The 72089-nt window shown below is 43.9% G+C and overlaps 3 protein-coding genes across 3 annotated transcripts; all 3 read left to right on the top strand.

The window, feature by feature from the left end:
* Positions 1–5295: 5295 nt before the first annotated feature.
* LOC149460252 (olfactory receptor 8G50-like) lies at positions 5296–6303 on the top strand. Its single transcript, XM_089679874.1, has one exon. It carries the CDS (start codon positions 5317–5319, stop codon positions 6301–6303), a length of 987 nt encoding a protein of 328 aa, XP_089536000.1. The 5' UTR covers positions 5296–5316.
* A 12393-nt stretch (positions 6304–18696) lies between these two features.
* LOC149460251 (3-galactosyl-N-acetylglucosaminide 4-alpha-L-fucosyltransferase FUT3-like) lies at positions 18697–54299 on the top strand. The gene is made up of 2 exons (XM_089679920.1): positions 18697–18763; positions 52926–54299. The coding sequence occupies exon 2, from the start codon at positions 52936–52938 to the stop codon at positions 53998–54000; it is 1065 nt and encodes a 354-aa protein (XP_089536046.1). The 5' UTR covers positions 18697–18763; positions 52926–52935; the 3' UTR covers positions 54001–54299.
* Positions 54300–64405: 10106 nt separating this feature from the next.
* On the top strand, positions 64406–66083 carry LOC149460250 (4-galactosyl-N-acetylglucosaminide 3-alpha-L-fucosyltransferase FUT5-like). Its single transcript, XM_089679919.1, has one exon. It carries the CDS (start codon positions 64410–64412, stop codon positions 65463–65465), a length of 1056 nt encoding a protein of 351 aa, XP_089536045.1. The 5' UTR covers positions 64406–64409; the 3' UTR covers positions 65466–66083.
* The last annotated feature ends 6006 nt before the right edge of the window (positions 66084–72089 follow it).

The following is a 72089-nucleotide window of genomic DNA, read 5'->3' as shown; positions in this document are numbered from 1 at the left end:
GCCTTAAGGAGTAACATCCTCCAGATAGCATTTCTCTAATTATATTCTGCCTAAACCATCCTCAAGGGCTTTTATTCACCTAGGAGTTACTCTATTCCCAGATTCATGAAATATCTATTTATACAGTCACCTGTCAGGCCAGCACATGCACATGCATAATGCCTCTGTTCAGGTAACATTGCCAGGTATATCTGTAAGGAGCTGAGTGCATCACCCATATTCCAACTTACTCTGTTTTGCAATGGAATTGGAATTTTCAGAGATCTGAGAATCAAATAAGAACCTAAAAGACATGTAAAACCTAACCGGATGGCATTTAAGGTTCCAAATAACTATGTATCATAAACATTTGCCATGCTTTTCATGCATTTGCTTCAGCATTGACTGCAGATCATTGCACTAGTCTGGTCTCCACATACTGACAATTGTAGACCATGCCTGTACATTATGGCATAGATTTACTAAAGGTGGTTCATTCAGAATCTGGTGCACCTGTATATGGTAGCCAATCAGCTTCTAACCTCAGCTTGTTCAATTAAGCTTTAACAATAAAACCTGGAAGCTGATTGGTTTCCATGCAGAAGTGCACAAGATTCTGAGTGAACCATCTTTAGTAAATGAACCCCTGTGTACAGCAACTTGTGGTGTCCACCCCAGAGGTACGTGTTATGGTGACAGCACAGGAGCTCATTTGAGAGACTCCTTCAGGAAGTGCCTGAACAGGTGAAGGACCTTCATGGGTTTTATTTTAATGTAAACTGCAGATTTGTAAAACCAACTTTTCAAATGGCATTGACATGTTAAAGTATATGTGAGATGTTAATGATTGGGTTTACATTTATTTAAAGAGAGGTGAATTAGAAGCATGACACTATTAAAGTTCATACTAATCACCAAGTAATCTCATCCTTTCTAGTTACACCAGTAATACACCTCATACTACATCATTCAGACAGGCTGGTTAAGGCCTCTTTTACATGGGCTGCAATAAAAATAGGTGGCTAAGCCACAGTTTGGGATTTGTGTATAAACGTGGAGCCACATAGTGAATTTGGCATTATTTTTGTGCATATGTTGATTTAATATTTTGAGTAATATTATTTTATAATTTTTTGAGCACTTATATGTAATTGATATGGGAGGTTGATGAGAGAGCACCACTTCACTTAAATACGTATTTATTGCGTGAACACATTAAGGTGATCGCACTCAGTTCATTTGCAGTTCAGGAGTAGATTGCTTTCACTTTATAAGCCGCAGTTTTATGACTGTCTCTACATAACTTAAAATTGAACTGCACTATACAATTAATTTTTAATATTCAAAACAAACTCTTCCATCCATCCATGCCTCCGTGCTTTACTTTGCTGATAAATCATTTTGAAAAACACCTCCAAGCTTTTCTGGCTGTGGCCATCTTGAGTAAGGGCAGATGATTCATGTAGCAGTTACTTCCTGGAATCCATCTGTATTTGGTTCAGGCATTGGCTGATCTGAGAATTCTTCCTCCCCTCCTGAAGACTCCTGGGATGTATGGTATCAATTGCCTAGGCATGGAAACTAGGAAGTAAATGAAGGAATGCAAAAAAAGGTTAGAACAAGTAAATATTATATACTTTTTTATCTATTTATCAATGCTAGCAGCATACGGATTAAAAATAGTCCATATTGATTGAGAAAGTAGCCAGGTAAGTAAAACTACAGATAAAACTCCTGATCTATATACTTGTTTTGAGTCCTGAAGCAAGCTGATCAAATTGACAGTCAGGGGACTAACATTTCCAGGAGACCAGGAAACGTTTTTGGGTTTTCTTGAAGTATATATACACCCAGTCACTAAAATTTCATACATTTTGTCAGTATTAATGTATTTCAACAGTTATTTTCAATATTTTTAAATCTGTAGCTTTCATTAAACAGAATACCTGCAGTTCCTACCACAAAAAGTCTTATTCAGGCACTTTCTGTTAAAGGGTGACAACTGTCTCCTTATTGTGCTTCTGCATTGTCACTCCATCACATTCAGACCTAGTTGAGGCTAAAAGTGTCATGCCAACACACATTACACAGGTGATGTCTATCCAAAACCCCAACCTGAGAAATGCCATGCAGCCACTGCCACAGCAAATCATGTAGACAGGTAATGGCTGAAAAAGGCTGCAAGAGATTGGTAGCACAGATATACAACAAAGAACTAAAAAACGGTGAAAACAGTATTTTATGAAAAACAAATAGCAATTATCAATGAAACACAGTGCTTTGTCAAACTAAATGACATTCAGTAAAGCCAGCCATGGACAATTTGAATCCCAGCCGGTTCAGCAGGGACCAGCCAAAATTTGAACACTGTATGGGCAGGCTGGTTGCAACCAAGTTGATTGATCAATCAAGTTAGGTACAACCAACCTGTCAGATGTTTCATGCAATTATTGCTGGTGGCTACCACTGCTAACGATAATTATTGTTTGTTCTCCTCCTTGGGATGCCCCTCCCACCCTTGCCAGGAGAACACAATAGCTCCACAGGAGGGATTCCCCTACAACCCTGAACACATTGGTGTTGATTTACTAAAGGCAAATAGGCTGTGCACTCCAAGTGCACTCGCTCCAGATCTGAGGGGAACATGCAACGAACAATAAAAAACAGCATTTTTGCTTGCACATGATTGGATAAAAGAAATCAGCAGAGCTTTGTCTTGTTAGAGAGCTTCCCCTCGGATATAAAGCAACTGCACTTTCAGGGCACAGACTGTATGCCTTTAGTAAATCAACCCCAGTGTGTGTGACCAACAGCAGCTGTCAGCAGAAGCTGTATGATTTGTACTCTGTGATAATTAATGGCTGGCTCCACTGCTGTTCTCATATGACTATTCATCTGAATATGAATAGGTCCTCAGACTGACCCTGGATGCAGCTAGTGTGTATCCAGAGTCGGTGTGACTTCAGAGTCCTGGCTGTGCACAAACTGGCCACAGATAACTGCCAAGTTTGTATGCAGCTAAAATACAGTGTTGCTGCATCCAGAGGCAGATATGCGCCCATATGAATGTACTCTTAAGTCAACATCTACTTTCATAATCATTTTTTTCCTCCCCTTTGCTTTTAGTGGTATAAAAAATTCCAACAAGAAGGGAAGTTATAAAGTACCGTGGGATAGTTAAACAGATCAATGAGTCCAAGCTGTGGCTAAGAGAATATACTGTGTGTATATATTATTTATTTATTTCAGGTACTTATAGAGCGCCGTCAATTTGCGCAGTGCTTTACATATATATATTGTACATTCACATCAGTCCCTAACCCTCAAGGGGCGTACAATCTAAAGTCCCTAACTTACATTCATACATATACATACATACTAGGGACAATTTAGACAGGAGCCAATTAACCTACCAGCATGTCTTTGGAGTGTGTGAGGAAACCGGAGTACCCAGAGGAAACCCACACAGGCACAGGGAGAACATGCAAACTCCAGGCAGTTTATATATATATATATATATATATATATAAATATAAATGTATCTTCCTTTGTGTCTGCTGCAATCAATTAATTTTACTACACTTTAGAAATATTTGGATTTTTCCCACCATTGAGGTATTCTATTACTGTATGTCCCATTATGTTAAATCTTACCTTATATTTCATTGAGCCTTGATGTATTTTCAAATATTTACTGTGAGCATTTCACATTGATACTAAGTAATTAAACTCTGAAATTCTTTGCACGGCAAATAGTAATTGTGAAGCCACATAATGTGATGTAGTTGATTTGGTACTCACTTAATCTATTTATTGCAGATTACATGAAGTTTGTTAGCATCACCAGAGATATGGATTCTAGATTGCCATAGCCGGGGAAGGACTGGAACAGCTGTATGAAGATAACTGCTATACATGACACTACATAACTGAGCAAATTAAGTGTACAGCAAGCATGAGTATGACATGAAATCTAGCATACTTTAGCAGCACAAAAATGTAACAACATATAGAATAGCTTGTTATGTTATGATGTGTATTTTAGCTTATTTTTAGCATTTTCGATTAAAAAAAAAAACAAAGAAGCTCAAGTACTAAATTTTGGCATTTAGCCAAGTGCATTTGGTGATGCGCATCGTGTTTTTGTGTGTCTTTCTTGTGTTTCCTCTACACTCTACAGATGTGAACAGAGCCTTAGTGAATCTTCCTATTCCCCAAGTATGTAAACATATTAGCATATTCATCATCTTCTTCATCAGTTTTTCAAATGCACAGACTTGTGACTGTTACGGCGAAAGAAGAGGTGGCCTTGCTGTGATTATGCTGTGCAAAAGGCAAGATGTCAACACCCATTGAGGGAACAACTGGATCTTCAGGGATAAACTTGAGCAGTGTTTGATCAACTATTATACAACAGCAAGCTGTTTATATAACGCAAATAGTTTATATTTGGCTGCAGGTTCTGTAATCGTTAGCAAAGTAAAAGGTTGCATTTAGTAAAACTCCAGGACATCAGCTAAATAGAGCACTAAAATATGAATGTGCGTAATGTTGATTTTTAACACATATATAACTGGGTTAAAGAGTGTTTGTCATGGGTCATTCCCAGCTGGATTGACACACCGGTGCAGCTTTGTCTTCCCTGGCTCCTGTTATCACTCACCTAGCTCCAACAGTTTCTACTGGAGGCTCAGATAATTCAACTGTTAGTGTTGCCCAGGTGTGCACAGCTGTGGTTTAAATTAGTACTACTCATTTGAAACCTTCCATGTGCACCTGTAAAAAATGTTAATTTTATTTAAAGAAGTGTACAGCTTCAGCAAGATGCCTGACCTAAAAGGTTCCTGGTGTTCCTGAGATCTGGAGTTTCCTCTGAATCCTGTACCCTGTTCCTGTTTTCAGTATGTTCCTACATCCGGTGTTTGGTACACTGATTCTGGTATCCTCACCACTGATTCCTGCTCTCCTGCTGACTGATTCTCTGGTTGAGACCATGCTTTTTGGCTATGTCTGTTTGATGCAAGCCTTGAACTTTGTTTTGTTCTTGACTGCACATTTGACTGATAACTTGGTGCCTCATCTTTTGTTTGTGTATTTTTTCTCCATGGGTAGTCCTGTGAAGTTTTCCCTGGTGAAGCCTGGACTTCCATTGGCTCTTGCATCTGTAGGTGAGCTGGTACGATCCCTGGGAGACACAAAGGGTCCATCTCCAAGCACAGTACGTGACTGTTCTCACATTTGACTGAAGTTCAGCTTTACATTTTTAAGCTTAATATGGCACAGTAGACTAATATCAGAAATCATTTTTCTTTGTAGAATTTTGAAAAATTGTATAATATGGAACAATCCAACAAAACAGTAATTACATATTTTATCATTAATGGGATTTCTGATGTCCCAGAACTGCAGCTTCCTATTTTTTTGTTGGTTCTGCTGATTTATCTCATCATTCTAGGAGGTAACATGACCATATTTCTACTGATCTCCACAGATCGCCATCTTCACACTCCAATGTATTTCTTCCTGGCCAATCTGTCTCTCCTTGATGTCTGTTGCTCTACAATAACTCTTCATAAACCTCTTATTACACTCATCACTGGAGATAAATCAATTTCCTTTGTTGGTTGTGTGATGCAAATGTTTTTCTTTTTATCATTCACATGTAATGAAGTGCTAATTCTGACAGCAATGGGTTATGACCGCTATGTGGCTGTCTGCAACCCTTTACGTTACCATGTAATTATGAACCACAAAGTCTGTTGCGGTCTGGCTGGTGTCTGTTGGGTTTTGGGTTTCTTAGATATCATGCCTTGTGCTTGGAAAGTATCATCCATTACCTGCTACACATCATTGGAAGTCAACCATTTCTTCTGCGACCTTGTACCATTAATGAAGCTATCCTGCAGTGACACTTCTTCTTTGCAACTTTATGTGCTTATTGAAGGAGTATTCCTGTCAGCATTTGTTCCATTTAGTCTCACTTTTATATCATATGTTTTCATTATAAGAAGCATACTGAGAATACGTTCCAGTAATGGGAGGTGGAAAGTCTTCTACACATGTTCCTCACATCTCACAATCATCATCCTTCTTTATGGTACCTTGTCTTACCAATACTTTAGACCAGTTGAACATATTACAATGGGTTCCAATAAACTTTCTTCCCTCTTTAACACCACCGGTGTCCCGATATTAAACCCCCTGATTTACAGTTTGAAGAATAAAGATGTTAAATCAGCCTTTAAGAGAAAGTTTAGGAAAATTTCTTGTAAAATGTCAAACTCTGCAGTTCATTTTAAAAAGGACAGTACAAGCATCCCCTAAGATAAGTCAATACATCACATCCTATACAGCAAACATAAATGTAGCCAGGTGCTTGGCTAAGAATGGAGAGTGAGAGAAACACTGGCTGCAGCTGCTCTCTGTGGCTGCTGTCCTAAGGTGCTGAACTGGTTAATGGCTGTATCAGTGAGAAGAGGGAGCTGCTGAGAAGGAAGCATCCAATGGGCCGAGTCAGGCAGCATTGCACTGTGGGAACTGTAGTCCAGAGATAAGAGACTCTACTGTAATCAAAAACTACATTTCCCAGAAAGATATTACCAGGAGGAAGGGAAAGAGCTGCATTTTCTCAGGCTGTACAGGACACAGCTTCCACTTGCCATGAGGGAGACCAGAGAGTGCACATTGCTGTCTAGTGTGTACCACCACAGATGCATATCGGCAGCCTGAGCAGGATTAGGAGTGCTATGTTCGGGGTGCCAAAAGACAGAGTCATCTGGGTGCAGAGCAGAGAGCGGATTAATCACTGTGTGTGACATGATGGTGAACTGTAGTGTCGCTGGAACTAGTGAGCTGCTGCTATGGTGATTTACTATGTGCTGTTAAAGAGACTGAGTTCTTTAGGAACTGGCCATACAGACAGCTAGTAGCCTTCTTGCTGCCTGCAGGCTTGACTGGGACTATTTTCATGTGCACCAACAGTACAGTTAGGCCCCAATGCTGAAGAGTCAGGACTAAAGACTGCCCCTTTACAGCTGCTACACAAAGACCTTTACTTATTGCCTATGCTAAGAGGTACCTCTTAAGGGACATTGCACCATATCCTAGCCATCCTCCTAGAGTGCACTAAAGACTAGTTATAGTATCACTATTCACATTGCAGTTAATGCTTATATGCACTGTTTATTGCTGACTTCATAAGTTAATTCCAGTCTAGTGGTTCAGAATTCTATTCTAAGTTACTTTGTCATGTGCCTATACTGTCTAGGAGACAGTGTCTGAATCTACCTTCTGTATGCTCATTTATGCTTAAACCACCATTTACCCAAACCCATACCAATACATTTACATACATTAATTTACCACTAACCATTGGTAAACTAACCACTAACCAGTCTTTTGTCTATTTCCTGATACTAATTTACAGTCGAGTTAAAGCAGAGCTCCAGTCAAATCTGAAAAAAGTCAGCAGCTACAAAAACTGTAGCTGCTGACTTTTTAAAAAACAGTTTGTCCAGAGCTGTGTTCACACCAGCCAGGTTCACCGGCCGTCCTCTATCCCTAGTGCCTGCATCAAAAGCATAGACAACTGGCTGTGACAGCTTGCCAGTTCACAGCCGGGTGCCCACTGCGCATGCACGAGTAGTGCTGCACCTTGTGATACATATATTGTATTTAGAACAACTAATAGATTATAGTATCACAGATTGTCACTTACATATAGAGAGGGATTTAGTAAGACTGGAATATCCAGAATCTGGAGCAGCTGTGCCTGGCAACCAATCATCTTCTATCTTTAATTTTTAAAGCTGAACTGAAAATGCTGAAGCTGGGAGCTGATTGGTTGCTGTGCACAGTTGTTCCAGATTCTGTCTGCACCATTTTAGTAAATCCCCCCCCCCTTAAAATATGTGAAAACATAGAAAGAGCAAACTTTCTTCTTGAGAGTCCAGGATCCTTAATTGCTTTTATCACGAGTAACAACAGAAAAGCAAATAACATCCAACGCATTTTGGGTGCTAAAAAAACCCATCAGGACTTGGATAACATACCCAAAGGGTGTTAACTGGATTTACAGTAAAAGCTTCTTGATATAAATCTCTAACAGGAGAAGAATTAATATGCAATTGCATTTACATTTTCAGATTGTGCCTTCAGTTAGAAACTTCCAACATAGACCTTTTTGCTACATTGTCCATGCCCTAATGAAGGCTTTTAGGGCACTGTTTTTTTCCTTTAGGCCGGTATGTGTGATAATAACAAGAAAAGATCATGGGCCATTAGGCTTCAACATTCATATGTCTCAGGGCAAACTGCAGGGGATATACCTTTTGGCCAGTACATCAGAATTCAGTAAAATTGCTCCAATGAGCAAGATTTAATTGAAAAGTCTTGCTCTGTTAGCAATAGATTATTACTACATGGTTTTGGTGAAAAAAGGAAATTTGACTTACCTGTAAATTCCATATCTTGAAGTACAGTAGAGGACGCAGGCAACATATTCATACACTCTGGGTTATAGGAGTACACTTTCAGGTGAATGGACACTGGCAAACTTTTGAGGATGCCTCCCCTATAACCCTACCCACGATGTGAATCCTCAGTTTTGTAGCAAGCATTGCAGAGATAACCCAGGAAAGGAAGGGAGGAGGGCATGTGTCCTGTACGGTACTCCAAGATATGGAATTTAAAGGTTAGTAAAAAATACTATGATCTTAATCATACAGTTAAGGAAATAGGCAACATATTCATATGCCATGTAAAGTCCTCAAGCAGTGAATATGAAGAGTGGGCTAACAAAACTGTACCAACAGCACCCAAAAAAACAAGGGTCAAAAGATCCATGTTCTGAGTGCTGCTTCAAGACCCTTGTGTACATAATCTGCATCTACAGAAGACTCGATGTCCACCTAATAAAACTTTGGGAAAGTATGAAAAGAGACCAAGTGATGGCCTTATACAGGTGAGATACAGAGGCTTGGTGCTGAAATTCTCATGAAACTCCCATCGGCATGGTGGAACAGACTCATAACAGTGCAGGGGAATGTTTTTGCTTAAAAGAGAGGTATAGGTTTGATTTTTTTTCCCCCAAAATATACTTACCTAGGTGGATGCTGCATCTGTCCCTGCTGGCTTTAAGTGTGAGAACTCAGTGATTACATGACCGCTGATCAATGCATTCTCCCTGCCCTCACTGGAGTGCTGGGCTATGGAGGGGGAGGAAGTAGCTGGCTTAGGCTCCCAGCAAATCGCTTAGAGGCAGAGCCAAGTGCCGCTTCAGACTCTGGGTAGGAACCCGACTTTAAAGTTGGGATCTTTCCTGTGCAGGGAGAGGGCTACAGAGTGTTTGGTGGTGGGTAGTATGTTCAGGGAGAGGAGTGCAGATTGTATGAAGAAAGGAAGGGAGGAAGGAAATAATAAAGGAAAGGAAGAAAGAAAGGGAAGGAGGAAGGGAAGGAAGGGAGGGCTCTCATGGCTCAGCCAAAAGCATCACAGGACTGCTGGTTGCTCTGTATAATATTTCCCGCCCACACATCTCCTTCTAAGAAATTGCACAGACTGGACTGTGGGCAGGCACAGGGGGAGGCAGAGCAGATCCAGCCTCTCTGCTCTCCTATTGCTGCGGAGGATGGGGGGAGTAGTTGGGCACTGAGGTGCACACGGGGGGGGGGGGACTCAGATAGAGGGAAATCTGATGAACAGTTGGGGATGATCGGTGCAGTGGTGGGGGCAGTTACAAGTACTGATCTCCCTGTATGGCTTTCAATGAAGCAGCTGTAAGCCATTTCTCCTCTCTCTCCTGCAGCTTTCAGCTGCTTCATTGAAAGTCATACAGGGAGATCAGTGCTCTCTGCAGCAGGAGATGCTGGTAGAAAGTAGGTACAGTCTATGTACAGTCTGATCTGAGAGTGATTCTATGTCATCTGCTGTTTGGAGTATTGCTGTTCTGACAAGAGTGGGAAGAGCACAGCTCAGACCTACTCCCAGCTCTCATTTCTTCTGTCAGGACTTTTCTTTTTGGTAATTTACTGCACCAGGCTGCCCACCCTTGTCCTGGCTGTGAGTGTAGAGATGAGGAGCCCAGTGTGGGGGGAGAAGACAACTACATTTTGGGGGGTGCAGCCCACCCCAGCCCCCCTCAGATCCAGCCCCAGAGAGAGGCAAAATATGCACTGGAAGGAAGCCATAAATTAGCCTGAACTGAGACCAGGGGATTTGTAGAACATCCAAGGCTAGGGCTAGAGGATCCTTGGTTCTGGCAACAAGCAGGGGTAACTTGTTTTTAAATCTGGAGGCTAGGATATCCACATCTGGAATTCTCTATCTTTAACATATCAGATTGAACACATCTGGATGAAGACCATTCCCCCTACCTATTGTCCTCTCCTGGCATGTGGAACACAGAAATCACAGGACAGTGAGTTTCTGTATATGAGAAACTCTGGTTTGCTTGCTTTAAGGCAGCCAGACTCCTCATGCCCTTTTGATAGTTGATATATGCCACTTTGGTGGTATTGTCTAAATGTACTTGGACTGGATGTCCAGTGCTACAGGGACAAACTGACTGCTCAGAGCTCCACAATGTTGATGGGGTGCTTGGTTTCCCCTTGACCATATTCCTTGACCTAAAGCAGTCAGCCAGCTTAAGTTTAAAATGAGATCTAGCAGTTTTCCTAGTCGCCACTATCAATGAGAAAAAAACAGGACATAACGGCAAATCTTCCAATGGGGATACCTGTTCTGATGACAACAGTCTAAGAGGAGAAGCCCTCTCAATTTGTAGAGATTTCCTCCTACTTCATGGTTCTCTTAAACAGTAAGTGAAAGGGAAATCTCCCCATTGAGACACAGGCAGTAAAAACTGACCAGTTTTAACCCTTTTCTACTCTAAACTTTAAGAAAAAAAGTTTGAGTTATACATATGCTTTAAAGCGGAGCTCCACCCAAAAGGGGAAGTTCTGCTTTAAGCCTTTGTCCGCCATTCCTGGTTAAGGATTGGCACCTTTGGGGTGCGGGGGGGCAGCGGGTACCCAAATTTGACAGGTACCCACTCCCACTTCCTTTGCGATTGCCTAAGGTGATCGGAAGCGGAAGTTGAACTCCCCCTTCCCTCCCCATAGTCTACTGGGAACTTTCACAAAGCGCAGCGCTGCTCTTGCATGCGCAGTTGACACGCGGCTGTGAAGCTGCAAGCTGTAACAGCCAGGTGCCTACACTGAAGATGCCTGGGAGAGAAGACTGCCGGTGAAACCAGCTGTGGTGAGGACACCGCTGGATCGTGGGACAGGAAAGCGTCTGAATTTTAAAAGTCAGCAGCTACAGTTTTTGTAGCTGCTGACTTGTATTGTTTTTTGATCAACTGGAACTTCGCTTTAACTATAGCTGCCAATTGCTCCTTATTTGGAGGAACTGTCCCTCTTTTGAAATTTACTCCCTCTGTCCCTTTTACTGCTAAGTTAGCCCTCTTTTTGGCATGATGTACTATTTAAATACCAAAAGCCTTATTCTACACTAATCTATCTAATCTATAAATTATTGCATTTGATATTTTGAAAATCCAATATAATGGAAAAGTAATAAAAAGTACTTGTCGATTTAACCAATTGTTTTTTGAGTATTCATTTTTCTTGAGGGTGTGGCAAGCAAGGGCTCTTTGCCTATATATTTCTTGCTAGAAGTAGTCCTTGCTTCTCATCACAGACAGTTGGGGAATGTGGCCTTAACATATGACTTCCATTCACAACAATTATGTGTTTCTATGCACTGATAAAGGACCTGTTGCATTTTTTCTGCAGAGCATTCTGATGCATTGTAACATATGACTATGTACAGCAGCAGAAAGAATTGGGTTTAAAAAAAGAAGGAACAAGCTATTACAAAGTTTAACAACTTATGCAGCACATGGTAATGTGAGTTCACACCACACACCAGCAGGTGTACACTCACCGACCTCTTTATAAGGTACAGCTGTTCAATTGCTTGGTAACACAAATTGCTAATCAGCCACTCACATGGCAGCAACTCAATGCATTTAGGCATCTAGACATGGCGAAGTTCAAACCAAGAATCAGAATGGGGAACAAAGGGGATTTAAGTGTCTTTGAAAATGGCATGGTTGGTGCCAGATGGGCTGGTCTGAGTATTTCAAAAACTGCTGATCTACTGAGATTTTCAAGCAGAACCATCTCTAGGGTTTACAGAGAATGGTCTGAAAAAGAGAAAACATCTAGTGAGGGGCAGTTGTGTGAATGCAAATGCCTTGTTGATGTCAGAGGAGAATGGGCAGACTGATTGCTGCGACATTCAGATGGTAGGGTTAGAATTTGGCATAAACAACATGAAAGCATGGATCTGTCCTGCCTTGTATCAATGGTTCAGGCTGGTGGTGTAATAGTGTGGGGAATATATTCTTGGCACTAGCAGGGTGTACCTAATAAAGTGGCCAACATGTGTAAAATTCCATAAGGGTCCTACTGACCTATAATGATTGGGAGATTTAAGAAAACTGTGAACACACTCTAAAGTTCTTTGTTTCCTAATCTACAATCTCCTTCTCCAAAGCACTTGCTTTGTCCTGTAACATCTCCAGGACAGGAAGTAAAGGAAAATCTCCCTAGCAGGAAACACAGGTATAAAAAAAAACTAATAGTGGTCTTAACTTTTCCATACTCTAAGCAAAGTTGAAAAAGAATAATTTTGACTGTATATACAATTTAAGAAAACGCTACTGTTCAGATATGACTCAAGCCTACTATAAGTACTTGGTGAACAGTCCATTGTAGCCTTTACTGCTATAGGGTGACCATTCTGTGCAGAATCACATATATACAGTATATACGTAATTCTGCTTTTCCACATAGAGGGCGCATGCGCCCGCTTACCCACGCTGTCTTTGGCTACCACACATGTCAGCATGTCAGTCACCGGGACCCAGCCAGCCATTCTTGGCCGGAACCTGGTGATTAGCAAAGCAACTAACAGGAAAGAGGTCTGTGAATGTAAACAACACAGATCTCTCTCCTGTCAGTGGGGATGTACTGGTTTCTATCTCCCTGCAAAGCAGAGAATAAAAACCAGCACATCCCCTAGTAAAACAGTACACAGTGCATACCTCCCAATTGTCCCTGATTTGGACCAAAGTCCCTCTGTCCCTCTTTCCTCCTCATTTGTCCCTCATTTTGGTCTGATCTATATAGTTGTATATAAAATGCAGTATTTATCTTTCAAAAGGTGTTTCACAGTGCCAAACCTTTCATCCAGTTTCTAAATGGTTGCATTTGTAAACTTCAAAAGCCAGAATAAAGAAATAATAGTTGTGAAAAAAGCACTTGTAGATTTAAATAATCTTTTTTTTTGTACAATTCTTCCTAAAGGGGGCTTGGCAGGGGGTGTATCCTATGCCTACATACATTTGCTAATAGGTGTCCCTCATTCCCATCTCAAAAAGATGGTAAGTATGCACAGTGCACACCCATAACATTCCATAACACACAGTTAACCCTTTGTTCACCCTAGATGTTAACCCCTTCCTGCTCAGTGCCATTAGTACAGTGACAGTGCTTTTTATTAGCACTGATCACTGTATTAGGGTTGCTGGAGATGTCAGTGGCAGTTAGTCAGTTCACACCCAGTGGCAGGTAGAGTCAGAATGCCCGCTGTACTATCACAGTCCCACTATAGGTCGCTGATCGCCGTCATTACTAGTAAAAAAAAAAATTCCAGTATCTATATCCTTTTTCGTAGACGCAACAATCTTCACATAAACTAATTAATATACACTTATTGGGATTTTTTTTTTACCAAAGACATGTAGCAGAATACTTTTTGGCCTAAATTTAGGAAGAAATGTTATTTTTTACATTTTTTTATTGGATGTTTTTTATAGCAAAAAGTATGTATATACAGTTGCAAGAAAAAGTATGTGAACCCCTTGGGATTACGTGGAGTTTTGCATGAATTGGGCTTAAAATATGCTCTGAACGTCATCTAAGTCACAACAATAGAAGAACACAGTCTGCTGAACATTATACTACACAAACATTAGATGTTGCCATGGTTTAATTGCACATAACATGTAAACGTCCACAGTGCAGGGAGGAAAAAGTATGTGAGGCCCTAGCTTAATGACTTCTCCCAGAGCTAATTGGAGCCAGGAGTGAGCCAACCTTGACTCCAATCAGTGTGATGATATTGGATGTGTTGCTGACAGCTGTCCTGCCCCTAAAAAACACACACCTGTTTTGGGTTTACTGGTTTCAAGAAGCACTGTCTGATGTGAACCATGCCTCGCAGAAAAGAGCTCTCAGAAGACCTGCGATCAAGAATTGTTGACTTGCATGAAGCTGGAAAGGGTTACAAAAGTATCTCCAAAAGCCTTGATGTTCATGTGTCCACGGTAAGACAGACTGTCTACAAATGGAGAAAGTTCAGCACTGTTGCTACTCTCCCTAGGCATGGTCGTCCTGTAAAAATGACTGCAAGAGCACAGCGCAGAATGCTGCATGAGGTAAAGAAGAATCCCAGAGTGTCAGCTAAAGGCCTACAGAAATCTCTGGCACATGCTAACATTTTTGTTGACACATCTACAATAAGGAAAACATTAAACAAGAATGGAGTACATGGGAGGACACCACGGAGGAAGCCATTGCTGTCCAAAAAGAATATTGCAGCACGTTTGAAGTTTGCAAAAGAGCACCTGGATGTTCCACAGCACTACTGGCAAAATATACTGTGGACAGATGAAACCAAGATTGAGTTGTTTGGGAAGAACACACAACACTATGTGTGGAGAAAAAAAGGCACAGCACACCAACATCAAAACCTCATCCCCACTGTAAAACATGGTGGAGGGAGCATCATGGTTTGGGGCTGCTTTGCTGCCTCAGGGCCTGGACGGATTGTTGTCATTGATGGGAAAATGAATTCCAGAGTTTTTCAAGGCATTTTGCAGGAAAACGTACGACCATCTGTCCGCCAACTGAAGCTCCGCAGAGGATGGGTGATGCAACAGGACAATGACCCAAAGCATACAAGTAATTCAACAAAACAATGGCTGCAACAGCACAGAATACGCCTTCTGGAGTGGCCCAGTCAGAGTCCTGACCTCAACCTGATTGAAATGCTGTGGCATGACCTTAAGAGAGCGATTCACACGAGATATCCCAAGAATATTGCTACACTGAAACAGTTTTGTGAAGAGGAGTGGTCCAAAATTACTCCAGATCGTTGTGACTAGAGATGAGCGAATCGAACTTGGCGAAGTGGAATTCGTTTCGAATATTAGGAAAAATTTGATTCGCGCCGAATCCGAAAATTAGCAAACTTCGGATGCACTAATCGAATTTTCCCCGATCGGCCGATTTTCATCCCTTCTACAGCCGGCAAAAAGTGTCCCTGCAGAGAGCTCCGCTATTTCTGACAGTTCTCTGACAGTTCCTTCACATTTACAGCGGTTGAAACATTGTATCTATTTGTTTCCATTTAGGATACAGATGTTTTTATTCGGAAACAAATAGATACAATGTTTCAACCGCTGTAAATGTGAAGGAACTGTCAGAGAACTGTCAGAAATAGCGGAGCTCTCTGCAGATACACTTTTTGCTGTACTGGAATTCTTCTTATTTTCATCCTACTTCTTCTTCTTCTTCTTCATCCTCATCCTCATCCTCTTCTTCTTCTTCTTCTTCTTCTTCTTCTTCATCCTCATCCTCTTCTTCTTCTTCTTCATCCCCATCCTCTTCCTCTTCTTTTTCTTCTTCTTCTTCATCCTCATCCTCTTCTTCATCCTCATCCTCTTCTTCTTCATCCTCATCCTCTTCTTCTTCTTCTTCTTCATCCTCATCCTCTTCTTCTTCATCATCATCCTCATCCTCCTCTTCTTCTTCTTCTTCTTCTTCATCATCCTCATCCTCTTCTTCTTCTTCTTCTTCTTCCTCACCATCATCCTCTTCTTCTTCATCCTCATCCTCTTCTTCATCCTCATCCTCTTCTTCTTCATCCTCATCCTCATCCTCTTCTTCTTCCTCCTCATCCTCTTCTTCTTCTTCTTCTTCTTCTTCTTCTTCATCCTCTTCCTCGCCATCATCCTCTTCTTCTTCTTCATCATCCTCATCTTCTTCATCCTCATCCTCTTCTTCTTCTTCTTCTTCTTCTTCTTCTTCTTCCTCATCCTCTTCTTCTTCTTCTTCTTCATCCTCATCATCATCCTCTTCTTCTTCATCATCCTCACCCTCTTCTTCTTCATCATCCTCATCTTCTTCTTCTTCTTCATCCTCATCTTCTTCTTCTTCTTCATCCTCATCTTCTTCTTCTTCATCATCCTCATCTTCTTCTTCTTCTTCTTCATCCTCATCCTCTTCTTCTTCTTCTTCTTCTTCTTCTTCATCCTCATCCTCTTCTTCTTCTTCTTCATCCTCATCCTCTTCTTCTTCATCATCCTCATCCTCATCCTCTTCTTCTTCATCCTCATCTTCTTCTTCTTCATCCTCATCCTCTTCTTCTTCTTCTTCTTCTTCATCATCATCCTCTTCTTCTTCTTCCTCATCCTCATCCTCTTCTTCTTCTTCCTCATCCTCTTCCTCTTCTTCTTCTTCTTCTTCCTCATCCTCTTCTTCTTCTTCTTCTTCTTCTTCTTCATCCTCATCCTCTTCTTCTTCTTCCTCTTCATCATCATCCTCATCCTCTTCTTCTTCTTCCTCATCCTCATCTTCTTCTTCCTCTTCTTCTTCTTCTTCATCCTCATCCTCTTCTTCTTCTTCTTCTTCTTCTTCTTCATCCTCATCCTCTTCTTCATCCTCATCTTCTTCTTCTTCTTCATCCTCATCCTCTTCTTCTTCATCCTCATCTTCTTCTTCATCCTCATCCTCATCTTCTTCTTCATCCTCATCTTCTTCTTCATCCTCATCCTCTTCTTCTTCTTCTTCTTCATCATCATCCTCATCCTCTTCTTCTTCTTCTTCTTCCTCATCCTCATTCTCTTCTTCATCCTCATCCTCTTCTTCTTCTTCTTCTTCTTCTTCTTCTTCATCATCCTCATCCTCTTCTTCTTCTTCTTCTTCTTCATCCTCTTCTTCTTCTTCTTCTTCTTCTTCATCCTCATCTTCTTCTTCTTCTTCTTCTTCATCCTCATCCTCCTCTTCTTCTTCTTCTTCATCCTCATCCTCCTCTTCTTCTTCTTCTTCTTCTTCTTCTTCATCCTCATCCTCCTCTTCTTCTTCTTCTTCTTCTTCTTCTTCTACTTCTTCATCCTCATCCTCCTCTTCTTCTTCTTCTTCTTCTTCTTCATCCTCTTCTTCTTCCTCATCCTCATCCTCTTCTTCTTCTTCCTCATCCTCATCCTCTTCTTCTTCTTCTTCTTCTTCATCCTCATCTTCTTCTTCATCCTCATCCTCTTCTTCTTCTTCTTCTTCTTCTTCATCCTCATCCTCTTCTTCTTCAATTGAAGCTGCTTCTGCTCCGCCACTCTGCCATTGGACTCTTGATAGTCGTCTCCCCACACTGCTGCTGGGGGGACTTTTTAACATAGGCCTCTGTATGGCCTTCAATTTAAGCTGCTTACGCTTCGCCACTCTGCCATGGGCCCCTGTACCGCCTCCTCTTGCTGCTGCCAGGTCCAGAGTGTGTCATGGGTCCCTGTACGGCCTCCCATTGCTGCTGTCTTCATCGCCACACTCTGCCATGTGCCACTTTCAGGTCTCCTCACACTCCTGCTGGTTTCCATTTTGTCATAGGGTGCTGTATGGCCTCCCATTGCTGCTGCCTCCACCGCCACACTGTGGCTCCACACTCTGGTTTTGGCCCCGTGACTGCCCAAATGAGTGAAGTGTGCGGTGATTCTAAGATCGACGGCACTCATTTGCATGTCATACTGACTGACAGTATTATTTCTCTTCCCCAGCAGACTCCAAGGGCATTTAAATGAAAGGTACAGTGTTCTGCACTAATATAAAGGCTCTCTGAAGCCTAGAAACCCTTTTAATAAGTTAAATTCGCAGCGAATAAATTCGCATCGAATCGAATTTATTCCGCAAATTCGGCGAATCAGCCGAATCGAATTTTTGAATAATTCGCTCATCTCTAGTTGTGACGTTCAGAGCACATTTTATGCCCAATTCATGCAAAACTCCACGTAATCCCCAGGGGATCACATACTTTTTCTTGCAACTGTATATATATATATATATATATATATATATATATATAATTTATTTTTTTTTAACTGTCAGTCTTTTTCTGTTTATAGCACAACAAATAAAAAAAACAGTGGTTATCAAATACCACCAAAAGAAATCTCTATTTGTGTGTGGTTGCTTTTTTAAAATTCTTTTTTTTACTAAACTTTCTTTTTTCCCATCCCATAGGTGACAGAAATTCCCTTATCTGATGTTTTTTTGGTGACAGGTTCTCTTTGATAACCATCCATCTTCCTGAGGGCAAGTGGTTAAAAGTGGAGACAATGACACACATATAATTAAAGGCATTGCCAATGGCACCATGAACTTTATGTCAACTTGATGGAGGACAGGGATAAAATAAACTACTAGCTGTACAATAGAAATATATGTTACAGGGTGCCTGTAGTATAAGCACTTTATTTGTCTTTTAGACCAAGCTTGTTCTTCCGTGTTTTATATTGTAATAATCTTTCTTAGACATCTAAGCCTGTGACAGTCTTGAAAGGGAGGAGACTGAAAGAAGTTAAACATTAAGTGACACATAAAGCAAACCAACTCCATCAGAGAGACTGAAACTGCAGCTCACATTTCAAAGTTGCTTCTTCACAGAGGTAAGAAGGAAATCAGTGCTTTGTGCCAGCTTTTGTGTTGCAAAATTTTCTCTAGAGGAGCCTTTCTCAACTAGGGTTCCTTCAAAGTTTGTTAGGTTTTCCTTGGTCAGAGAACAACTTCTGCCTCTCAGGTAAGTAACCACTTATGCTATATACCGTATATATTTTTATTTCTCTGTAAAAGGGGAAGTGCGGGGGGGTTTCCTATCCCCTGACCACTACTACTGTATAAGGGTTAGTTTTCCCACGGGTCAACGTTGTAAGGAGCATTCTTCTTGCAGACCACCAATATAGGGACATTCTTCTCATTGGCCACCACTGTCTGGGATTCTTTTTTTTGCCTATTGTTATAAGTATTCCTTTATTTGCATTATTTTTTATGAAAATAATTTCTTAATTTCTAATTCATACAGAGTAGCCCTGAGTGTCATAAGCACAAATATTTATTGTTTTTGGCAACCTAGCTACATACAGGCCCCCAAAATCCAATGACCACCTCCAGGCTTTCAAAGGGCATACAGTGATAGCTCAGTTCACGAACGCTTCTGTTCATGAACAACTCGGTTCATGAACAGAAGAGTTCACAAAAATTTGCTTCAGTTGACGAACACGGCCATCTTCCCTGCTCTGACACGTGGTCGTGACTCCCTGTAGGTGATATTGTGCTCACAGACAGACTCTGAAAGTGTACTGAGAAGCTTTTTTGTGTGCTTTTTAGCACATACTGTACAGTACTGTACATCCCTGCGCACACTTGCTGTAAAGTTTTTTTTTGTGTGCTTTTTAGCACATACTGTACCGGACATCCAGTATTTCTTCAAAGAAAATTCAGAGCAAGCATTGTGGTAAGAAGAAAGCGTGGAGAGGTAATGAAGGTGATATGAATGTGAAGAGCAAGCATGTTGTTGAAAAGAAAGTGAAGAGTGGTAATGAAGGTGACCAGAATGTGCAGAGCGGTAATGAAGTTAACAAGAATGTGCAGAGCAGTAATGAAGGTGAAAAGAAGTGCAGAGTGGTAATGAAGGTAACAAAAATGTGCAGAGTAGTAATGAAGGTGACAAGAATGTGCAGAGGAAGCAAGGTGGTAAAAAGAATGTGCAGAACTGTAATGAAGGTGACAGGAACATGCAGAGCGGCAATGAAGGTGACAAGAACGCGCAGAGCAAACATGGTGGTAAAAAGAATGTGCAGAGCAGTAATGAAGGTGACAAGAACATGCAGAGTGGTAATGAAGGTGACAAGAATGTGCAGAGCAAGCCTGGTGGTAAAAAGAATGTACAGAGTGGTAATGAAGGTGACAAGAACAGGCAGAGTGGTAATGAAGGTGACAAGAATGGGCAGAGTGGTAATGAAGGTGACAAGAACTTGCAAAATGGTAATGAATGTGACAAGAGAGTGCAGAGCAAGCATGGTGGTAAAAAGAAAGTGCAGAGCGGTAATGAAGGTGACAAGAAAGTGCAGAGCAAGCATGCTGGTAAAAAGAAATGGCAGAGCAAGAATGGTAAGAATAAGTAAGGTTGTGAAGAAAATAACCATCAAGTTGAAGAAGGAAATTGTAGAAAGATATGACTGTGGTATTTGTGTGATTGATCTGGCCTCGGAGTACAATATGGTGAAGTTGACAATCTCCACTATTTTGAAGAAGAAAGCTGCCATAAAAAGGAGCTAACGTGGCAACAGAAGTAACAATGTTAATCAAGCAGAGGACACAAGTGCTGGAAGAGGTGGAAAAACTTTTTGTTAGGTGTGGTTGAATGAGAAACCGCTGACAGGTGATAGCATTAGTGAAGCTCTGACCTGCCACGTGTCTCAGAAGACTTTGGGGAGGGAGGGTAGGAGGACAACTTCCGCTTACGATCACCTAGGCGATCGCAGAGGAAGTGGGAGCGAGTACCCGTTCCCCCCCGCTCCCCAAAGGTGCTAATCCTTAATGGGGAGCGGAGGACCAGTCTTTAAAGCAGAACTTCCCTTTTTTGGTGGAACTCCGCTTTAAAGCCAGTAGAGGGTGGTTTGAAAAATTCCGCAAGAGAAGTGGCATCCACAGTGTGACAAGACATGGTGAGGCTTCCAGTTCTGACAAGGCCGTTGCAGAAAAATTTGTGGAATTCATGAAGCCAGAAGGATACTTTAGATTTATACAGGAGGTCTAGTGCTAGAATTACTGCCCTCGATCTGACGTTCATGATCTGGATTGTTTGCCTGAGCGGTATACCTTTGTTCTTTGCATATTAGTCCATAGACCTGATTTATCATATGCCCATGTTCTGCTTCTGTCCTGCTATTACATATATGCCCAACATGGACCAGCAACATTCTGGTATGTTGCTGGACTTTGACTGGTTATACCGGGATGATGCCTGCATTCATATTGATGAAAGAAATAAACTTTCTTAACAGCCAAAAAACTTCCCTTCATATACAGTTTACTATCAGTAAGCAAAGCTGGAGGGGTTTCTGATTGGCCGACAAAACTATTTTCATCTTAACATGAAAGGACTTCACTTGCCATTACTGTAAATAACAATTAAGGTCATTATAGTGTTTACCAGATAAACAAGTCACCCTTTCACCATTTCCCATAAATACCCCTTGGAGTCTAATTACCATCAATAAATACTTCTTGTATGGTCAAATCACATTCTTTATTATTCTTGAATATGTAAACAATGCATCTTTTCAAATGTCTAATTAGATAATCAGGCTATTCCCTAAATACCAAGGTGACCTTGCATAGAATTAACATAGAAAAGAGTTTTTTTGATGTATAAAGTGGTCTTGTCACTGGCCTGTCCAAGAATGAACAGTATGTGTTTCAATATCTATCTATCTATCTATCTATCTATCTATCTATCTATCTATCTATCTATCAATTCCCCCTATATAAATCTGCTTTCTTAACATACAATTCCTCCCTTCATGCTGCCAAACAAGCCTACTTTGTCACTCTTATTAATACCTTTTCATCCAGTCCTCGTCATCTCTTCTTTACTTTTAACTCTCTACTTTCTCCACCTCCACCCAGTACCTCACTCACTGCTCATGAGATTGCAAATCATTTCAAAAACAAGATTGACGCAATTCGTAGGGGCATTGCCACTGCACATACATCTATCCCACTTAGCATACCTTATACTAAACCTCCCTCAACACTTTCCTCTTTTGACCTTGCTACTACCGAAGAGGTTTTCTCAGAAGCCCGTCTCACTACCTGTATCCTGTCCCCTCACAACTACTACGGTCACCCTCTTCTTCCATCCTATGCTCCCTCACTCACATCTTAAATCTTTCCCTCTCTACTGGTGCCTTCCCCTCCCCTCTAAAGCATGCACACATCACTCCCATACTTAAAAAGCCCTCCCTGGACCCCACCAACCTGAACAACTTAAGACCCATCTCCCTGCTGCCATTTACCTCTAAAATCCTAGAATGCTTAGTCTACAATCGCCTCAGCTCCTACCTCACTGACAACAACCTTCTTGACCCTTTACAGTCTGGCTTTCGCTCACTACACTCCACTGAAATTGCCCTACTAAAACTCACTAATGATCTACTAACAGCTAAAACCAATGGCCACTACTCCATACTCTTACTACTTGACCTCTCTGCGGCTTTTGATATGGTTGACCATCCCCTCCTCAAAAAAAAACTCCACTCTCTTGGCCTCAGAGACTCTGCTCTCTGCTGGTTCTCCCCCTACCTATCGCTGCGCTCCTTCAGCGTTACCTATAACGCTGCCTCCTCCTCTTCACTCCCTCTTTCTGTAGGGGTACCTCAAGGTTCTGTCCTTGGACCCCTTCTCTTCTCCATCTACACCTCCTCCCTTGGTCACTTGATAAACTCCCATGGCTTTAAGTACCATCTCTATGCTAATGACACACAAATCTATCTTTCTACTCCTCACCTCTCCTCTTCAGTCTCCTCTCGCGTTACTAACCTACTAAGTGACATATCGGCATGGATGTGACTTCACTTCCTCAAACTCAATCTTTCCAAAACTGAGCTCTTAGTATTCCCCCCAGCCCGTGCCCCCTCCCCTGACTTCTCCATCAAGATCAATAACACAATCATCAGTCCCTCCCCTCATGCCAGGGTACTAGGTGTAGTCCTAGACTCCCATCTGTCCTTTCAGTCCCAAATCCAATCACTGTCCAAATCTTGTAGACTTCACCTCCGCAACATTTCCAAGATACGCCCGTTCCTAACCTCGGAAACCACTAAACAACTTATTCACTTCCTTGTTATATCTCGCCTTGACTATTGTAACTCCCTCCTCATTGGCCTACCTAATCGTAGGCTATCCCCTCTTCAGTCGATCATGAATGCTGCTGCCAGACTCATCCACCTTACTAACCATTCTGTATCTGCCACCCCTCTCTGCCAATCCCTCCACTGGCTTCCCATTGCCCAACGGATAAAATTAAAAACATTAACAATAACGTATTAAGCCATTTATAACTCTTCTCCAAATTACATCATCGATCTTGTCTCTAAATATCACCCAAACCGTACTCTCCGCAAGACCTCCTGCTCTCTAGCTCCCTTGTCTCCTCCTCCCATGCTCCTCTACAGGACTTCTCCAGAGCTTCCCCCATCCTCCAGAACTCTATACCCCAATTTATCTGCTCACCTTTAGGCAATCTCTGAAAACCTATCTCTTCAGGGAAGCCTATGATGCCCTCAGCTAATAATGGAATCTTCTACTCTTCCAACCAGTCCATCCCCCACAGTTACTACCTTTTGTACCACTAGCCCCTCCCTCCTAGATTTTAAGCTTCAAGGAGCAGGGCCCTCCTATCCCTCTTGTATTGAACTGTATTGTTGCTGTATTGTCTCCCGTTATATTGTAAAGCGCTGAGCAAACTATTGGCACTATATAAATCTTGTATAATATAATAATAATAATAATTATCTATCTGTCTATTTATCTATCTATCTATCTATCTATCTATCTATCTATCTATCTATCTATCTATCTATCCATCCATCTATATTACACACAATATACTATATATTCCCCCACTTGGATCAGTTCTATCGAGAATTGATCCATAAATAGTGAACATATATTATCAAATAGAAGGGTTGGATTATGATTTGAGGTATTGAATTCATAATGGCTCATAAAATATGAAATTTAAACTGGTTACATCTCTCCTCACCAGCCTCTAAAATATCCCTATGAATCAGTTATTGAATAATATGACTTTAGACTATGACAAGCAAAGGATTTGGTAGACATTAGTGGCCCATATAGCTGTAAGGCCTTATTTCATGACTTGTAGTTTATTCAGTATATCACACCAAGTTCAGTATATCACACCAAGTGTGAGGTTTGCAGTATGACCAGCTGACGTCACAGTCCAGTCCAGAAATGCCCGTAGCGGAAAAGAAGAAAAGAAGGCATGACTAGGCCTAGAGTGGGAAGGAAGACTGGAAAGGGTTAATGATAGTGCTAGGGGGTTTGTAAGGGATAGCTGGAGAGCTGATTGGTAGAGGGAGAGCGTAGGTGGAGTCTTCTGCACCTTAGGGTGGGGTGTTCTGGTGAGGGGCCTCAGTCGGAGCTGGACGTTGGAGAGAGAGCTTCTTCTCCAGCAGGTACTGTGCAGGCTGCCTTCATTGGGGCAACTGCTATGGAGGGCCTTTTGGCTCAATTGCGGCAGGCTGCCGCTATTAGAGGGACAGAGTGGCTGCAGGACCGGGTCTCTGACTTGATGCGAGACCCGGGCTTGTCACCTGTGGCAAGGGGGCGAGAGCGCCCACGTGCTTGGAGGTCTAGGTCTCCGGATCGCTTTACTCCAGGCTCCCCCTCCCCCAGAGCTCAGCGTCACAGTGGAAGCCCCGCTCGGGACCCCCCGGCCCCGCTGGCAGGGCGCTCTCTTGCCCCTGCTCACGGGGAAGCCAGGAGGAATCCCCATCAACGGTGGAGCTCGGTGGGCGGGGTCTCGTGTGGAGGAAGCCCCTCCCCCTGCCCGCTCAGCAAAGAGGACGGGGCGTCAACGGCTCCTCCACTGATGAGGTGCCTGTCAGGGAGGGAGCCCAGCGGGGGAGGCGCACCGCTGCGGTTGCCGGGCTGTCCCCTGCTGCAGCCGGCGGGCCCCCTGGGAAGCCTGGAGCTGTGGCTCTGAAGAAACACAGATGGAAGGGCAGCGCTGGGCGAAGTGCTGCTGGGAGCGATGCAGGATGGAGCTCAGGGACGGCAGTGAATGTGGCTGGTGCCAGGAGGCGGAGGCGGGAGCGGCACAGACCTGCAGGACCCGTGGCTCCTGGGACCAGGAGGCCATCCAGCCATCGAGAGGACGAAGAGAGATCGGAGGGCGAGCTGTCGGAACCTGATGCTGGGGCGACAGCTGGCCATTCAGCGTCACTGGATTTTGGTCGTGCAGCTGATGGGACATCTCCTGGGCAGCCTGGTGAGTTACCTGTTACTGTCTCTTTTTCTTCTGCGCTACGGGACCTGTTGGGGGGAGGTTGGGGCACGGCCTCTGCGGTGAGGGATGTTGGCGTTCCCACGTAAGGTACAGGTGGGGGTCTCTGCGATTTGATTTCCGGTCTGTGGGACTTGTTGTGGCGACTTGAGTGGGGCGGTAGTGGGGGCCCTGGGCCTGCTTCGGCGTGGCTCCCGCCGGCTGGTTGGGAAGGGTTCGGGGTCCTAGGGCAGGACAGTGGGGACGTGCGGAGCCTGGGGGTTTCTTCTCCTCCTGGTTCTGGGCCAGGGTTGGTTACGGTGGAAACCAGTGCTCTGGGTTCCTCGGCCCCCTCTACGGTTTTGGGTGAGGGTGCAGGAGTGTCCGGGACTGTCGGCTTGGCGGACACGGCCATGTGCGAGGTGTACGTGTGCTTTGAGGGCCCTTTGGGTGCTCACTTACAGTCGGAGGTACGAGAGAAGATTTGGAGAGGTGAGTATGTATGATCTTCACGCTCTTGCCCTTGGAGCGTTTTCCTTTCGATGGGTCACGGGTTGACGAGGGTAGGCGGGAGGAAGCGGAGAAGCGGCGTTTTCGCTTTATCCCGTGTATCTTTGCGAATTGGTTGCAGGCATTCACGATCATGGCCAGTGTCATTGGGGAGAAGGCTCCTGAGCATTGCTCGGCACTGTGCTGTTACCTTTACCGCATGGCTCCGGTACGATGAGAAGTTTCAGCAGCGGAGGGCTGTTCGCCCGTCGTTGCGTTGGGACCATAAGGACATTGGCCTTTGGATGCGGCTCATGACTCCAGCGAGGGCCCCTGGTCCGTTTTTTCAGGGCGGGGCCGGCGGTTCGTTCTCCCCGGGACAATCAGCCTCAAAGTGTAGGGGTTTCTGCTGGCAGTTCCAAGAGGGCACTTGTCTTTTCGGAGGGTCCTGCCGTTTTAAGCACGAATGTTCCGGTTGCAGTGGCTCCCATCCTTTGTTGCGCTGTTTCAAGCGGGGTAGAGGCCTGCCAGGAGACCATGCGGTAAGAGGGACGATGCCAGTGAGGGTGGAAAGGATGCAGCCTTTCCTAAATAGATATCCGGATCGGGCAGCAGCTGTGCTGCTGGCGGCAGGGTTTTCGGAGGGTTTCCGCATCCCGTGTAATTTGACTTCGATCCCCCCCTTAGCTCGGAACTTACGGTCAGCCATGCAGCATGCAGAGGTGGTTTTGGCTAAGTTGCGTAAGGAAGTGGGGTTGGGATGCATGGGCGGCCCGTTTTCTTGCGCTCCGTTTTCGGATCTGGTGGTTTCTCCCTTGGGGGTGGTGCCCAAGAAGGAGCCGAATACGTTTAGGTTAATTCACCACCTGTCTTTCCCGAAAGGGGGGTCGGTGAATGACGCTATCGATCCAGAGTCCTGTTCAGTGTCTTACACGTCATTTGATGCAGCGGTTTTCTGGGTACGTCGTTATAGGCGTGGTTCGCTCATGGCAAAATTGGATATTGAGTACGCGTTTTGACTGTTGCCGGTACATCCTGACAGTTTTCCTTTCTTGGGTTGTCATAGGCAGGGCTCGTTTTACGTTGATAAGTGCCTTCCCATGGGGTGTTCTATATCTTGCGCTTTGTTTGAGAAGTTCAGTTCGTTTGTCGAGTGGGTGGTGTGGGATGTCTCGGGCGTGAATTCGGTCATCCACTATTTGGATGATTTTCTTTGTGTGGGTCCGCCAGCTTCCAGAGTGTGCGCAGTTTTGCTGGCCACTTAGCAACACGTTGCTGAACGTTTTGGGATTCCTCTGGCTTTAGACAAGATGGAGGGCCCAGCTTCGGTGATGACTGTCCTGGGCATTGTTTTGGATTTGGGCGCAATGGAGTGCCGGCTGCCTGAAGACAAGCTGTTGGCCCTACAAGGGGAAATTCGTGGGGTACTGGGCAAGCGCAAAATTCAGCTGCGGGCCTTGCAGTCGTTGTTGGGCAAACTTAACTTCGCTTGTCGTATCCTGCCGATGGGTCGGGTGTTCTGCCGCCGGTTGGCGGCTGTGACGGCAGGGACTACCGCCCCTTTACATTTTATTTGCTTGACTCGGGAGCATCGGGAGGACTTGTGGATTTGGCACGTTTTTTTGGATTCTTTTAACGAGCGGGCTCTGTGGATGTCTGGCCCAGTCACCAATTTTGACTTGGAATTGTTCACAGATGCGGCAGCTTCCGTGGGATATGAGGCTTTTTTCGGGGGTGGTGGAGTGCGGCTCCATGGCCTGCTTCCTGGTGGGAGGCAGGTTTTCTTCGTAACTTGGTGCTGTTGGAACTTTTTCCGGTGGTATTGGCGGTCGAGGTTTGGGGGGACAATTTTCGGAATCAAAAGGTTCGTTTTCACTGTGACAATTTGGGGGTGGTTCAGGTCATCAACCGGGTCTCGGCTTCCTCGCGGCCGGTGGTTGGCTTGCTTCGCCATTTAGTGTTGCGTTGCCTGCAGCTGAACATTTTTCTCCATGCTGTGCATCTCCCTGGGGTTGACAACACTCTGGCTGATGCTTTGTCTCATTTTCAGTGGGACAAATTCCGAGAGTTGGCGCCGGCAGCGGAGCAACGCGGGGTTCCTTGTCCCAACTGGCTGTGGGAGATTGCCTTGGGGTCGTGGCAGGCTGGATCCGGTGGTCGGTGAGTGAGGCGACATGGTCTGAATACTCTAAGGTCTGGCGGGAGTGGCTGGACCTGCTAAAATGGGTCAATATTGATCCATGGGGGCCAGAGGTGGGTTTGGCAGTGTTGTACTTCTTGGCGAGGAACTTGGAGCGGGGGGTGTCGGCTGCTGCAGTGGATCGTCGGCTGGCTGGTTTGGCCTTCTTCTTTAAGTTACAAGGGTGTCGGGATTTCATGAAAGATTTTTGGGTTCGACAGGCTCTTCGGGGTTACCGTAGGGCTCATTGCCGTAGGGATTCCCGTCGTCCGGTGTCCTTCGAGTTGTTAGGGTCTTTGTTTGCGCATCTGCGGTCTGTTTGTTCATTGGACTTTGAGGTGTGCTTGTTTCGGGCAGCCTTTGCAGTGGCCTTTTTTGGGGCATTGCGTATTGGTGAGCTTGTTAGTCCGTCCAAATCGGTTCTTGGGGGGTTGTTTGTGGATGACGTCTTGTGCTCTGGTGAATGGGTGGAGGTGTTCGTCCGTCGGTCTAAGACAGACCAATTGGGTCGTGGTGCGCGGTTGCGGTTTTTTGCCCTTCCAGCATCGCTGGTGTGCCCAGTGCGTGTGGTTTGAGAGTTTCTGTCCCGTCGTCCGGTCAGGCAGGGGGCTTTTTTCATGCATGCTGATGGGTCCCCTTTAACTCGCTTTCAATTTGTGTCAGTTTTTCGTCAGTGTTTAACGGCTGTTGGTTTGGATGCGTCTTTGTGTGCTTCGCACTCGTTTCGGATAGGGGCTGCTACAGAGGCCGCCCGGTGGGGTTTGTCGGATGAGCCGGTAAAACGTATTGGTAGGTGGGATTCACAGAGATTTTGCGTGTACGTTCATCCGCATCTGTTGGGGAACTAGGGGTGGGTCCCGTGTTTTGTCTCTGCGGCTGGGGGAGTCTGTTCTGTCTCTGTGATGTTTTGGTGGTTGTTATTGTTCTTTTATTTCAGATGGAGCGGTGTGCCTGGTGTGGATCCTGGGTCATTCCTACGTGTTTTGGGGGACCAGGCAGGCTGATGTGAGGTCTAATGGTCGGCAGCTGGGGTTGCCTAGGCAGGAGGCTTGTGTCCACTGGATAGGTGTGCTGGGTATGTTGTGGGGTCGTGTGCTACCTGAGATGCAGTGTTTCGCTTGCCTGGATAGACCACCGGATGTTCTGGTGCTTCATGCGGGTGGCAACGATCTAGGGGTTAGGTCCATGCGGGAGCTGGTTCGGGATGTCAAGCTGGACTTTCATCAATTATGAAGGGATTATCCGGAGAAGGTGTTGGTGTGGTCAGACATGGTCGCCTGCACCTCTTGGCGTTTGGCGCGGTCGGTGGAGTGGCTCAATAAGGCTCGGATCAAGGTCAACAAGGAGGTGGGGCGCTTCTTTATTCGCAATGGGGGGTTGGTGGTTCGGCATTTGGAGTTGGAGGTAGATACTTGGTGGTATCTTTGGAGTGATGGGGTGCATCTTAATGCAGTTGGGATTTATGGTCTCTGGGTTTACAGGACGGAGTTCAGAGGGCAGTTCGTTTGTGGTGGGGCACGCATGGGTAAGGGCTTACCCAGCGTGCTGTGGCGGTTGTTGGTCTTTGGAGGCGGTTCTTATCTTGGAGGTACAGATAATGGTGTGGGACCCATCGGTGGTATGGTGTGCCCGGGGACATTCCAGTTAACCAAGGTTTAACTGGAAGGTGGTGGTGCTGCACTGCGGACAGTATGGTTGTCTCCGAGCTGGTTGGTTGCGGCTGGAGGCCTAGTGTAATATGGTTGTCCGCAGGTGCATTTCGGATCATTTTTTGGGGGTTGCCTTCGAAGACCAACAACAACTCTGTATGTTTTTGTTATAAGGAATGGTTGGTGTGTTTAAAACTTGATTCGTTAATAAAAGGCCGTGTTGGCCATTTTACTCCAAAATTGGTGTTATGTTTTCTGTAAGTATAATTATAAAAGGGGGGTTGGAATGGAAGGGTAATGGTGGTGTAGTGGGGTCTGGATGAACCTATCACTGGTGCAGGGGCGGACTGACCATTTGGAAACTAGGGCACTGCCCGAGGGCCCGGGGTCAATAGGGGGCCCCGTGAGATGCCCCTGGTATATTTTTCATAGGCTTTTTTGAGTTTGGGCAAGGACACAGGGGCCCCATGATCCCCTATTGCCCGGGGGCCCCATGAGTTGTCAGTCCGCCCCTGCTCTGGTGCACTAGTCATGTGTTTGACTTTCTTACATGAGTCATTTTTCACTATCTTTTTGAAAGTAATGCTTGGTCCACTGAAAGTAATTGCTTCAGTCCACATAAATTCAGGATTTTCTCCATTCAAGACTCAGGGGATTTCATTTTTAAAGATGAATTGATCAGTTGTAGCAATCTTCATCATAAATCCAAAATAAAACTTCCAACAGCAGTGGTTTGCTTTCACTATTTTGCTGTAGGCTGACCCCACATTGCCTTTAATACAGCAGTTACTCTGATCATTCAGTACGTAATTCCACTGAACAGAACCCTAAGATGGTTTAGATAGTATCAACTTGATATTAATGAGATCATCTGTTCAGACAAAGCAGCAGGACAAATTCTTGCCAGTATCTTCGCCATGAAAGTAGAAAGTTCTTTACATCCATATATGTTATAGCCTTCAGCTTAGTATAAACAACCGTTTCAATAAAATTCAAATTATGACTGAAGTGATAACTGTCACTCACCCCTCTAATTGTATGCTCAATTTATGTTATTCTACCCCGCCTAAGGAAGAGTGTGCAAATACTCTGACAGCCAATAAGCTTTGCTATGCAAAGTCATTGTGTAGCATCTCACCTCAGGAGTTACATATATACAGATGGTTTTAAAATGATTATTGGGTTTAAATGCCTCTTTCTGGTTTTAAGATAAAGATCAAAAGATAAAAAATAATGAAAATAAGAAAAAAAAAGTATGAAATAGAATAGAAATAAAGTAGAATGGTAAAAAAAAAATATCACAATGTAAAGTTCGGTGCTTGATTAAAATAATGGACTGTCTTTATTGAATTCTTTGTAATTCATGTATGTGGTATCAACACAAAATAGCTTTTCAGGGCATACTATCCTCCCCCACTAACCAACGGTTTCACATAAATTGTTTAGATTTCTCATCCTTCTGTCCTTCACTTGCAAACAAGTATTTCTGGTCACACAGATTCCAACATCTGAAAGACAAGAAATTCTCAAACAAATGTTCAATAGCCAAGCCCTTAACCATTGTGTTTGAAGATATAAGACAAGGTGCTATTTACATTTTTACAGTTTCAAGCTAATTCACCCCCACTGTCATAGAGGGCTAATTTGTATTCAAAGACAGATCTGAAAGATCCTCACCTCCTGCTGTCCCTGTATTTCTTGCATCCTCTAATCTCTTCAGTTGCTCCCATAATATTTCACGTTCTACCTTCATTTTATCATATTCAATTTTCAAATGGTCATATTCCTGTTTCAACTGATAAAATGGTATCCAGGTTCTGGACTTATTATTTTGATTAGCTTTGTTTTGCACTTAGGCTCACAAGTCTTTGACCTGATAAATCCGACTTGGCTGTTTGAATTATTTGTCCTAAACAATGTGGCTACATCAACTTTTACAGCCTGCTTGTTTCATTGTCTCCATAAATGATCTGCTCTTAACAAAATGTCATTTAAATCATGAGGATTTGGGGTAACCAATAAAATATTTTCCTGAATATCCTCATGCAAAGCATCTAGAACCATACTCCTGTGTATCAAGCCTCCATGCTCAAATGCAGCACTACTACCAACCAACATCTCCATGATAGTAGCTATCCTCTGTGACAATTCAGAGGGAGAGTCTTTCAGCATTTATTTGATCCTCCCATGAATGATCTGTTTTTAACAAAATGTTATTTAAATCATGAGGATTTGGGGTAACCAATAAAATATTTTCCTGGATATCCTCACGCAAAGCATCTAGAACCATACTCCTGTGTATCAAGCCTCCATGCTCAAATGCAGCACTACTACCAACCAACATCTCCATGATAGTAGCTATCCTCTGTGACAATTCAGAGGGAGAGTCTTTCAGCATTTATTTGATCCTCCCACGAATGATCTGCTTTTAACAAAATGTCATTTAAATCATGAGGATTTGGGGTAACCAATAAAATATTTTCCTGGATATCCTCACGCAAAGCATCTAGAACCATACTCCTGTGTATCAAGCCTCCATGCTCAAATGCAGCACTACTACCAACTAACATCTCCATGATCGTAGCTATCCTCTGTGACAATTCAAAGGGAGAGTCTTTCAGCATTTATTTGATCCTCCCATGAATAGTAACATCAGAACGTATGTACAATACATACAGTAATTCCAGTAATATATCTCTTGTCGATAGAGGCTGAATACAGATTCTAAACCAAAGGCCACGACCTATGGAATTTTGCACAACTCTTTCTACATCAGATGGATTTAGAGTGTACATATCTCTGGAATGCTGAAAGTCAAAACATTTTAAAAATCTGTTTAAATCATGGTGAGGAACCATTCCTATTTCTTTGAGGATTTTGCCTAATTATTTTGTTTCAAAGGTTTCATTACAAGACGTACTTCACTGGTATTTTTATTATTATTATTGTTGTAAACTGTGGCAGTCACAGTGGGTGCAGCTGGCAATGAATTATCAGATTTGATATGAGGTTCTTTATCATTTAATGGAAAGTTTGAGTTTGTATCAGGGGCGGACTGACAACTCATGGGGCCCCGGGCAATAGGGGATCATGGGGCCCCTGTGTCCTTGCCCAAACTCAAAAAAGCCTATGAGAAAGGTACCAGGGGCATCTCATGGGGCCCCCTACTGACCCCGGGCCCTCGGGCAGTGCCCGAGTTTCCAAATGGTCAGTCCGCCCCTGGTTTGTATTTTGCAGCAGATCACTGGATTTTAGATTTGATGCATATTTGTGAATTTCTCTCTAATTCCATAATTCTTAATTTCAGTCTCTCATTTCCTCTGATAATTCATCACAAAGTTTAGCTTTCTCAATCACTGCCTCTCCAATAGTAACTGCATGCAATTATAAATTTACAGCCTCAGCTTGTGATTGGTTTTTTAATATCTCAGAGATCTTGTTCCTACTATCAACTGCATACATACTAGAGATGTAACTGATTATAAAGTGTTTTCTGGATTATGGCTTCAATTTGTTAGTGTATTTTAATCTGCTAGTACATCTAACACATCCTTACCTGCAGACAGACAATGCTGCTGTCTGCTGTGCCTCCTTTGCTATTTCATCCAGACTGAAGACACTCTAATACAGGAGGTATGTTGCCGGCCAGATCACAGGTGAAAACAGAAGAAAAAAGCCTACAAAATAGAGGAAACAATGACAGCCACCACATCTAATGATTGATAATCTGCAATATATTACATTTTTGGTTTTGGTTTTAATTCCCCTTTAAAAATCACAAGTCTTGCGTCACTGTCTTAATTTGACTGGATTTTTTATTGACTGATGAGTCCAGTTACTGTTATGTCTGTTGCTCTTTCAGTCATTATATTACCTGTTCAGTATATCTGTTTTCTTACATTCATCAGTCTGTCAAATCTTACCTGTTTTATATCTCGATGATGATGCCGATGATACAGTATGAGCTCAGTTAAAGAGCTTCTGGACATCTAGACTTAAGCCTTTAAACCACAGTGACTCGCTCTCCTAACTAATTAAATATAATAAACGCACGACTTTATGTAGTTTACAACAAGGGAGGACTCATAATTAAGGGCACTTGTTAAATATAATTTGGCCTTTAATCCACATCCAAACCCTTTTGACACTTGTACAGTTTAGAGAAGAATTTAACTGTATTTTTCCATGCTCCACCCTTGGCTTTATCCTTCCAGTTAAACAAGTGGGGATTATTGTTCACCTTGTCAGTCAATCCAGGGTATTACTTTATATAGAAATATGAAATAACAATATTGTTTAAAAAAAATTCTTTTTTTAACTTATTATGTATGGGTATAGCTTTTATTGACAACTTAAAGCGGTTCTAAAATCATAAAGGTTTTTTTTTTTACCTTAATGCATTCTCTGCATAAGGGCAAGAAAACCTTCTACAATATGATCAGCTTCCCCCAACCTCCCCTAAATACTTACCTGAACCTGACCTCGATCCAGGCCTGTGCCTGAGAGCAGCAGTGCTGCTCTCACTCAATCACAGGCTCAGAGACAGCAGCAGGAGCCATTGGTTCCTGATGCTGTCAAGCAACTCCTGTGAGCAGAGAGCTGAACCGAGCCGCACTGTGTGTCAAGGGACACACATACAGTCAGGTCCATAAATATTGGGACATCGACACAATTCTAAGATTTTTGGCTCTATAAACCACCACAATGGATTTGAAATGAAACGAACAAGATGTGCTTTAACTGCAGACTGTCAGCTTTAATTTGAGGGTATTTACATCCAAATCAGGTGAACGGTGTAGGAATTACAACAGTTTGCATATGTGCCTTCCACTTGTTAAGGAACCAAAAGTAATGGGACAATTGGCTTCTCAGCTGTTCAATGGCCAGGTGTGTGTTATTCCCTCATTATCCCAATTACAATGAGCAGATAAAAGGTCCAGAGTTAATTTCAAGTGTGCTATTTGCATTTGGAATCTGTTGCTGTCAACTCTCAAGATGAGATCCAAAGAGCTGTCACTATCAGTGAAGCAAGCCATCATTAGGTTGAAAAAACAAAACAAACCCATCAGAGAGATAGCAAAAACATTAGGCGTGGCCAAAACAACTGTTTGGAACATTCTTAAAAAGAAGGAACGCACCGGTGAGCTCAGCAACACCAAAAGACCCGAAAGACCACGGAAAACAACTGTGGTGGATGACCGAAGAATTCTTTCCCTGGTGAAGAAAACACCCTTCACAACAGTTGGCCAGATCAAGAACACTCTCCAGGAGGTAGGTGTATGTGTGTCAAAGTCAACAATCAAGAGAAGACTTCACCAGAGTGAATACAGAGGGTTCACCACAAGATGTAAACCATTGGTGAGCCTCAAAAACAGGAAGGCCAGATTAGAGTTTGCCAAACTAAAAAGCCTTCACAGTTCTGGAACAACATCCTATGGACAGATGAGACCAAGATCAACTTGTACCAGAGTGATGGGAAGAGAAGAGTATGGAGAAGGAAAGGAACTGCTCATGATCCTAAGCATACCACCTCATCAGTGAAGCATGGTGGTGGTACTGTCATGGCGTGGGCATGTATGGCTGCCAATGGAACTGGTTCTCTTGTATTTATTGATGATGTGACTGCTGACAAAAGCAGCAGGATGAATTCTGAAGTGTTTCGGGCAATATTATCTGCTCATATTCAGCCAAATGCTTCAGAACTCATTGGACGCCGCTTCACAGTGCAGATGGACAATGACCCAAAGCATACTGCAAAAGCAACCAAAGAGTTTTTTAAGGGAAAGAAGTGGAATGTTATGCAATGGCCAAGTCAATCACCTGACCTGAATCCGATTGAGCATGCATTTCACTTGCTGAAGACAAAACTGAAGGGAAAATGCCCCAAGAACAAGCAGGAACTGAAGACAGTTGCAGTAGAGGCCTGGCAGAGCATCACCAGGGATGAAACCCAGCGTTTGGTGATGTCTATGCGTTCCAGACTTCAGGCTGTAATTGACTGCAAAGGATTTGCAACCAAGTATTAAAAAGTGAAAGTTTGATTTATGATTATTATTCTGTCCCATTACTTTTGGTCCCTTAACAAGTGGGAGGCACATATGCAAACTGTTGTAATTCCTACACCGTTCACCTGATTTGGATGTAAATACCCTCAAATTAAAGCTGACAGTCTGCAGTTAAAGCACATCTTGTTCGTTTCATTTCAAATCCATTGTGGTGGTGTATAGAGCCAAAAATGTTAGAATTGTGTCGATGTCCCAATATTTATGGACCTGACTGTAGCCTTGCTCGGAAGTGAGCCTGCAGGTCTGCCCCCATAGCAAGCCACTTGCTATGGAGGAAAACACAGAGGAGGAGAATTGGACAGCGCTGGAGGGGGACCCCAGAAGAGGAGGTTCGGGGGACCACTCTGTACCATAGCACAGAGAGGTAAGAATAATATGTCTATTACTTTCATAAAAAATATAGCTTCACAACCACTGTAAAGCAGACCTGGGTACAAGGGCTTGAAAAAGAAGCATTTACTCTCCAAAACATGTAGGTATGCTCCCCACGCTGCAGCCCCCCCAAGTGTCATGTCAATTCTGGTCCTGTGCAGTCCATGCACTCCAGGGTAGTTCCAGGATTTTCCGTTTTGCTTCTGGTGTCCTACACAGCTCCTAACAGCAGAATCTGCTTCCTGGCTACTGAAGACACACTGAGGTTGAACAGCAAACCACACTGGATGGATGACATGCTCTTACCCTTATGCATCTTGTGAGTTGCCACTTGTGATTTTTAATCATCTTTTCCTACAGCACTTAGTTGGCACCCTCTGCTGTTTCCTTGATATAGAAATTACTTCAGTCTCATTGAGGAACTGCCACAGATATCTTTGGACCCTTTGGACTTTTTAGTATATTCCTACACCCCCACAGCACTATCACACAATTCTCGATAGTTCTCTAGGTACAGGGTATGCAGCCTAGAACCTTGATGTAGTCCAGTCTGCACCCCCAGTACCACCACTAAGAGTAATGAGGATTGGGTAGCATGCATCCAACCCCCTTCCCCTTCACTCAGCTACCCCCTCATCACCCCTCTCCCACGGCCCCACCACTGCTCTGACCTCCACTTCCACCCCACCCTACATTCCTCATACTGAACACTCCGCACCGTTGACCTTACCACCATCGAGGAAGTCTCCAAGATCCTCTCTGATGCCCGCCTCACCACCTGCCCCCTCGACCCTATCCCCTCACAACTCCTACGACCTCCCTCCCCCTTCATCCTACGCTCCCTCACCCACATCTTCAATCTCTCCCTCTCCTCAGGCACTTTCCCCTCCCCTCTGAAACATGCACACATCACCCCCATACTTAAAAAGCCCTCCCTGGACCCCAATGACCCGAACAACCTCAGACCCATCTCCCTGCTCCCCTTTGCATCTAAACTCCTCGAGCGCCTCGTCTACACCCGCCTATGCTCTCACCTCAACGACAACTGCCTCCTCGATCCCCTACAGTCTGGCTTCCGTCCCCTACACTCCACCGAAACCGCCTTATTCAAACTCTCCAACGACCTTCTAACCGCCAAAGCTAATGGCCACTATTCAGTGCTTCTACTCCTTGACCTCTCTGCGGCCTTCGACACAGTCGACCACCCCCTCCTCCTCAAAAAACTACACTCCCTCGGCCTCAGGGATTCTGCTCTCTCCTGGCTCTCATCCTACCTGTCACAACGCTCTTTCAGCGTTACCTATAATGCTACCACCTCCCCCTCACTCCCCCTCTCTGTTGGGTCCCTCAAGGCTCTGTCCTTGGGCCCCTTCTCTTCTCCATCTACACCTCCTCCCTTGGCCAACTCATACACTCTCACGGCTTCAACTACCACCTCTATGCCAACAACACACAAATCTATCTCTCAACCCCCCACCTCACCCCCTCGGTCTCAGCCCGAATCACACACCTACTGAGTGACATATCAGATTGGATGTCGCTCCACTTCCTTAAACTGAACCTCTCCAAAACGGAGTTTCTTGTCTTCCCCCCAGCCCGGACCCCACCCCCCATTGACTTCTCCATCACATCCAACAACGCCAATATCAAACCCGCCCTGCAGGCCAGAGTACTTGGTGTCATTCTGGACTCCAACCTATCCTTCCAGCCCCAAGTCCAATCTTTAACAAACTCGTGCAGACTCCACCTCCGCAACATCGCCAAAATACGTGCGTTCCTAACCCCAGAAACCACTAAACAGCTCATCCACTCCCTCATCGTATCACGACTCGACTACTGCAACTCCCTCCTCACTGGCCTGCCTCGCCGCTGGCTATCCCCGCTTCAGTTGATCCTGAATACGGTGTCAAGGTCCTACCTTTTCCCTGAGGTTATGTTACTCCATGTGCTGGCGTCCATCTTGGATTCTGCTGTGCATGGTGGGAATTCTTTTATGCCTTCAGGTCTCTGAGGTCCATCCCCCAGAGGGGCGTGGCTGATGACATATAAGCCTGTGGCCCGCACATGCTCTTTGCACTTGTGTCTTGTGTCTTGGTGTCGCTATTACTCTGTTCTGACTCTCCTGGTATCTGATTCGGCTTGTGACTTGACTATTCTTTGTATTCTCCTTTGATCTGACCCTCTGTTGCTGAACCCGGCTCGTGACCTGTGATTCTCGTCTGCTGTCCTGTACTGTTTTGTCCTGTTGTTGTTGACCCCGGCCTGTCTGACTACTCTTTTGTCTCTTCCACCAGCTACACGCCATTGGCAGCGGCCATTACCGCAGCTGAGGTGTCTCGGGGGCCGCGACCTGGTTCCTGGCTGCGTCAAGTCCATCCCCACCATCAGGGGCCCTGGTGATGGGCAGCCTGGGACTTAGACTCCGCGCCCTGAGGGACTTCGATCTTTGGGTGGTGGTTGTCGTCAGTCAGTGCGTTACATTGTTAGGCCTGCCTGTCCGTTCCTCGGCTCCTGCCCTGACATACGGCTGCCAGACTCATTCACCTTTCCAACCGCTCCGTTTCCGCCAATCCCTCCACTGGCTTCCGATTGCGCAATGGATCAAATTCAAAATCCTAACATTGACGTACAAAGTCGTCCACCATACTGCCCCGAACTACATCACTGACCTAATATCCAAGTACCGCCCAGCATGCACACTCCGCTCCTCACAAGACCTCCTTCTCTCTAGTTCCCTGGTCTCCTCCTCCCATGCCCGCCTCCAGGACTTCTCCAGGGTGTCACCCATCCTCTGGAACTCCCTGCCCCAACCCATCAGATTATCACCTACTCTCCTCTCCTTTAGGAGCACCCTGAAAACCCATCTCTTCAGGGAAGCCTACCCTACCCCCTGCTAACTTAACCGACCTCCTCCACTCTTCCTACCACTCCATCCCCCACAACTATCTCCTCCTGTACCACTATCCCCTCCCTCCTAGATTGTAAGATCCAAAGAGCAGGGCCCTCGATCCCCTCATGTTTTGCATTGTATTGGTATTGTTCTGTCACATGTTCTGTCCCCCTTTGTAATGTACAGCGCTGAGCGAACTATTGGCGCTTTATAAATACTGTATAATAATAATAATGCTGTTTTTAAGTAAAGTAGTTTTACGTTCAGGGCTCTTGATGCCAAAAAATTTGAAATAAATTATGATCACAAAGAGATCTATTTATAAAACCAAAGTTGTGTGAATGTCACAAGCATTCACCCACCCTTCATACATTCTGACTGTATTTTGCTTAATATGTTGACTTACGATTGGCAGCTCCATCTTGTGGCCATAATGCTTTTCTCTGAAATACTTCCAACAGAAAACACTACATTATGGCCATTAGATGGAGCTGATGTTCATAGGAAATCAACATGTTAAGCAAAACACTGCATTGTGGCCGCTAGAGGCAGCTGACGATCATAGAAACCGAGATATTAAGAAAAATAGAATCAGAATTCTCGATGGCCTGTGATATGCGTCCAACAATTTTTTCTATAAATAGTCCCCACATTTTCTTGCCCTTGACTATTCCCTAAATAACTCCATTCTGAACCCTTAAAGTTCAACTTCAGGCTAAATTTTTATTAAAAAGAAAACAAAAACAGTTCTGGCTGCAGTACTCACCTTCAATCCATCCAGAGATGTGTCCTCAAGTGCTGTTCACCACCAAAAAATGCTGCCAAGTGCTATTCAACCTAGAAGACTGAGCACATACTATGTGTACAGAACATTATGTCCCTACCACCATAGATCATGCAAGTACTGATCTCCTTATCAGTGAAGAATGCCTAGGTCAGAGAAGATGCAAGGAGAAAGAGGACATTCTGCATTACATGACCAGACCAAAGAGTTCAGAAAAGTAATTATGAAAAAAAAACAGAAAAACACATTTCCAGTGAGAGCCACCTGTTGGTAGTTCAATTGGGGGGAGACGGAGCCCAGAGTTGGACCTTAAATCTTCCTCTACCCAGATCCTAGCACTTCATTTAAAGAATATATAAATTTGAAATTTCATATTCCTGATATGTGCCTGCTGTACCATGTACTTGTATGAAAAAGTATCCTCTTCTTTTTGCATTGTGTGAAATCCCTGGTGTTCCTGCCAGTCCCTCCTTTTGTTATTAAAAACTGACCACACTAGGCATTAGAGCACAGCGTGGTCAGTTCCCTGGCTGTGCTGCAAACTCAGAGTGCTCTCCTTCAATGATCAGACTTCTGCTGACACGCCCTCCCCCCCTGCACAGCCATTCACTGGGAAGTTCAATGTGCTGCTATTTCTCCTCCTCCAGCTCTTTGTTGTCAGCTGCATAAGGTGCTTAGAAGGTATGTGATCACTTATAAAATGGTAGTAGTATTTATACTATTTTGTATATCTATACACAAATATTTTACTATTCATTTCTATTTTAAACTAAATGAGTTGTTTTATAAGGCGAGGATTCACATATACTTTAACCTCTAAGCAAAGCTGAAAAGTCATTTTACTGCAGGGCAAAACACAAGTGGTACCCAGCGTAATTCCACCCACTTCATGTGATCCCTGGGCATCATGGACAAACCCTGGGGATATGTCATCATGTTGACCTGGGCTCACAGTACAATGTTGCAGAGAACTACAGTACATTGATATCATTCCCTTCTTCACTGAGGACCAACAACTCGTCAGCTGACCGACCAGAGATGTGGACCCCACTCACCACCTGACTGACCAGAAGACACATGAGAAAAGGTATGGATACTAAGCATATTAAAAATGAAATATGAGGGGTACCAAACCTGAAGTTGCCCATTTGCCATTCCCACTTACTGTGTGACACCCTACTATGCACTATAGTTAGGTTCAGGGTTGGCCCTCATTCTGATTTCTCTGCTGGACCCAAAGTACCACAGCTTGACACTGCACAGAATCACTAGTGATCTGTTGATCTTGTGACACAGAAATGTAAAGGGGTTATTTGATATCCTTTGTATGATGATGTCATAACTGCCTGCCCATCTCCCTTAACGTACTAGCAATTACAGAAACCTAGCTTCAAGCATCAGATTGTTCTCCTGTAGTACTTTCCTATGGAGGCCTTCTCCGGACTCACTTAGCCGGACCGAGTGGTCAGAAAGGAGGTGGAGTTGGTTTACTTCTATCTCCATTGAGCACCTTTCAAGTCCTCCCTAACCCTCCCTCTCTATACTTCTCTTCTTTCAAGACTATCTGCATTCGGCTGTTTTATCCCATTTCTCTGAAGATTGCAGTGATCTACCGACCTCCTGAACCGGTGTCGTACTTTCTTGATGACTTCTCTGCTTGGTTACCCTACTTTCTCTCCTCTGAAATGCCCACTATCATTCTTGGAGATTTTAGCATCCCCATTAAAAACTTGCCATCCTGAGGATTTACCCCCCTTCCTGACTAGGCCTGTTTGCTATTCGGCGCTGCACTATTTCAACTGGTAATTGCGTGGTCATGCAATGCTGTACCTAATCGAAATTTACATCCTTTTTTTCACACAAATAGAGCTTTCTTTTGGTGGTATTTGATCACCTGTGTGCTTTTTGTTTTTTGCACTATAAACAAAAAAAAGGCCAAAAATTTTGGAAAAAAATTATATTTTTTTACTTTCGGCTATAAAAAATATATAGTAACCTCAAAGTTATTCATAAATTTAGGCCAAGATGTATTCTGCTACATGGTTTTGGTAAAAAAAAATCCAAATAAGTGTATATTGATTGCTTTGTGTGAAAGTTATAGCGTCTACAAACTATGGTATAGATACTGTAATTTACGCCACTTGTTTGCTATACAGCGCTACACCAGTTTAACTGACAATTGAGCGGTCATGCAATGCTGTACATAAATTAAATTTCTGTCCTTTTTTTTCACACAAATAGAGCTTTCTTTCAGTGGTATTTGATCACCTGTGCACTTTTTATTTTTTGCGCTATAAACAAAAAAAAGACAGAAAATATTTAGTTTTTTTCAAAATTTTCAAATTTCTGGCATAAAAAATATCCAAAAAAACTCAAATGTTGTCATAAATTTAGGTCAAAATGAAACCTGCTACATGTTTTTGGTAAAAAAAATCCCAATAAGTGTATATTGACTGCTTTGTGTGAAAGTTCTACTGTCTACAAACTAATACAAAAGTACAAACACCCCAAATAACCCCTTTTTGGAAAGTAGACACCCTAAGCTATCTTCTGAGAGGCATATTGAGTCCATAAGTTCTTGACAAAAACTTTTTTTTTTTACACAAAGTTGTCACTTAAATTATATATTTCTCACACAAGCCATGGGTATATGTGGCAGCAGAGAACATGGGCATATGATGAATCGGGTCTGAGGACCAGTACAACCACAATGTTTTTAGTAATGCCCATGTTGAGGGTTAGGCCCAAAAAAACTTTAAAAACCATAATGGATTTCCATGGGAATGGTCTGGCAAGGTTTGAATTTGGGTTGGCGTCAATAAACTATTGTGCATATAAATTGCTTTGATCCACAATCAAGACATACAGATCTTGTGTAAAAAACAGCTAAAACAAATCAAGGGCAGTAGTTAAATTTGCTGTTTCCACCTGAATTCCGGGTTGGACAGTGAATGGGGGAAGTACAGGTGCTGCAGAAATTGTGGGCAACCAATCAGGATTTGCAAGCACATCCGGAAGGATACTAGGGGCTCTACGGGTCTGTGTGCGAATTCTTGGTGACTGCGGGACACTACTTGTGCTTGCTATCGCACCAGCTTGTACTGCCCTTATGGGACTTGCCATAGAGCACCTGGCTGTCAGGGACTGCTTGAACCACTATAAAAAAATTTACCGTCAAGTGCTAGCAGAGATCAGGCCTGATTCTGCCAACACTGCGGTTTTGTGTACAATGTATCAAGTGACAGTAAACAAAACAGCCCTCCTCCCAATTGGTGATCCTCGGCAATCACCGGGCACCTGGCAGGTAATCACCGTCCGGGACCTGGTGATTGACACCTGGGGCCGTGATCGGTGGTGCAGGTAGGGCGCACACCCTCTACCCGGAAATGAAAAATCACATATATATACATGTGATTTTGCACACAGGTGCTGCCGAGTAGCAGTATATCAGCTATACTGTGGTGTGGAAGAGGTTAATGTGAACAACCCAGCTACGTCCCAACTCTTCAACCTAACCTCATCTTTTGCCTTAACACAATGGACACAGTCCTCCACTCACTCTGATGGGAATACATTAGACTTTGTTTTTCCCCATCTTTGCACTCCCTACAATCTCACAAACACCCCCTTTCCTCTCTCTGATCACAATCTCATCACCTACACAGTGTCCTCATCTTCAAACACTCTCTCCAAGTAGCAAACCGTTACCCACAGAAACCTTCACAACTTGAACCCTTTTCTTTTCCACTCTGCAGCTGACCGCCTCTATGACAGAATCTCTCCCCTGTCCTGCCCTGACCTGGCCACTGCTGTCTACAACAGTTCACTTTCAGCCACACTAGACTCACTTGCTCCTCTAACTACACGAAGTATCAGGCCCCGACCATTACAACCGTGGCAGACTGATAACACCAGAAATCTTAAGCAACACAGTCGTGCACTGGAGCGAATGTGGCGTGAAACCAAATCTCAACAAGCATTCACCTTATATAAATCTGCTTTCTTAACATACAATTCCTTCCTCCATGCTGCCAAACAAGCCTACTTTGTCACTCTTATTAATACCTTGTCATCCAGTCCTCATCATCTCTTCTCTACTTTTAACTCTCTACTTTCTCCACCTCCACCCAGTAACTCATTCACTGCTTACGAGATTGCAAATCATTTCAAAAACAAGATTGATGCCATTCGTAAACTAATGTACATTTAGATCTAAATGGGTGCAGGGAGATGGGTCTTAAGTTGTTCAGGCTGTGAGGGTCCAGCGAGGGCTTTGTAAGTACGGAAGTGATCTGTGCATGCTTTAGTGGGATGGGGAAGGCACCATTAGAGAGGGAGAGATTGAAGATGTGAGTGAGGGAGCATAGGACAGAAGAAGAGGGTGACCGTAGTAACTTCTGAGAAAACTTTAGTGACCTCTTCAGTAGTAGCAAAGTTAAAAGAGGAAAGTGTTGAGGGAGGTTTAGTTTAAGGTATACTAAGTGTGATAGATGACTGTGTAGCGGAGATGCATCCTCCTATCAAATGACCCCTCCAAGGTATTTGATAAGAGGCATGGTATTTTACAGATATCATTTTTATCACAGGGTTTTGAAAAAGAAAAAAAGAAAACATTTTTTTATTTTCTTTCTTTATTTTCCAAAAACATGCGACAACAAATGAGATCTGCAAAACACTCACCATGCAAATACCTTGGAGGGGTCATTTTGGGGGTGATTCTACTATCATGGCATTTCAGGGCCAACATTAGAAGCTTATGCCACACATCACCCACTCTTGAAGACCAAGCCTTTTCTGACACTTTTTGTTCACTTGAAAAATTAGGTTTTTTTGCTAAAAATTGACTTTGAACCCCCAAACATTATATATTTTTTTTAAAGCAGAGGCCCTAGAGAATAAAATGGTGGGGGTTGAAATTTTTTTATGTAACACAGTATTTGCGCATCGATTTTTCAAATGCAAATCTTTTGGGAAAAATACACTTTTTAAAATTCTAATGCATAAAAACGCAGTTATTTACCTGTTAACTGTATTTCCAGGAATCTTCTAGAACAGCTTCACATGAGAGATAGGCTCCTCCCAGGAAACACCCATTCCGCCTTCTTTTCCTATAGGTAGCCTCTCTACCTGGGGGACCCTCAGTACAGGAATATGACCGAAGGCCTAGGAGAAAGCATAAAGATGGCAGTAGAAACAATATATCACTAGTTCATTGCATGACGGAACACCAGCATATAAGTGCACAGTAATCGGGAGGGAGTTACGTTGTCCTAGAAGATTCCTGGAAATACAGTTAACAGGTAAATAACTGCATTTTCCCTAGTCATCTTCTAGGACAGCTTCACATGAGAGGATTGAATAGGAATACGTAGATTAGGGCAGGGCTGTCGCTTGCAGGACCTTTCTGCCAAACGCCTGGTCTTTGTTGCTGATCAGGTCCAACCGGTAGTGTCCGGTGAAGGTGCTGAAGCTGGACCACGTTGCGGCCTTGCAGATCTGTCTGGGGGAGGCCCCAGCCTTTTCCGCCCAGGTAGCTGCGGTGGGGTTGAATGCGCCTTTAAGCCAGGTGGAGGTGCCAGTTACGCAGTTTTGTATCCCTCTGAGATGGCCTCTCTTATTCATTTTGTGATGGTGCCTTTGGAGGCATTGTATCCCTTCCTTGGGCCTTGGAATAAGATGAAGAGACTGGATGAGCGCCACCATGTTTCCGTGCACTCAATGTACGCAATTAAGCATCTCCTTATATCAATTTTGTTGTAGTCACCCTCTTTGGCGTTGCTTGGGTTTCTATCAAAGGATGGTATTACTATTTCTTGTGATCTATGGAAATGCAACGTGACTTTTTGTAGGAATGCCAGATCCATGCGGAGGATGATTCTGTCCAACAGAATTGTGCAGTATGGTTCTATTACCGACAGAGCTTGTAGTTCGCTGACTGCGAGCGGAGATCAGAGCTATGAGGAGGGTGGTTTTGATAGTCAAATGCCTGAGAGAGCATTCCTCCAAGGGTTCAAAAGGTTCTTGCTGAAAACTTTTTAGAACTGTGTCTAGGTCCCATATAGGGTACTTTGACATGGACAGAACTCGGCGTCTGGAGATGGCCCTCAGGAATCTGATTACTAAGGGGTCTTCTGCCAATCTCAGCTCCATACAATTAGACAGAGCGGCTAGTTGCACTTTAAGAATATTGGCGGCCAGGTTCTTGTCTGGCCCGACTTGAAGGAATTTGAGTACTGTATTTAGGATGGGGACCCCTGACGACTTGTTCCTGCTTCTCCAGAAGGAAAATATTCTCCAGATTTTGTCATATATGGTGTTTGTCGACTTTTTCCGCCTGTCTAAGATGGTGGCGACTACTCTTTCTGATAACCCTTTTCCAGCTAGCCTGTTCCGCTCAGAAGCCAAGCTGTCAGGGATAGCTTTTCCAGGTGTGGGTGTACCACTGCCCTTTGTGCGAGTAAGTCGCGCGCGGGCAGTATCATCCACGGGCCCGTTAGGCTCAGTTCCTTCATCAGGGAGAACCATGATCTTTTGGGCCAAAATGGAGCAATCCGGATGACCCTGGCTTGGGGTGACTGTATCTTCTGTATCACTCTTGGTAGCAATCTGAATGATGGGAAAACTTAGAGGAGGTCTCTTTCCCATTGTTGGGCTAGTGCGTCTGTCCCTGCGCTCCTGTGGTCCTTTTGCAGGCAGAAGTACTTCTCTAGTTTTGCATTCTTCCTGTTGGCGAAGAGGTCCATGGAGGGAGTACCCCATCTGGTGCAGATTTTGTCGAACATTGTATAGCTGAGGCACCACTCTGACTGGTTGACTTCCTCCCGGCTCAACTGGTCTGCCAGCTGATTTAGATCCCCTTTCAGGTGTAACGCTGTGATGGATTTTAGATTCCTTTCTGCCAAACTCAGGAGGATTTCCGCTAGTTCCATCAGTTTCGAGGATCTCGTGACTCCCTCCCTGTTTAAGTATGTGACCGCCGTTGTGTTGTCGGACAAGATCTGAACCTCTTTCCCTTCTATCTTCTTCTGAAAAGCAGTGAGAGCTCTGAAAATTGCCAATAATTCTCTGAAGTTTGATGACCTCCCTGAGATCTCCGGGTCCCACTTGCCCTGGGTCAGGCAGTCCTCCATATGCACACCCTACCCCCACATGCTTGCATCTGTGGTGATTCTTATTGGGTTGACTTGCTTCCACTTCCTTCCCGCCTTTAGTGTGTGGATGTTCCCCCACCATTCTAGTGATTCTCTCACTTTGTGCGTGAGGCGGATGCTGGAATCTGGGGATGCTTGGCTGCCATCCCAGTGAGAGAAGACGTGGTTCTGCATTGCTCTGGAGTGTAGTTGTGCCCATTGTACCCCTGGTATGGCAGCTGTCATGTGCCCAATAAACTTCATGGTGTTTCTGACTGTGCAGATCGCCATCCCTCGGAAGGTCTTCATGTCTTGTTGTAGTTTGAGTGCTTTCTCTGTGGTCAGGTATAAGCAAGTATTTGTGGAATCCAGAATGTATCCCAGATACGTGATCCTCCTGGAAGGGACTAGCTGTGATTTCTCCATGTTTATTAACCAACCTAGGTTTTCCAGGAAGGATATTGTGTGCTCTACGTGTGATTTCAGGCCTCTTTCTGTGTCCGAAAATAAGAGCAGGTCGTCCAGATAGGGGATGATATTTATCCCCTCTAACTTCACGGCTTGAAGAGGTTTCCTCGGATCTTTGTGAATATTCTTGGAGCTGAAGATAGACTGAAAGGGAGTACATAGAATTGAAATAAGTTCGTTCTTCGTTTGCCTTTTAGTGCGGACCTTAGAAACTTCCTTGATTCTTCCCTTATTGGGACGTGAAGGTATGCGTCCTTTAGGTCTATTGACGTCATAAATGCACCCGGCGGAAGGAGTTCTTTCATCGTGTGTATTGTTTCCATGCAGAATTTTTGGGGCTTTACGAATTCGTTCACCTTCTTCAGGTTGAGTATCATTGTGTAACTTCCAGACGCCTTTCTTCTTAGAACAAAATGAGAGAAAAATCCCCTTCCCCTCTCTTCCTCCTTCAGCTGACAGACCACATTCTGTTGGAGCATCCCTTCCAGGAGGTTCACCTGTCAGGAATGGACTCGCCAATGGTGGTGGGACTCACCTGCCTTGTGGGCTGCAGTACCAAGGCTGGCCAGCGGGTGCTCTCAGCAGCCAGAATCTCACTCCTGCAATCAGGCCATCACCTGAGGCTGATTGCAGGAGGTGTATTTAAGCAAGACCAGGCCTGTGATCAGTGCCTTGGTGTATGTTTCCCATGAGCCCCGGTACCTGCATCCTGTCTGCTTCCTGCCTGATCCTGCTTTGATCCTGACTCTGAACGAACTCCGCCTGTCCTGACCTCGGCTATTCCTGACCACTCTTCCGCTCGCTCCTGGTACCCTGTTTGCCCGTTAGCTACCGACCCGGCCCACCTGACTACATTGTGCTCCATATATATATATATATATATATATATATATATATCAGTTTAGGTTTGGGTTTGTTTCACCTTGTTGTATGTACAGTATTTGTGTTATTTTTGGGTTTGGTTTGTTGCACTGCGTTTATGTTTGTGTTGTCCTTAATAAATTATCTTGTTTACACGCTATACCTGAAGTCTGTGTTTCCCTGTGTCGGTCCACACACTTCTGGTCATTCCTGGAGCCCTGACATCACCAGTGCATCTGTCCTTTCCCTGTCCCTTGGTAAGGGGGTCGCGAAAAACCTCCAAGGGGGGAGTCTTGAAAACTCTATCCTGTAGCCATTGCGAATTGTGTCTAGGATGAATGCGTTCTGGGTAGTCTTCAGCCATTGTGTGTGGAAGTGTCCTAGTCTTCCTCCCACTTGGCTTCGCCAGTCACTTGGGCTGAGTCTTGGATTTGACCTGGTTGGGGTTCAAGAGGAAGCCTCCCTTCTCCCTTCCCCTTTGGAGCCCCAGCCCCTCCTCTATCCCTGAAACATGGCCTCTCTTGTTGTATACTGCCTGTTGGGGCGAAAAAAATGTTGTCCCGTTTGCTTGCTGGGGACTGGAAATCCTTTCCTTTTGACGGCCGACCTCTCTAGGACCAAGGTTAGCTCTGGCCCAAAGAGGAGTTTTCCCTCGAAGGGCAGGCCGTTCGAGGAAGAGCCTGGATTTGGAGGCGACGTCCCACTGCCAGGATTTTAACCAGATAGCTCTTAAGGCTGAATTTATGATCGCAGTCGATCTTGCTGTATATCTGATGGTCTCCGCTGACGCGTCTGCGATAAAAGCCACTGCTTTTTCCAAGACTGATAGTGATTTCAGGATCTCCTCCGCTGACGTGCCTTATTCAAGGTGAGAGTGGAGCTGTCCTAGCCATACATCTAGGGTTCTGGAAACGCAGGTTGTGGCTACTGCCGGTTTAAAGTTCACTGCAGATGCTTCCCACACTCTTTTGAGGACCATGTCTGCTTTGCGGTCCATTGGGTCCTTTAGGGAACCTCCGTCTTTGAAGGATAAGTCCGTCGATTTTGAGATCCTCGAAAGGGGGTCATCTGGTTTCGGGCAGGATTCCCACACAGACGCATCTTCTTCTTTAAACAGAAATCACCTTTTAAGGTTTTTAGGAAAGAAAGCCTTCCTTTCTGGCTCTTCCCATTCCCTTTTTATGGTAGACCATAGGGTGGAATGGATCGGGAATGTGCAGCTGCTTCTCTTTTGTATCCCTGCGTATAGCTGTTCATGCAGAGAGAGATCTGGTTGTTCCTCTTCCAGATCCAGAGTATCATAGATTGCCTTCAAGAGGACTTTCATATCTTCTACTGGTAAAAGGAACCTTTGCGATCTGTGATCCTGGTCTTCCGTCTCGCCTTCCTCCGAGTCGGAAGTACCAGAAGGTTCCTCTCCTTGACCCGCGATGGTGGCCTGGTCTTGCTTCCTTCTCTTTTCCGATGGGGAAATGCCTGATGTGCCAGGTTGAGGCTCATCCGGGGCTGGTTCCTGCCTCTGCTCCCTAAAACTTTGAAAGGTTTTAGACATCTCCTGCATCATGTTTTGTAGAAAATCTTTGAAGAGAGATCCCGACTCTTTCTTAATCAGCCTATCAATACATTCTTGGCACAGCTGCTTTCGCCAAGCGCTAGCTAGCTTCTTCCTGCAGGTAGCGCATTTTTTCTTTGTCTCACAAGGAGTTTCTTTTCCCCCCTATATCCTCCTCCTGTGTTCCCATCTAGGGACAGGGAGACACAAGGTATAGGCCCCTGTAAGCCAAGGACCCCAGGGGACTGTCGTACGTGCACCCACTGGCACCCAGAAAGCCCTAAGGTGCTGGAGAGAGAAGAGGAGGAGAGGGAGGAGAGGGAGGAGAGAAGACCCCATATGCCTTCAGGCCGCCCACCCCAACCCCCGAGACCCCCGCCGGAAGACATAAGGGGTGGGGGGTCAGGAGGGGGAGTGGAAGTGGCAGCCCAAAAGGCTCTTACCTTGCTGCTGGCCTCCCCCAGCTCCTACAGATCTGCCTCCATTCTTGCTGCAGCCTGCCCTCAGTGCGGCTATTTTTACAGGGTTGGTGGGGCTCCGCCCCTCCCTTGAGTCCAGGCACGCCGACTACCCTCTCACGGCCGCTGGTGGATGGAGCAGCCATGGCATGGGGAAAATTTGCGGCCTGCTGCCCATATCCAAGATGGCGGCGGTCCACTTCCTGTTTCTCCGGGGCCAGAAGTGACGTCACAGTCCCGGCGCCTGGAAATTACGCGGTGTCCCAGCCCGCACTTCCTCGTTCCCATGCTGTGGAGATGTTGGGAGGAAGGTAGGCTTTGCCCCACAACATAGTGGCTCTTGCAAGCAGGTCGGCAGAGCGGGCTCTACCCCCTGGAGAGCCCCGCTGGACCGTACAAGGGGTCTGTCTCCCCCAACCCCAAGAGGGTGTGTTCAGGGGAAAAACCTGGGTGAAGCCACCCCACAAGGCTCCTGCCTTGCTGAGAAGAGGAAGAAGGGGGGCCCCATCCAGGGGGCCTCTGTACGCCGCCAGACAGCCAGGAAAATAAATAAAAACAAACGGGCATAGCGTTGTTCCTGGCCGGAGGAAACACTAATACTGAGGGTCCCCCAGGGAGAGAGGCTACTTATAGGAAAAGAAGGTGGAACGGGTGTTTCCTGGGAGGAGCCTATCTCTCCTGTGAAGCTGTCCTAGAAGATGACTAGGGAAAACACAATATATTGCCCAATTGTTGATAAAATATAAAAGATTATGTTACACTGAGTAAATAGATACCAAACATGACATGCTTTAAAATTGCGTATGCCTGTGCAATGGCAACAAAGTACATACATTTTTATTAACGATAGGCGGCACTTTAAAAGCCTTGTCTCCAAATATCACCCAAACGTCCTCTCCACTCCTCCCACGACCTCCTGCTCTCTAGCTCCCTAGTCTCCTCCTCCCATGCTCATCTCCAGAACTTCTCCAAAGCCTCCCCCATCCTCTGGAACTCTCTACCCCAATCTATCTGACTATTGCCTACTCTGCCCACTTTTAGGCGATCTCTGAAAACCTATCTCTTCAGAGAAGTCTATCTCACCTTCAGTTAATAACGGAATCTTGTATTCCTTCTATCAATTCATCACCCAAAGATATTACCTTTTGCACCACCAACTTCCCCCTCTTAGATTGTAAGCTCCAAGGAGCAGGGCCCTCCTAACCCTCTTGTATTGAACTGTATCATTGCTGTATGGTCTCCCTTTATATTGTAAAGTGCTGAGCAAACGTTTGGCGCTATATAAATCCTGTACAGGGGCGGACTGACAACTCATGGGGCCCCCGGGCAATAGGGGATCATGGAGCCCCTGTGTCCTTGACCAAACTCAAAAAAGCCTATGAAAAAGGTACCAGGGGCATCTCATGGGGGACCCTACTGACCCCGGGCCCTCGGGCAGTGCCCAAGTTTCCAAATGGTCAGTCCGCCCCTGATCCTGTATTATAATAATAATAATATGTCCTATCTAGGAAGTTGTGAAGATGTCCAGTTACTTTTAAGTTATATATTTCTCAGCCAGCCATGTTCAGACTATAATAAACTAGACCTGTACTGTGTAAGCTGTGCTCCAAAGGGACAAGCAAAGGGCAAAGGACTAGTGACCAGCATTGCCATTGCAGCTGATCTTTCCATATTACTGACTTACCATGCCTTGTGCTTCACTGTGTTTGTAAGAGAAGGTGGCCATCCTAGTAGAGGTGGTAAACTGATAACTGATGAGGGAGGGGGGTGTAGCTAATATAAAACCTTCCCCCATCTTCTGTACTGCACCATCCTTGCAGGAGGATTCTACAGCACTGAGCTACCTAGAATTTCCTGGGAGAAAGATGATGATGTCACCCTAGTCTTGGTGTCACTAAAACTGGGGAAGAGGTAAGTATACCATTTCACTTTTGTGCCCCCACGGATTTGTTTAAAAAAAGACAAACTCCTGTTCTGGGCCATACAGCATCCAATACATGCCTTGCCATCCGTTCTGTGTTGCATCTCAAAAGTGGGTTTGCTGATGTGAAAAAAATATTTCAGCTGTATGATGTCTCTCTGTGTGTCTGTGAATATTCTGCCTGCTTGTGTCCATGTCTGCTATAATTGCTGTGTAGCTCTCACCTGCAGGAATGCTGGACATAGAGACCCAGGGATTGTGAGATATATAGTTTCTTCACTTGAAATATTAGTTTTCACACAAAAGACAGAGGTCATTCAGTAACCTGTGCAGAGCAATTCCAATTACCTCAAATTTCTCCACAAACAAAAAGTGCTGACATAGGAATGTGAAGATTTAATCCACTATAGCAGGGGTAGGGAAATGTTCAACCTTCCAGCTGTTGCAGAACTCCAAATCCCATAAGGCATTGCACACTCTGACAGTCACAAGCATGACTTCCAGAGATGAATGAGTTATGGAACATGTAGTTTGGCAACAGCTATACCCCTGTACTATAGGTTGTGCAACAAATGGCAGCGTGAAACTACATGATCAATGCACATCTTATGCGGGTGAGAAACACAAGGTGCAGGTAGGAATGTTTGCAATGCCTTTAAGCAAACTAAGGAAATATTAGAACCTCTGTCAGGTTAGTCAATGGCCAATAGCCAGCAGAACAGCAGTTGTCATCTGAACAGGAGGAAAGAGGAAATCTTCACACTGGGACACCCATTCTGATGACAACTGTCTAAGAGGAAATGTGCCTTAACTAAAGCTATGGATACACTTCTAACTAAACAGGCTCAAAAAGGGTCAGGGCATCTAGAACAGATATTTCAGCTGTAGGTATGGCGTGAATCATAAACTCGCTTCTTACATATTTCTTGGTCTCTTGCAGGGACATCACCATGTTTATTATGAAGTGCTTATTCAAACCAATGCTGGCCATATGTCTCCTACTCCTTGCACTGGTCATACTTTTTTACTTCTGGAATAAATCAGATTTTTCTCTACTGCCTTTGAAAAATCAACAAACAGATATTCCTCTTATGAAAAGACAAAACGAGACTCTTGTCCTGGTTTGGGTCTGGCCTTTTGGAGACCATTTTCCGTTGGACAGATGCCAGGCTGAATTTGGTATCTCAGACTGCAAACTAACAGCAAACAGAAATCTCTATGGCATTGCTGATGCCGTGGTCATGCATCATGTAGATATCATGTACGATAAAAGATCAGTGCCCCAGGAGCCAAGACCTCATTTTCAACATTGGGTTTGGTTTAACATGGAGCCACCACTTATCATTACCAACCTACATTGGCTGGATGGCCTTTTTAACATGACATTGACATTTCGCAAGGATGCAGATATCTTCAGACCTTATGGTCAGCTAATAGCCTTTAAAGAGCCACAAAACATCACCATCCCAACCAAATCCAAGCTGGTGGCTTGGGTAGTTAGTAAGTTCTACCCAGGTGTCTGGAGAACAGCATATTATGAAGAACTGAAAAAATATATTCCGATTGATGTTTATGGTAAAGGACACATTGCACTGTCCTGGGATGACTTCAATAAGACCATTTCTCAGTATAAATTCTATCTGGCCTTTGAGAATTCTGTCTTTAAAGATTACATCACTGAAAAACTATGGTCAAATGCATTTGGCACATGGACCTTGCCAGTTGTGCTAGGGACCTCCCGTGAGAACTATGAACGTTTTGTCCCTGGAGATGCTTTTATTCATGTCAATGATTTTCCAAGCCCAAAGGATCTGGCCATGTACCTTCTTGAGTTGGACAAAGATGATGAGAAATACAGAAAGTATTTCAACTGGAGATCTCGATATTATGTAAAGAATGGGGGTGGATGGCAACTTAGTTACTGTCAAGTGTGCATGGCCTTAAAAAATGGTCCTCATTACCAGGTCATTCCTAGCATAGCAAAATGGTTTCTGGGAAATGGCACCTCTTCATAATGAGCTAACAACAAATGATCAAAGACTTGCTATTTTTTCATTTGTACCCTTATATACTAAGTATATAAGTTATATCATTTAAAGCAATGAATGCTTTACTTACATCTTTTTAGTAATGTTTTTATTTGTTGCTTATTTTCACGTAAGGTGGTTTTGCTTGAGCTAAATGTGAAAACGTGGCAATGAAATGCTCCTGGAGTGCACATTGTTCATAAAACATGTCAGGAAGCCTTTTATGTATGCTGTAATAAAACACCTGAGGAACAGACCATGCATTAAAAAAAAATATTTGATAAAAAATATATTTACTGTATTTTTTTTCTGAGTAAAAAAGAACTGTTTATGAAATATAAATATGTCATAGAATATAGATATAGAAGTTGATCAGCTTATACATAGGACTTAATTCCAGACAGATAAGAAAAACACATAAAGTACAGGAATGGCCGGCACTCCGAATGAAATCCAACTGTACACTTCTTTATTAAGGCATGTACAAATCTAAAATAGCCAACACATTTCAGACAAATCAGTCCTTAGTCATGGCTAATATTTATTTATTTCAGGTACTTATAAAGCGCCGTCCATTTACGCAGCACTTTACATATAAATTGTACATTCACATCAGTCCCTAACCCTCAAGGGGCATACAATCTAAGGTCCCTAACTCACATTTATACATACATACTGTATACTAGGGCCAATTTAGACAGGATCCAATTAACCTACCAGCCTGTCTTTGGAGTGTGGGAGGAAACCGGAGTACCTGGAGGAAACCCACACAGGCACAGGGAGAACATGCAAACTCCAGGCAGGAGGTGCCGTGGCTGGGATTTGAACCAAGGACCCTAGTACTGCCAGGCGGAAGTGCTAACCATTTAGCCACTGTGCATAAAACACACTTACATAGTATTCCAAATACATGCATTAAAATTGCTCTAAAGCAAAAAGAAAAACCCAAAATTAACCAGTGCAGGAAGCCATTACAGAGGCAGAAAAAGGCAGCAAAGAATATGTAACAAAATAAATAAATATATATATATATATATATGTGTGTGTGTGTGTGTCACAAGGAGAAGAGAATACATATTGTTATGTCATCTATGGTCCCTATTTAGCACATTGTACTACATAGACTATGTGGTCTGAGCCACAATTAATATTCTGGCCAATGTCATACATCGCTCCTGTAACCAATGTTATAACATTTTTGCTGAATTTATGAATTATACAATATCTACAATTTTTCTATTCCACTGCAAAAAGAACCCAGATAAGATAGCCAGGTTTTTGTCTTTTAAAATGACCGTATGTGAATAGGAGCCAAAATGGAACGCAGCATAGGAGCCCTGCGAATACTAAATTAACGCCTTTGGACAGAATGTTATAAAATGATTTATCTGTATTTAAAATGGGTATATTTTTCTTCATTAACGCTATTATCTTGTTGAACTCCACCAAGAAAGTCTTTACAAAATTAATTCTTCTTTTCCTATTGGATTTAGATTTAAGGCAGTCTGTGGCTGGATCCATACTAGACAACAAATCCATTCTGGATCTGCATGACACCACATTATAGGCTATCCAAATTCCACAGGGGGTAGCTTCTATTCAAAAACTTGTTTTAATGGTATTGCATTTTGCAGCAAACAAAAGATCCATGGAGAAGATTCTCCTGGCTCATATGAATTTCCCTACCATGATAGCATTAATTGTATGTTTGGGGAGACAACTAGGGAAAAAGTGTAGCATTACCCGGACTGGGTTTCCTATAAGTAGAAGTCAATTTTAGAGATCTGATGGTCACTCAATAATGTAATATCCAAATAATTGATGGCAGAAGTAGACCTGTAAAACTAAAATTTGCTTACATCCACCAGGGGACACTTTTCCTTGTAGCCATTTACTACTGCAGCAAAAGGAGGAATTACACCATTGTTAACAACTGCCTCTGCCCACCTCTTAAATCTCTTGCTTAAAACCTGCATTTCATCTTGTGCCTTAAAGTGATAATGCATGTGCTCTAATAAATCCTTTTGAGGGCTTCCACTTGTTGCAATCAAGGAGATCTGAATTCTTGTAGTGCACCAACTGGGCCCCAACAAACACATAGAAGATCTTTCACTGCAGGGAGTAGCCTAGCCTTCCTAATTAAAGAGTTCTGTTTTCATCTCAGATTTGAACCTTGTCATCAGCTTTTGAGGACCCAAAGTTAGCCAGCCTTTTTCCTCGGTAGTTTCCCCTTTGCTCACTGGGGACAGAAACATCTCAGACTTGAGGTCCTTGGTTAGATTTTGATTTGCAGAATGTCCAGAACTGATTGAGATTTTTGCTGTATGTGTTGGCCTTTGCTTAAAGTTACTTGGAGGAATAACTGTTATTATTTACACCCACCCTTAATTTTGTGCTACTCTACTGTGCTCATACTTGACTCTAATATAAACAAATATCAGTTCACTCTAATCTGTGTGTGAGTCTATTTCAGGGTTGGCAAACTTTTGAGCACAGTGTGCTGAAAATTGTTTTCAAAGAAACTGAAAGTGCCAACTACATTAAAAAAATGTCAACTTCCCACTCCCAATTACAAAATGAAAAATGCTGTCACAGAAAGTAAATGCAGCAAACTTCTTGAATAATAATTACAGGAAAATAATATTAAGGATTCAAAGATTAATGGTAGGTGGTAAAATAAATAGTAACTTAGCCCTGTTCCAGAAGATGTGTGCTGCAGGGTAAGTACGGTGAGGTTGAATTGAAAATGGCAACTGAGGACTTCTGTGAAATATAGTTGGAAATAAAGTGAAGTCACTTTCGGTTGCACACAGATTTCTCAGTGATCAGAGGTAAATTAAGTGCAATATGGGTTTAATATACCTTTCAAAAGTGAGAAAATATTTGCTCTCATATATAAGTAGATCCAAATGCAGGTAGCTTTGCCAAGGCATCCTTCACCAATTTATGCACCTCAGATCAGCCCAAATCCTGCACCTGCAGATCTCAAATGACCCCCATTGCACCTCAGATCAGCCCAAATCCTGCACCTGCAGATCTCAAATGACCCCCATTGCACTTCAGATCAGCTCTAATTTCTGCACCTTCAAATCTCATATAAGCCCCAATGTATGCACCTTCACGCCTCAGATTAGGCACAATTTCTGCATTTTCAGGTCTCAAATGAGCCCCAACCTCTGCATCTTCACACCTTAGATCAGCCCTATTTCTGCACCTTTAGATCTCAGATGGACCAATTTCTGCACCTTCAGATCTTAGATGGGCCAATTCCTGCACCTTCAGATCTCAGATAGGCCAAATTATGCACCTTCAGATCTCAAATCAGGCCCAATTTCTGAACCTTCACACTTCAGATCAAGCACAATGTTTGCACCTGTACACCTCAAATCAGGCCCAATTTCTGCACTTTCACATCATTTTCTGCACCTTAAGATCTTAGATCAACCCAATATCTACACCTTCAGATCTCAAATCAGGTCCAATTTTTGCACCTTCATACTTCAGATAAGGCCTAATTTGTGCACCTTCCGATCTCAGATCCAGTCCAATGCATGCACCTTCAGATTTTCAGATCAAGTCTATTTTTTTGTACCTTCAGAACTCATATGAGACCCAATGCATACACTTTAACACCTCAGATCAGTACCAATTTCTGCACCTTCAGATCTCAGATGAGCCAATTTCTGTACCTTCAGATCTCAAATCAGGCCCAATTTTGCACCTTCATATCTCAGATGAATTAATTTGTGCATCTTCAGATCTCAAATCAGGCCCAATATTTGCACATTCACACCTCAGATCAGGCACAATTTTTGCACCTTCACAACTCAAATCAGGCCCACTTCCTGCACCTTCAGAACTCATATGAGCCCCAATGCATGCACCTTCACACCTCAGATCAAGCCCAGTTTCTGCACCTTCAGATCTCATATTCAGATTTCAGATCAGCTACAATGCATACACCTTCAGATCTCTGTTCAGGCCCAATTTCTGCACCTTCAAATCCCATATGAGCTCCACTTTCTGCACCTTCTCACCTCACATCAGGCCCAATTTCTGCACCTTTAGATCTCAAATCAACCCCAATGCATATACCTTCACAATTCAGATGAAGCCCAATGCATGCACCTTCAGACTGCAAATCACTCCCTATTTCTGCACCTTCAGATCTCATATGAGCCACAATGTCTGCACCTTCACACCTCAGATCAGCCCCAGTTCCTGCACCTTCAGATCTCAAATGAGCCCCAATTTCTGCACCTTCAGGTGCAAGGTCAGCCCCAATGCAGACCCCAGACCCAGATCAATGATATATAGTTTACCAGAATGCAAATATAACAGTTTTTCACAGGGAGGGGGTGGGGAGGGGGGTTGCAGTTCACAACACGTTTTGATGTGAACTGGCCCCTAGTGTTCTAAAAGTAGTAGTTACCAATATAAGTTCTAAGGTAGTAGTTCCTTCTATTGGTAACTACTACTTCAGAGCAAGGTTTGGTAACTAATACTCAGAGTAATCTGCAGTGCCACTCTTCCTTATTATTAAGCTAAAATCCCGGCCTCTTTAATATCAACCCGTGTTACATTTTCGTTTACTCAGTACAGTTTTCGTCCGAAAATACAATGCAAATACATTACATCACTTCCAAATTTTTCTTCTGTCATACAAGAATTTTCGTAACTTTAGCAACCTATTCACTTTCGATATGAGACTAGCATGCAACAAAAAAAAAAGACGGTGATCATTTGTCCGATATTCTCAACGTGTATGCGGGCCTTTATGATCCCCAGGGGATGGGGGTGGAGTTTTGATAATAAACGTGGGACACATCAAAAAATGTCATAGATCACAACAGAGAACATTGTCAAGTGTCAATTTCCCTCAATTAAAAGAGCGACATAGAGGAGTATCTCCACTATATGTGTACTGGAAAATCACAACGTGGCAACACTTATGCTCCACTAGAGCAAGGTAAGCTCCAATCTTCTCCGCATAGTTTGGTCAAAGCCTGATGTAAAGCAGCAAGTGTTGTACTGTAAGTATCCCATGGACTCCAGCAACAAGCCAAGGTGTGAAACAGTCTTGCTCAGAAAGTGATTAAGGGTTATTAAGCATTTTTTTTAGAGAGTTAATGATGACATTCTGGCATATTAATTTGAAAGGGAGGAGATTGAAGAGGTGTGCATTATGTGACACATAATGCAAGCACATTCTATCAGGCAGAATGACTGAAAATACATCTCATGATTTATCTCGCAGGTAAGACATAAATCTGTGCTTGGTGCTGGACTATTATTATTATTATTATACAGGATTTATATAGAGCCAACAGTTTGCTCAGCTTTTTGTGCTGGATTTGTGCTGCACTTTTTTTTCCCTTTCTCTATAGGATGAAAAAGGACAGTTTCTTCATATCACTTACAAATTTTCATCTAAAGCAAATTGAACATTTGTGTGTTTTACAGAAACTGCGTTTTTTTAAAAATGATATACTGTAGGTGTAACTTTGTATAAATATCATCTTGTATGGGTAACTCTCAGCATACACTGGTGAACATTCTGGGAACTGTGGTGTCCCAGCAGGTGAAGGACTTTACACATCCCCCAGTGAGTGAAAAAATTACATAAACATATTAAATAATAAATACATTTATAATAGATGTCTAAATGTATATAAGCAGAAGTGGAATGAACGTGAGTAAAGATTTAAGAAGCTCCAAGGGTTAGTGCATGCATGTAGTAGAGATCTGTTTGGGATGCATATTCCACGATTTGCATTGCTGTGCTTTTATGCATCCAGGTAAGTCAACATGAGTGCATCCTAAATGTGTCCCAAACTGACCATAACCTATTCTTAGGCTGAATTAATAAGTGTTCCAAATGTTTATCAAACTAACCAGAACCTTATTTTGAACTGATTTACAACTCACTTCAACCTGATTTCAAATTGACCTCCATTCTGATCTCAAAGTGACTTCATCCTGATCACACTAACCTCAGCCTGATCGCAAACTGAACTCATCCAAATCTCAAAATGAAATCATCCTGATCACAAACTGACCTCAGCCTGATCTCAGAATGACCTTACCCTTATCTCAAGTTATCCTCAGCCTGATCTTAAACGGATTCATCCCAATTTCAAACTGACATTATCGTTATTTTAATCTGACCTCAATCTGTTGCTCACTATAGGTGAAACCACTTCTAATGCTCCGTACACGTGATAAGAATATGAGACAAATGATCGTCCTTTTTTTTGGCATGCTAGTCTCATATTGAAAATGAAGAGGTTACTAAAGTTACAAAACTTTCCGTATGATAGAATACAACTTTGGAAGTGATGTAATGTATTGTATTACATTGTAATGTATTATTTAATTTCCAAGCATGCATGGTCTTTGTCTTTTGATTTTTTTCGGGAAAATACTGTACTGATGAATCAAAAATTGTTCACTCTATTACTGCATGAGAAACATTTTCATGCTTGTCCCTTCAGATATTGTCAGATGAACTGTTATGATCGGCTGCTGAAAGATGTGTACTAACGGTCAGATTATCGCACGATCTCTCCTAAAGTGAATTTTGTCATCCGATTTTCTGATCGCATGTACCAGGCATAAGAAATGTGCAGTCCTCAGCTCCAACTTGCTCACTTCTCCAGGGTCCGTTCTTCCTCACGAAATTCAGCAAACCTGTCAATGTGATCTTAAACTGACCTTATGCTGATCTCAATCTGACTTCAATCTGATCTTAAACTGACCTTATCCTGACCTCAATTGACCTCAACCTGATCACAAACTGACATTATCCTGATCTCAAACTGACCTCAATTGGATTACATATGGACCTCAACCTAATCACAAACTGACCTTATCTTGATCTTCAACTGACCTCCTCCTGATCTCAAACTGTCCTAAGTCTGATCTCATCCTGATCTCACAATGACCTCAACTTAATCTTAAACTGTCCTCTTCCTTATCTTATCTGGTCTCATCCTATCACAATCTAACCTCAACTTGATTTCAAATGCCCTGTGTTTACTAACCTTAATCTGACTTGGGTGCTTGTCCAGAGGAAATTTTTAGAAGAGATTGAAATGTTGACTGTTTTTAAACTCAAAGGATAAGTTCAGCTATGGAACATATTACATGTTCCACCTGTTTTTAAGGTGGAACATGTAACATGTTCCCATGGTCGCAGCCACGCCCGCCCCCCCCTTCTGACAAATAGCATGGGGAGAAGTCTCCCCGTACAAACTGTCAGATTTGAAAACAGCGTTGCCATGCGGGGCTCCACCCACACGGCCACGTCCCTCATTCACAGAGTTCTGTGAATGAGTGCCTAGAAGTCCCGGCAGCCTTAGCGGCTGTCGGCTTGTAGTTTTCAATCAACCACCACAGAGCTTTGGTAGTTCATTGAAGTTTCCTGTCAGTATATCTGCTTGACCGTATATCCCGTATAGCAAGCAGATATTCTGACAGGTCTGCAGGAGACCTGCATGGCATCAGCAATCTATTGATCGCTGGTGCAATGCTTTAAAGGCTTCTTTGGACAAAAATAATAAATGCACATTTTACCTGCAAAAAATGTGCATTTTTTTTTTCGTCCAAAAGGTGAATTTATCAGTTAAAGCCATTCTAATGAAATTTGAAAGCAAAGAAAGCAGCAAAAAACTTTGTATGATATAAGAGTTCTGTAATTATGGTATTTGAATAACCTAGAGTATATTTAGCTCTGTATCTTTAACTGAATAATACACAAATCATAACTAAATGATGCCTGCACCTGGGACTGTAAACTACAGTGATATTCTACCAGTGATAGCTCTAAATATATCAAACAGCAAAATGTATTTGACCGTATACAATTTATAAACATCAATTATTGTAGATATTGTTTTATGAGACTCAGATCAGTATTCATTAAACTCTATGGGGGATATTTATTAAATCTGTAGTACAGTAAAGCAATGCTAAACTGGAACATTGCAACAGATTCTGAAACCTTCTCCTGCTGCTCTAACGTTTTTAAAACAAAAATAAAAACAGTTTCCCAGATGTGGTATCTGCATCTGTTTTCTTTTAAAGGTCTTTTTTCCTTTATTTTCAACTGCTGATATAGCCAGTAAGTCTGTTGTTTTTCAAACTTCCTTTAACAGACCAAGCTGGCCAGATAAAATAGCAGTTCAAGGGTTGAGAGAAACCATATACCACTGACAGGGGTGTTACAATGATCAATTTCTATTCATTTATATAAAACCTTTATCTCAAAGGATTAAAAAAAACACAGTTTGCTGTAACTAATACAATAAAGAATGTAGCGCTACTCCTTTAGCTGCAAACACACATATATATATATATATATATATATATATATATATATATATATATATAACAAATTAGTGATAAGTGAACACAAAATTACATCCAAAATTGTGATAGAAATATCAATTAAAAATAATTAGTGCTCATTACTCAAAAAAACTGCAAAATTAATTCAAATAACCTAAAACATGTGAAAAAAAAATCATTTTTATATATATATATATTCTGTGAATAAAAATCACACGTGCCTCTCGTGTAGTGAAAAACACAATATAACAATAAATAAAACAGTGCTCTTAAAGTCCAATCAATGCTGATAGTGATCAAAAATTAGCAAACACTTGTGCTCTCAAAGTCCAAAAGCTGCTGGTAGTGACCCAAAAAATGACAGAAACTCATGCAGGTATTTGTGTGCAAGTGAATATGACAATCCGACCACCATCTGGATAAGCCTCTCACCTTATCACTTCGACCCTTGTGGATCAAAGCGCTTAAGTGGATCCCTCTCACGGATCCTCCAAGTAAGCTATCACTCCAAATGCTGCTCCTTGTCGCACCCCAATACCTCAGAAATGAATACTCCACCAATGGCTCCTCTCCAGGTAAGATGTAGCATCAATCTCTCAACTGTTGGTGATGCCTTTATATGAAAACATTGCTTTTGATGCACATGCCAGATGTCGCTGTGCACACTGGAGTAATAATTCTAGGGCCACATTCACAGTTAACATTAAACTTATGACTTGCTGGAGCTTTAAAAGTGTCCCAAAGTCAGGGAGGCAGGTGAAGTTTGCTAGTGGTAAAAAGCTCCTCTCCCCTGAAGCCTCCAGGGCCAATACAAGGTACCACCTGACCAGACCAGAGTAGACTAAAAATAGGTAAGTATACACATCTTTTTTTACACAGGATAGGCAGAATAAATAGTAGGAGGGGGAAGGAACAACTTTAGGAATAGTTAATGTTAGGCCAGAATTCTACTTTAAGGATTGGTAAGCAAAATATTACATCTTTGTTTTTGGGTTATTACCATTTTAATTATGCTATGTACGCCTACTCATTCACATGTGGGGAGCTGGAATCTGGGGGCTCCTTGTTAAAGGGGGTTTCCAAATTCTAACACATTACCCCCTGCACCTCCACAACCACAAGGCCAGGGTTGTGGGGAAGAGGCCCTTGTCCTCATCAACATGAACATCCCCCCAAAGCACCCCCATGTTGTGGGTATGTGGCCTAGTATGGTTTGGGGGGAGGGGCACACTCATTCCCCCATTCCTGGCCTTTTGGGCTGCATGCTTGTGAAAGGGTCTGGTATGGATTTTGGGGGGATCTCACCCAATTTCTTTTTGGCATGAGGTTCCCCCCAAAATTCATAAAACTCTAAAGGCCTGGTATGGACGGGGGGGGGGGAGTTTTTTTAACACTTTTTTCTGTTTACATTCTGCTGTCAGATTCCCACTAACAACAGATGAGTCATGGTTGTTAAGGACGTTGCGGGTGCCAGCTCCTTTACAACCTGCTATTCACTGGTAGTTGAGGACACTGGCAAGTGCAGGCTCCCTAGCAACCAGCTAGTATTTGATAAATACTGCGTGGCTAAAACATCCCTTATTTATCAAATGTTTTTGTTTACTTTTTTGTGAATTGAAATTTAGACAGGTTTATGTGGTATTTACTGAGTTTTTCTTAGTTATCAGTAAATACCCCATAAACCAGTAGTGAATTGATATTTTTCATATTGCATTAAATATTTGGGTTAAATGTGTCACATGACCAAAATATACAATGCATTATACTTTCGTGAATTAACCTCAATGTGAGGAACCACTGAGCATTGTGGGGGGTCCAAGAGATTGACACTCCCTGTAGAAACTCCATTTGGCAATTACTATTCAATGAAATGGCTTTTGCTGGCAGGAAAAGTATTTACTTTCTGCTTTGCAGGTACATATTTTTATAGAACGTTTAGCTTGTGAAGTCTATTAAATGAATATTTGAGACTATATTACATGTAATTACATTGTTTGTTTTATTATTATTATCAACTTTCCTGATATTTATATTGCAGGTTGATGATCATGAAGTCTTTATTCAGTCCAAGACTGGTCATAGCTCTCTTTCTCTTTGTGTCAGTCATCTTTTTTTACCTCTCATTAAAGTTAGATGTTTCTATAGTGCCATGGAAAAGTCAACCAATAAATGCCGTCACTCTGAAAAAAACAAACAAGATTCTTGTCCTGGTTTGGGTCTGGCCTTTTGGAGATCACTTTCCATTGGACAAATGCCAGACGCAATTTGGTATCTCAGACTGTATACTAACAGAACAGCGAGATCTCTACAACATTGCTGATGCCGTGGTCATGCATCATGTAGATATCATGTATGATAAAAGATCACTGCCCCAGGAGCCAAGACCTCATTTTCAGCATTGGGTTTGGTATAACATGGAGCCACCACTAATCATTAGAAATCTACATTGGCTGGATGGCCTTTTCAACATGACAATGACATTTCGTAAAGATGCAGATATCTTCAGACCTTATGGTCAACTGATAGCTGTTAAAGAGCCCCAAAATATCACCATCCCTACTAAATCTAAGCTGGTGGCTTGGGTAGTTAGTAAGTTTTACCCTGGAGCCTGGAGGACAGCGTACTATGAAGAACTGAAAAAATATATTAATATTGACGTTTATGGAAAAGGACACATTGAGTTGACCTGGGATGACTTCCATAAGACCATTTCTCAGTATAAATTCTACTTGGCCTTTGAGAACTCCATCGCCAAAGATTACATCACTGAAAAACTCTGGTCAAATGCTTTTGGCACATGGACCTTGCCAGTTGTGCTAGGGACCTCCCGTGAGAACTATGAGCGTTTTGTCCCTGGTGATGCCTTCATTCATGTCAATGATTTTCCAAGTGCAAAGGATCTAGCCATGTACCTTCATGAATTGGACAAAGATGATGAGAAATACAAAAAGTATTTCAACTGGCGGTCCCAATACTATGTGAAGACTGGGGGTGGATGGCAAATTAATTACTGTCAGGTTTGTGAGACCTTGAAAAATGGTCCTCATTACCAGGTCATTCCTAGCATAGAAAAATGGTTTCTAGAAAATGGAACCTCTTCATAATGAGTTCCCAACAAATGACCTTACAAAAAATTTTATAGAGAGGCTTTATCAAAGGCATCATGAGGGTGGAAGTAATTACTTGAATATTTACTAATTATATGTCATTTTATTTTTTGTACATAGTATTTTTACAATACCACAACCAAATTCTGAGAGTGAAATAAAGATATACAATGAAACAGAAATATGAATAATGAAATAATGAACAGAAAACATTTTATAATATATACTCTTAATAGTAAAACAGAAAATGTTACATAACATTGCGCTGTTGAATATTAAATAGAATTTTAAAGAGAGTTTCCTGTTCAATTAAAAAGGAACCCACTCCCCACCCATGGACACTTCCTCACTGCTCGAAGTTGGGTATCCAAATCTTGTGTAAACTCCATGTCAAAGGGTGTCAGAGCTTACACACATCTTCTTCTACTTCCCAAGATGACATGACAGCCAGCAACAGACCATTATTAGAAGTGGCTTGTTGCTGGTAAGCTGATTTAGACCTCTCCATATCCCAATGAATATAAATAAGGTAAAAAGAAGAAGTGCAAACTATTTTTTGTATGTGCCAAAATAAAGCATTGAAACTGGAAAACAGTTCTCATAATTAACAAGTAACTTATTCACTTAAATGTCTGTTTTCACATTTGCGGTCAAATTTGAGAAACCCTCACTATATGTTTGTTATGTGTCCCATTCACACATCATACCTATAATTTTTTAAATATTTCTCAGGGGAAAGTGTCATGGTTGACTGCAAGCATTTCTGAACATATTCTTTGTGCATTTGTCCAAACAGAAAGGCTAAGGATGGCTGAGTTTCCTCTCACTTATAATGGAGAAACCCAGCTTCTAAATTTTCAATCCTTTGTCAGGACAGACAGGGCTCAAATATAGTTTACAACTGTATGTAGTGGTAACCTTGTAGGAGCGAGCAGTTAGATCGGTCCCTGAGGTATTTTCCTGTAGTTTCGCCCCACAGCCAGGCACACGAACACAGTTACTCTTTGGCTCAATTAACAGTTTGGGGGTGTTCTTTTTGGTGTTTTTTTTGGGGGGGAGGATAACTTGGATAGGGTTTGGGGATGAATGGGATGCTCCAAAAAAAACTATGTACAAGTTGAGGACACTAAAATTCTTCTCCGCACTTTAAGCATAGTCCTTGTAGGGGCCAGTGATGGACTTAGCTTACTGGAAGCAGACAAAGGTAAAAACTACTTTCTATAAGCAACTTGAGTAAAGTCCCTTTAATGCAGAACAAGATGGACTCAGCTCTTCAGAATACCAGCCAGTGTCCCTTTGCCTGGACAGTCCATACTCACAAATGTCTTCAAATAGATGCCTCTTTCCAATGTCCTCCAGACACCTTTACCAGTGGTTCCAGATGAGATCTGTAAGCTGTGTACCGGGTTGGGCTCCCCAAGATACAGTGAAGTCACGAACGAGGAAAGCAACCCCAACACTAGCTTTTGCCACAACAGAATTTTACTTAGATGTGGCAAGTAAACACAACCACAAATGCTGGGAACATACAATGAATTTACATACACCCAGCCCAAAGGCTGAGACCCTTGTGCTGCACAGCACGGCATCTCCTGATGGATGAAGGTAGAAAAGTGTAGTAATTTACCTACTGGTGGGCACAATTAAGCTGCCACAGCTTACCCATTATTACCCTAAAAGAGCAGGAATCAGTGTATGGGTGTATGGTATGGGCTAGCCTGCGGTGCAGCACAACAGCTTACAATCTTACACAAATCTACAGTATTCCCCCTCCCATAACTGGTCCTGTAGCACGTGCCTGAGTATTCCTTCTGAGCAAGACGCCAGTCTGGCTTGAGTTTGTAGGATTTTATCAGGTCTCCAAAGTGAAATGTCACTTTAAGTTGTGGAGTCCTTCCAATAATCGGTAACACTTGTGGCCTGACACAAACAGAGACCCTAACTAACTAACTATAGGCCTGGACTCAGTCTCCAGGCGCCAACACTGAAATGAGGTGCGTGCACGATCTTACCGACCCGGGTCTGCTTTGTATCCGCTGGTGACTCTGAACAGAACAAATATCTCTCCAACAAGCTTGCGATATTGCAGTGAATGCTGCGTTGTTCCTCTGCTCTCATCAGCATTCCTTGCAGCAATCTTCCTTTCTCTGAACAGGATCAGGGTCTTGGACACAATCAGCTTCACTTAGCTGCAGCTCTGGTTACCGAGGGAAGCTCCCACACCTGGATGTCATCGGATTCTCAGCTCACACGGCCCCTTCTTTCAGCACCATTCAAAACATGGCTGCAGTCTCCTCTTCCTGTTCACTCCAACTCTGTGTGAAAACTCCACCACTTCATGAATATACAAATATCTATGCAGTCTGAGGCTGTGTTAGAAAAACAGTGACATCTTGTGGCTAAACCGCAGAATGTCAGTCAAAACATTAATTTACTTCCACACAATCAGTGTTCAAACAATGAGAGCTGTTTCCCCATCTCACATGCCACCCCACTAGAAGTTGTCGTCCTCGGCAACCCTCCCCATACAAACTCATTCTGGGCATAACGCTGTGGGGGCACACCAGCATTGGGCCTTGTTGACCTTCGTAGAGTGACAGGATCAAAAGCATTGGGGACGTCAGGCACACTTAATGGGAGAGGAGCTGCTGACCGCTCAACACTTTCCCTTGGTGGCAAACTTGCTATGGTTGGAACCTCTGTGGGTACCGGGGCAGGGACAACCCACCATTCCTCCCCCTCCTCTAAGGCGATTTCCTCAGTACTCTGAGCAGGAGGAGACATCCCCTCCACGCACACTGGTTCATCAAAATTACAACGCCTCAACATGTTACGGTGCAAGTTTCGTGAGGACCCCCCTGTCCCTATTGGCTCTACTCCATAGACAGGGATGGCAGGGTCTACCCTCCTCTTCACCGTGTATAGGACTGCCTCCCACCGCCCATTCAACTTTCCAGACGGCCGCTTGGCTTTGACTATCACTCGATCACCCGGGGCATACCCCTCCTTCTACACTGGTCTTGGATTGGGGTATACCACTTGTCTAAGGCGCTCCCCCACAACCTTCTGGATAGCTCTTTGCCGGTGGCGGTGCTCTTGCGCCCAGGTGGTAGTATTTCTTTGTGGTGGCTCCATCGGATCAGGCATGTTAGGGATCCAAGTATGACCAGAAATGTGTGGACTGACACAGGGAAACGCAGGCTTCAGAAATGAAATAATAATATAATTTATTAAGGACTACACAAGTATACAAACACGCAGTATAAAACAAAACCAAACCTCCAACTAATGTCAGTATGTTCAGGAACACAGACAGGCCTAATCAGGCTGGGGAGGTGGAGTGGTCAGGCAGGCCGGGTCAGGAACAATCGGGCAGACAAGGTACAAAAGGAGCATGCAGGAGAAAGGTCAGGAATAGCCGGGGTCGGTGCAGGCGGAGTTCGATCAGAGTCAGAGTCAAGCAGAGGAAACAGGCAGGCAGGCAGACGACAGGACCAGGTACAGGGGCTCATGGGAACAAACACTAAGGCACTGATTGTAGGCCTGGTCCTGCTTAAATAGACCTCCTGCAATCAGCCTCAGGTGATGGCTTGATTGCAGGAGTGAGACCCTGGCTGCAAAAAGCACCCTGTGGTAGGAGCTGGTACTGCAGCCCACAGAGCAAGTGAGCCCCAGCACTACCAGTGGTGAGGTGTGGCTGCTTCGCAAGTGCTCTGCTGAGCTCCAGGTGTAGGCCTGAAGCCAGGCCCTAGAGTTCGGTGTTCTACTGAGAACCATGCAGGATCCTGGGATAGGCCCAGGAGGGGACCCGGGTGGAGGTCTGAGGGGAAGTCTTGGCAAGACTTCAGATGATGTTTTTCATGCTCGCCGTGGTACCCCCCCCCAGTACCAGTGTTTGAGGACTTAGGCGGTGGCCCAAAAAAGGGTGAGCCTGTGTCAGTTTATAGGAACAAATTTGCTGCCAGAATTTTGCGGATTGCAAAAGAGGAAGAGAAGCTGGCCAAGCTCAGGATGGAATATAGGAAGAAAAAGGGGGCCTGGGAGAAGGCCTGGAACACCAAGCGTTCATTGTATCGGCCGGAGGTCAACAGCTTGGAAGAGAAAGTAAAAAGCCAAGCGCTGCTTGTTGCAGCATTAAAGGAGACGAGCGGCAGTTTCAAGGAGAAATATGCCAATGAGTCCAGATTCATGGCGATGAGGAAAGATGTTAAAGTGGCTGCGGATGAGGATATTGCTCCATCCTACTCTGGGAAGTCTATGGATATCGCTGAGGAGGAGGCAAGCCAGCAGGCTGGAAAATGTTTGCTACAGAGCGGGGTTGCGGTGGTGTCAGTCCCCATGGAGGACGGATCACAGCTTCTTACCCCTGGTCAGGTAACCCAGGAGGTGGGTGTGGATGACCAGGATGACTCTGCAGGAGCTTTGCAGGTGATACAAGAGTTGGAATCTCCTTTGAGTGGGAGAAAGTTCAGGTTTACAGAGAACTTGTCTGAAGAGGAGGGAGTAGAGGAAGATGGAGTCCCGAGGAAAGCCCGGGTAAGGGTTAAGGAAAATACTGTGTATAGACTCCAGCCTGCTGCAGGGGGAGGTGCTGTTACACAAGTGCACCCCAAGGTGCATGCTGAGCTGGGCGGGTCCGCAGCCGGCTTGTCAGCTCCTGCGGCCGGGACTGGTATGTGTAAAACTGTGTGTGCTGATTAGTCATCTGCCGGGACTGGTGTGAGTAAGCCTTCATGTGCTACTGTGTCATCTGTTGGAGTGGCGGCAGCCACTCCCCTCTGTGCCGGTGATAGTGCAGTGTCTGTGCCCGTGTCTGATCTCCCCGTGCCGGCGGGAGGGAGTGCCGGGGGTGGAGCCTGCTGCGGTGTCGGGTGTCGGTCTCGCTGTTGCCGGGCAGGCTGAGGGCTTATCGGTGGTTACTGTAGCTGCTGCAGCGGCCGTGGGGGAGGTGAGGAGCGGCCCCCCCGTGGGTCTTTTGCCAGAAGGGTTTCCTTTGCTGAGGCAGTATCGGGAGGCGGGCAGCCCAAAACTAGCTACGCTGCTATGCTTGGCAGCTGGGGGGGGGGGGCCCCCGCAAGTGCTTCAGTCGGGTGCCCGGCCAATTGGGGGTGGATCCTTCGCACGGAGGAATGTCGTTCAGTTGAGGTGGGTGGGGGGAGGCACCCCGCCTTCTAGAGGATCTGTGGCTGATAAGATCCTGGGCATGGGCTTCAGCGTTGCTGAAATCTTTGCCCTGATTAATCCTGTTGGGTCTAATGAGTATGATCTGTCATTTGTTAAGCCAGAAAGCTTGGACCTCTTCTGGGAGAGGTATGATAGGTCCTGCAAGTCTTCCAAGGAGTGGGAGGGTTTGTCCCCTAGAGTGGTGTCTAGGCAGCCATTAATAAAGAACATAACTCTTTTGGTATGGAATGAGTCCATTCCCCCAGTGGACCTCATTGTGTGGCTGAGGAGGTATGGTGAGGTGTTGGGGTGCCTAAGCAAAGTGCTTGATGACAAAGGTATATGGACAGGTGGATGGACTGCCCAGGTTAAGCTCAGGGTCTTTGATAATGTTGTACAGCATATACCCTCATCTGCGTTTATGGGTAGAGATCGAATTGTGGTCTTTTATCATGGGCAACCCAAATTGTGCCACAGATGTGGTGACAAGGGCCATTTTTTCTCTTCCTGCCCAAAGCAGAGCTGTTCCCTGTGTCAGGGTCTTGGCCACCAGGCCAAAAGTTGCAACATAATTCATTGCAATCTTTGTAATGTATTGAAGCACCCTTACAACTTGTGCTCCTCAGGATTGATGCAGAGGACTCTGCGCTCCCGGCGGCAGTTCCTCCCTCGGGTCAGCTGGCCCCCCCAGTTCCATCCTCAGTTAGCTCCCCTGTTCCAGATCCATTGTCTGTCCCTGAGTCTGGGTCACCTGGTGTGTCTAAACCTTCTGTGTCAGTTCTGTCTGGTGAGCCGGTTTCTGTGTCTGTGAACCCCCCTGTCCCTTCCTTGTCAGTTTCATCAGCTGTGCAGTCTGTGGTCAAGTCTACCCATCCGCTTGTGTCTATGTTAAATCCACATTTGTGTATTGAGCCTATTAAGAGCTCCCTTTTGGCAGAAGCAGCCCGTGGGGCGGAGGGGTGTGTGAAGGTTTCGCTGAAGGTCCCTAAGCCTGGGTGTCCTGTGGTCTCAGGCAGGGGTGCTAGGGCTGTGGGAGGAAGAGGTGGGGGTATGTGCAGGAGGAGGGCGGTTGAGGGGGAAGGCTCTTCCCAAGTTTCATCAGAGAGTGTGGTGGTTCCCCCTATTGGGGATGGGGGGGAGTGGGTCCTGGTCAGAGGGAAGCAGAGGAAAAACAGGGTGGTGCTCTCTTCAGCATCCTCGGAGTCTCTGTGCTCTTCAGATCAGGATGACATACTCACAGAGAATAGGTTTGGGTCTCTATCAGACCACGGAGATGTTTCATCTGACTCTGTGGATCTGATGGAGGAGGCTGAGAACATTACTGGGACAACCCCTTGTGGTGCAGGGGGCCCCAGTGATAGATAATCAGACTGAGGAATGCCTATCCTAATCATCCTGATGGCAGTTCCCGCCCCAGTAAAAGTGGCAACTATTAATGTTTAAAATTAAAGGGAAATC

Source organism: Staurois parvus, unplaced genomic scaffold (genome assembly GCF_062004578.1).
Source record: "Staurois parvus isolate SC_StPar_1 unplaced genomic scaffold, SC_StPar_1.0 ptg000232l, whole genome shotgun sequence".
Lineage (NCBI taxonomy): Eukaryota > Metazoa > Chordata > Amphibia > Anura > Ranidae > Staurois > Staurois parvus.
The sequence above is the reverse complement of the archived record's forward strand: the minus strand, read 5'-3'. Positions and strand labels throughout refer to the sequence as shown.

Coding starts and splice junctions, on each gene's coding strand:
- LOC149460252 (XM_089679874.1), top strand. CDS start 5,317: ATGGAACAATCCAACAAAACAGTAATTACATATTTTATCATTAATGGG.
- LOC149460251 (XM_089679920.1), top strand. CDS start 52,936: ATGTTTATTATGAAGTGCTTATTCAAACCAATGCTGGCCATATGTCTC.
- LOC149460250 (XM_089679919.1), top strand. CDS start 64,410: ATGAAGTCTTTATTCAGTCCAAGACTGGTCATAGCTCTCTTTCTCTTT.